The sequence below is a fragment of the Aquarana catesbeiana genome, linkage group LG02 (assembly GCF_042186555.1).
Source record: "Aquarana catesbeiana isolate 2022-GZ linkage group LG02, ASM4218655v1, whole genome shotgun sequence".
Taxonomy (NCBI): domain Eukaryota; kingdom Metazoa; phylum Chordata; class Amphibia; order Anura; family Ranidae; genus Aquarana; species Aquarana catesbeiana.
Window position 1 is genome coordinate 188,187,629 of NC_133325.1, and position 72,089 is coordinate 188,259,717.

Here is a 72,089-nt window from a genome sequence, read left to right on the forward strand (position 1 = left end):
CTGACATATTTATCTACAGGTTTGGGCTCCCCAATGTAGATTAGCAGGCCTAGATCCTCAAGCTCCAATTTTTATACATACAGTTAGGTCCATATAAATTTGGACATAGGCACAATTTTCCTATTTTTGGCTCTGTATGCCACCAGAATTAAATTAAGCAATCCAAATGAATTTGAAGTGCAGGCTTTCAGCTTTAATTCAAGGGGTTAAACATAGATATTATGAACAAATTTTAGGAACTGCAACCATTTATACATAGTTACCCCATTTTCAGGGGCTCAAATGTAATTGGACAAATTAATATAATCATAAATAAAATGTTCATTTTTTATATTTTGTTAAGAATCCTTTACTGGCAATGACTGCCTGAAGTCTTGAACCCATGGACATTAACCAAAGACTGGATTTCTTCCTTTCTGATGCTTTGCCAGGCTCTAACTGCAGCTGTCTTCAGTTCTTTGGGGGTCTTTCTGCCCTTAGTTTTGCCTTCAGCAAGTGAAATACATGCTCAATTGGGTTGAGATCAGGTGATTGACTCGGCCATTGCAGAATATTCCACTTCTTTTCCTTCAAAAGCTCCTGGGTTGCTTTTGCAGTGAATTTTGGATCATTGTCCATCTGTACTGTGAAGCACCGTCCAATCAACTTTGCTGCATTTGGCTGAATCTGGGCTGACAGTATATCTCTAAACACTGCAGAATTCATCAGGCTGTTTCTGTTTTCTGTCACATCATCAATAACCTCATGCCGACCGGGCCATAGCTGAAAGACGGCTACAGCGCGGTCGCCTTATTCTGAGAGGGCGTCCGTGGCTCATCCATGTTCCATCCATGCTCCATTCATGCTCAATCCGTGCTCATCCATGCTCCATCCATCCTTGGCTCATCTGTGCTCATCCATGCTCCATCCATCCCTGGCTCATCCATGCTACATTCATTCCTGGCTCATCCGTGCTCCATCCATCCGTGCTCATCCGTGCTCCATCCATCTGTGCTCATCCATTCTCCATCCATCCCTGGCTCATCCGTGCTCCATCCATCCGTGCTCATCCATTCTCCATCCATCCCTGGCTCATCCGTGCTCAATCTGTGCTCATCCATGCTCCATCCATCCCTGGCTCATCTGTGTTCATCCATGCTCCATCCCTGGCTCATCCATGCTCCATCCATCTCTGGCTCATCCGTGATCCATTTATCTGTGCTCATCCGTGCTCCATCCATCCCTGGCTCATCCGTGCTCCATCCATCCGTGCTCATCCATTCTCCAACCATCCCTGGCTCATCTGTGCTCCATCCATCCCTGGCTCATCCATGCTCAATCTGTGCTCATCCATGCTCCATCCATCCCTGGCTCATCTATGCTGCATCCATCCCTGGCTCATCCATGCTCCATCTAACCCTGGCTCATCCATGCTCCGTTCATCCCTGGCTCATCCACGCTCCATCTGTGCTCATCCATGCTCCATCCATCCCTGGCTTATCTGTGTGCCATCCGTGCTCATCCATGCTCAATCCATGCTCATCCATGCTCAATCCATGCTCATCCATGCTCCATCAGTGCTCATCCATGCTCCATCTATTCCTGGCTCATCCATGCTCCATTCATCCCTGGCTCATCCGCGCTCCATCCATCCGTGCTCATCCATACTCCATCCATCCCTGGCTCATCTGTGCGCCATCCGTGCTCATCCATGCTCATCCATGTTTATCCATGCTCCATCCGTGCTCATCCATGCCCATCTATGGCTCATTCATGTTCATCCATGCCTCATCTGTGCTCATCCATGCCACATCAGTGCTCATCCGTGCCACATCAGTTCTCATCCATGCCACATCCTTGCCACTACAGTGCCCATCAGTGAATCACAAAAATGTAATAGGTAGTCAAATTATATTTGAAATGTATGTCCCTGATGGTGCTCCCTGCATGTTGGGCCTCTGTATGTGACCAGGCTGTGGAAAAGTCTCCCACATGTGGTATCGCCATACTCAAGAGGAGTAGCAGAATATATATTGGGGTGTCATTTTTGCTATGTACATGCTATGTGTTAGAAATATCTTATAAATGGACAAGTTTCTGTAAAAAAAGCGTTTTCATTTTCTTTCCACGTTTTCAAAAAACTTGTGGGAAAAAAATGTTCAAAAGACTCATTATGCCTTATAGAATATACGTTGGGGTGTTTACTTTCCAAAATGGGGTTTTGTGGACGTTTCCATTGTCCTGGTGCTCCAGGGCCTTCAAAAGTGTAAGAGGTAGTCAAAAAATGAAATGTGTAATTTATGTCCCTAGAATGCTTGACGTTGCTCCCTGCATGTTGGGTCTCTGTATGTGGCCACGCTGTGTAAAAGTCTCATACGTGTGGTATCGCCATACTCAGGAGGAGTAGTAGAATGTGTTTTGGGCTATAATTTGTGGTATGCATATGCTATGTGAGAGAAATAATCGGTTAATATGACATTTCTGTGGAAAAAAAAAAAGAAAAGAAAATCTTCATGTTGCAAAGAATTGTGGGGAAAAAATAACAACAAAACTCACAATGCCACTTACTAAATACCTTGGATTGTCTACTTTCCAAAAAGGGGTCATTTGGGGGGTATTTGTACTTTCCTGGGTTGTTAGTGTCTCAAGAAATGAGATAGGACGTCAGTACATTAGGTGTGATCAGGTGAGATCAATTTTCAGTGATTGGCACCATAGCTTGTAGACTCTATAACTTTCACAGACCAAATAATATACACTGATTTGGATTATTTTTTACCAAAGATATGTGGTAGTATACATTTTGGCCAAAATTTATGAAGAAAAATGACTAATTTGCTAAATTTTAAAACCGAAACAAAGAAAAATGCTTTTTTTTTTTACAAATTTTTCGGTCTTTTTTCATTTATAGCGCAAAAATAAAAAACCCAGTGGCGATCAAAAGAAAGCTCTATTTGTGTGAAAAAAAGGACAAAAAATTCATATGGGTAGCAAGCTCTCTTCCTCCTCTACTGTCTCTGACTGAGCATCAGTATTTAACCACTTAAGGACCGAGTCTCTTTTTGAGATTTGTTGTTTACAAGTTAAAAACTGGTTTTTTTTTTGTTAGAAAATTACTTAGAACCCCCAAACATTATACATTTTTTTTCTAACATCTTAGAGAATAAAATGGCGGTCGTTGCAATACTTTCTGTCACACCGTATTTGTGCAGCTGTCTTACAAGCACACTTTTTTTGGAAAAAATACAGTTTTTTGAATTACAAAATAAGACAACAGTAAAGTTAGCCAATTTTTTTTTCATATTGTGAAAGATAATGTTACGCCGAGTAAATTGATACCCAACATGTCACGCTTCAAAATTGCGCCCGCTCGTGGAATGGCGACAAACTTTTACCCTTAAAAATCTCCATAGGCGACGTTTAAAAAAATTCTATAGGTTGCATGTTTTGAGTTACAGAGGAGGTCTAGGGCTGGAATTATTGCTCTCGCTCTATCGATCGCGGCAATATCTCACATGTGTGGTTTGAACACCATTTTCATATGCGGGCGCTACTCAGGTATGTGTTCGCTTCTTGTGTTCGCGGGGCGCATTTAAAAAAAAATGTTCTTATTTATTTTACCTTTTATTTTTTATTTTTACACTGTTCTTTTTTAAAAAAAATTGTGTCACTTTTATTCCTATTACAAAGAGTGCAAACATTTCTTGTATTAGAAAAAAAGCATGACAGGACCTCTTAAATATGAGATCTGGGGTCAAAAAGACCTCATATCTAATATTTACACTAAAATGCAATAATAAAAAAAAGTCATTTAAAAAAATAATTTAAAAAAATGGCCCTTAAAGAGCTATGGGCGGAAGTGACGTTGTGATGTCGCTTCCGCCCTGCAATGTTCTAGAGACGGGTGGGGGCCATCTTCCCCTCACTCGTCTCCATGTCAAGCAAGGGGAAACATCCGATTGCCTCCGCCGCTGCTGACGGCTCCAGTAAGCGGCGGAGGGCACCGGAGCGTGGCGGGAGGGGGGGAATCCGCCGCAGAGACCACTCTTATCGGAAAGCGGACCTCTGGCAGAAGAAGAGGATACTGGGGTTATGGCAGCTAGCTGCTACCATAACAACAATATTCCTCTTCAAAGTTAGGACGTATATCGGTGTGCGGCGGTCCGCAAGCGTTTAAGGTGCTTCCTAGAGTGGATCTTGTCTAATTCCCCTGTTTGCCTCTGGGCTCATGTAATGTTTTTGTTCTTAGTTGTTTTGTTCTTAGTTGGGCCTACAAATGCTTACCTGACATATTTATCTACAGGTTTGGGCTCCCCAATGTAGATTAGCAGGCCTAGATCCTCAAGCTCCAATTTTTATACATACAGTTAGGTCCATATAAATTTGGACATAGGCACAATTTTCCTATTTTTGGCTCTGTATGCCACCAGAATTAAATGAAACAATCCAAATGAATTTGAAGTGCAGGCTTTCAGCTTTAATTCAAGGGGTTAAACATAGATATTATGAACAAATTTTAGGAACTGCAACCATTTATACATAGTTACCCCATTTTCAGGGGCTCAAATGTAATTGGACAAATTAATATAATCATAAATAAAATGTTCATTTTTTATATTTTGTTAAGAATCCTTTACTGGCAATGACTGCCTGAAGTCTTGAACCCATGGACATTAACCAAAGACTGGATTTCTTCCTTTCTGATGCTTTGCCAGACTCTAACTGCTGCTGTCTTCAGTTCTTTGGGGGTCTTTCTGCCCTTAGTTTTGCCTTCAGCAAGTGAAATACATGCTCAATTGGGTTGAGATCAGGTGATTGACTCAGCCATTGCAGAATATTCCACTTCTTTTCCTTCAAAAGCTCCTGGGTTGCTTTTGCAGTGAATTTTGGATCATTGTCCATCTGTACTGTGAAGCACCGTCCAATCAACTTTGCTGCATTTGGCTGAATCTGGGCTGACAGTATATCTCTAAACACTGCAGAATTCATCAGGCTGTTTCTGTTTTCTGTCACATCATCAATAACCTCATGCCGACCAGGCCATAGCTGAAAGACGGCTACAGCGCGGTCGCCTTATTCTGAGAGGGCGTCCGTGGCTCATCAGTACATTAGGTGTGATCAGGTGAGATCAATTTTCAGTGATTGGCACCATAGCTTGTAGACTCTATAACTTTCACAGACCAAATAATATACACTGATTTGGATTATTTTTTACCAAAGATATGTGGTAGTATACATTTTGGCCAAAATTTATGAAGAAAAATGACTAATTTGCTAAATTTTAAAACCGAAACAAAGAAAAATGCTTTTTTTTTTACAAATTTTTCGGTCTTTTTTCATTTATAGCGCAAAAATAAAAAACCCAGTGGCGATCAAAAGAAAGCTCTATTTGTGTGAAAAAAAGGACAGAAAATTCATATGGGTAGCATGTTGCCTGACTGAGTAATTGTCATTAAAAATGTGAGAGCACTGAAAGCTGAAAATTGGTCTGGTTAGGTGCCCAGTGGTCAAGTGGTTAAACACCAATGACCCAGTGCCACTGGAAGCCATGCATGCCTGTGCCACTACACTGCCTTCACCATGTTTTACAGATGACGTGTGCTTTGAATGATGAGCTGTTCCAAGTCTTTTCCACACTTTTTTCTCCCCATCATTCTGGTACAGATTAATCTTAGTTTCATCCGTCCAAAGAATGCTTTTCCAGAACTGGTCTGGCTCTTTTAGATGTTTTTTGGCCAAGTCTAATCTGGCTTTCTATTCTTCAGGCTTATGAATGGTTTGCACCTTGTGATGAACCCTCTGTATTTGCTCTCGTGAAGTCTTCTTTTGATTGTAGACTTTGACAATGATACGCCCACCTCCTGGAGAGTGTCCTTCACTTGTCTGGATGTTGTGAATGGCTTTTTCTTTACCATAGAGAGGATCCTGCGATCATCCATCACTCTTGTCTTCCGTGGATATCCAGGCCTCCTTATGTTGCTGAGCTCACCAGTCCATTCTTCTTTCCTCAGAACGTACCAAACTGTTGATTTGGCCACTCCTAATGTTGCTGCTATCTCTCTGATGGATTTGTTTAGTTTTTGAAGCCTTAGAATGGCCTGTTTCACTTGTATGGACAGCTCCTTTGAACGCATGATGTAGGTTCACAGCAATCGATTTCAAATGCAAATACAACACTTATAAACAACTCCAGACCTTTTACCTGCTTAACTGATGAAGAAATAACAAAGGAGTAGCCCACACCTGGCCATGAAACAGCTTTTGATTCAATCGTCCAATTATTTTTGGTCCCTTGAAAAAAGGGGGGGTGGCTATTCTTAAGAGCTGTAATTCCTAAACCCTTCCTCCGATTTGGATGTACATACCCTCAAACTAAACCTGAGAGTGTGCACTTTCAGCCCATATCCATTATATAACTATAGCTTGAATATGTTTTGGTAAATACCTGAAAAAAAAACAAAATTGTGCCTGTGTCCAAACATATATGGACCTAACTGTAGATTTGGCGAGGGTGGGTATGCAATGATGTCTTATCCTACAGGATTGTCCTGAGTGAGGAGTGCACATCACTGGTCATGGGTTATTTTTGTCTTATTGTACTGTGTGTCCCTGTAATGGTGGGTTTTGTTGTTTTTAAAGGGAGGTTGTTATCTTCATTGTTTTTATATTTTTTGTTTTTGATTTGCTATGTTTAATTTCATGTAATATGCAAAAAAAAAAAAAATGTTCTTAACCACTTCTCAATTTTGCTATTGGCCGTGTGAGAAGTGGTTAAGACTTTCCCGTTCTGACTGGACGTCATATGATGTACTTCAGAACAAGCCGCTCGCAAGCTCCCCCAGGGGCTGCAGCGTTGTGATTGGTGGTGCGGTGTGTCGCTCGCACACACCGCATCTCCGATCACGGTAAAGAGCCTATGATGTAGGCTCTTTATCATGTGATCAGCTGTGTCCAATCATAGCTGATCTCAGTGTAACTAGGAAGTGCTGGTTTTTGGCAACCCTCTATTCACACTGACAGCCGTGAGTAGAGGAGAGCCGATAAGCGGCTTTCCTGACGAGGGGGTCTGCACTGATAATCTGTGCAGCCCCATCAGCGATTGCTCCTAGTGCCCAACAGTGATGCCCACCAATGATGCCAATCAGTGCCCATCAGTGATGCCTGTCAGTGCCTTCTCATCAGTGCTGCCTATCAGTGCCGCCTATCAGTGTGTCAGAAACCATGAATCAGACTGAGACAGAAGTACAGTTAAATCTCACTTGTTTAATAAAAATAATAATAAAAAAGGTAAACATAGTAAATGTAGTCAAAACATAGCCAGAGTTCAGGAACCAGAACGGATAGTCAGACAAGCCAAAACGTCAGGGAGCCAGAGATGAGCGTAGTAGAACAGCAAGTAGGATCTGGAACCAGAAGGAATGTCAGACAAACAAATCTTTAACAGGAACTCAGGAGAGTGTCTCTAGAGATGTGACCAAGGCGAAAGCAGAGATCATCTGGGCTGGACAGCTTAAGTAGGCAGGACTGATGAACAGGATATCATCAACAGGTGAGTCTCTGTGGAGAGATAGGAGCTGGCAATTGGCCAACAGCTGAGCAGCCAGCTCAGAGAAGGAAGTGCTGAGCCCAGCCCTGACAGTATCCCCTCCTAAATTACCCCTCCCCTCGGAGGACCACCAGGCTTGAGGGGAAAACATCTATGGAAATCACGGACAAGGACAGGGGCATGTACGTCCGAGGATGAGACCCAAGAGCGTACCTACGGATCATACCCTTTCCAATGCACCAGGTACTGTATGCGCCCACGGAACCTATGAGAGTCAACAATGAGGTGGTAAAGCGGTTGCAGACCAAAGGTTTTAATAAGGAGACATGAAATACATTTGAGATACGCATAGGGGAAAGCAAGCTGAATTCCCAACTGTGCACAAAAGGCTTGCCAGAACGGGACACAAACTAATTACCCCTTTCCGAGACAATCACCTCTAGTAGCCCATTGTAAGCGAAAGATCTCACAAGCAAAAATGGAAGCCAGTTTCTTAGATGTGGGCAGCTTCTTAAGTGGAATACAATGAGATATTTCCGAGAACCGGTCAACCACCATAAGGATAACTGTGTTGCCCTGGGTAACTCCACAATGAAATCCATAGACAGGTGGGTCCAGGGCCTCTCTCCATTGGGTATGGGTTGTAGGCGGCCCACTGGAAGGTGTTGTGGAGTCTTACTCTGAGCACACGTGGAACAGGCAGCTAGGAAGGCAGTTACATCAGCACGTAGACTAGGCTTGACCTTTGTCAAAGACATCGCTAAAATCGCAGTACTCCTACGGCAGGGAGGAGAGAGGAGTGCACAGGAACTTGACTACCTTCTGGAAGCATGTCTTACTGCATTGTGGCAACCAGGAGAGAACCTCAGCACAGAGCCAATCAAAAGAGGGGTTGTGCCTCTGTAACCAAGGATAACCAATAACCAGCGGAAACTTATTTGAGGAAATAACTTGGAATTGGATCATGGTGAAGAGCTCCTACGGCCATGGACAACAAAACAGTCTCATGAGTCACATGGGCAGGCTGTAGAGGTCTCTCGTCAAGAGCCTCAATGGCAAGTAGAGTGTCACGCAGCTGCAGCGGAATCAAGTGCTTCGATACAAAGGCAGCATCAATGAACAGGCCTGCAGCCCCAGATTCGATTAGAGCCTGTATCTCGACGGACGACTCAGCCCAAGAAAGGGTAACCAAAACCATTGGCTTATCCTTGTGGATAACTGGGGATGAAACAATGCCACCTAAGGTCTGTCCGTAACAGGACCTTAACGTTCGGGCGTTCCCTGGATGGGTAGGACACGACTTAAAAAAGTGACCTGACTGGCCACAATAAAGGCACAATCTCTCCCTCCTCCTAAGGGTTCTCTCATCTGCAGAGAGACGCGTTAAGCCCAAGTGCATGGGTTCATCTTCACTGACCGACTCGGTACCAGGAGGCATGGGAGATGAGGGAGGCAAGGTAGGTTGGGACTGCCAAGCTTGGAGACAAATATACAGGAGGCTTCCACAAGCGCTCCTTAAAAGAGAGTCTTTCTCTGAGTCTGGAGTCAATGAGCATGGCAAACGTGATCAACTTCTCCACCTCAGTGGGTATATCTCGGGTTGCTATCTCATCCTTGATGGTATCCAAGAGACCATGAGAAAAAGCAGCCACGAGGGCCTCATTATTCCAAGCAGCCTCTGCTGCTAGAGTACGGAATTCAATGTCCTGATCGGCAACAGTTCTCGTACTCTGTTTGATGGACATGAGGCACTTGGCAGCAGAAGCAGAGCGTGCGGGAACATCAAGTACCCTTTTAAAGGAAGCCAAAAACTCAGGGTAACTCAAGACAACAGGTTTTTGCGTCTCCTATAGAGGGTTTACCCAGGCCAAGTCTCTCTCAGAAAGCAAAGATATCACGAAACCTACTTTGCTTCTGTCTGTGGGAAATGCCTGGGGCAGCATCTCAAAGTATATCTCAACCTGGTTGAGAAACCCTCTGCATTGAACTGGATCGCCCCAAATCGCTGGGGAAGCAGAGCGGAACCAGACATACCTCTTATAGAGGTAATATTCAAGGCAGGTGCCTGCACAGAGACTGGAGCAGCAGCAGGGACGGCCTGCAACACAGGTTTTACAGGAGCAGCCACAGTGGGAGATTGCAGGTGAGCCGTGCGACTCAGGAACGTTTGTAATGCCATGGCAAACTGATCCATGCGGTGATCCTGCTCATCCAATCTGGAAAAAATACCAACAAGTGTATTGACTGCATCTTCTGAATTCATGGCCTTTGCCTACTGCCAGAAACCATGAATCAGACTGAGACAGAAGTACAGTCTCACTTGTTTAATAATAATTAAAAGGTAAACAGAGTAAACGTCGTCAAAACATAACCAGAGTTCAGGAACTGGAACGGATAGTCAGGGAGCCAGAGATGAGCGAAGTAGAACAGCAAGCAGGATCTGGAGCCAGAAGGAATGTCAGCCAAGCAAGTCTTTAACAGGAACACAGGAGAGCGTCTCTAGAGATGTGACCAAGGCAAAGGCAGAGATCATTTGGGCTGGATGGCTTAAGTAGGAAGGACTGACAAGACGGATATCATCAACAGGTGAGTCACTGTGGAGTGATAGGAGCCAATTAGCTCAGAGAAGAAAGGGCTGAGCCCAACCCTGACACAGTGCCCATCATTGATGGCTATCAGTGCCCATAAAGGGTGCCCATCAGTGCCACCCATCAGTGCTGCCTATCAGTGTCCATCAGTGCTGCATATTAGTGCCTCTTCATAAGTGCCCATCAGTGCAGCCTCACCAGTGCACAACAGTGAAGGAGAAAACTTATTTATTTACAAAATTTTATAACAGAAAACTTTTGGTCTTTTTAATTTTATTAGCAAAAAATAAAAAACTCCAAAACCAATCACCGCCTTCAGGCTTTTTAAGGGCATAAAATGGTGATTTCACTTCCTCACTACCTATCACAATTTCGGAGGCCCTGAAATGTCAAGATAGCACAAAACCCCCACAAATTACCCTATTTTGGAAAGAAGACACTTCAAGCTTTTTGCTGAGAGGCATGCTGTGTCCATGGAATATTTGATATTTTGCCACAAGTTTCAGGAAAATTACAATTTATTTATTTCACAAAGTTGTCACTAAATGATATATTGTTCAAACATGGCATGGTTATATGTGGAATTACACCCCAAAATACATTCTGCTGCTTCTCCTGTGTACAGGGATACCACATGTGTGAGACTTTTTAGGAGCCTAGCCGCGTACAGGACCCCAAAACCAAGCACCGCCTTCAAGCTTTCTAAAATTGTGATTTTACTCCTCACTACCTATCACAGTTACGGAGACCCTGAAATGTCCAGATAGCACAACCCCCCCACCACCACCACCAATGACCTGATTTTGGAAAGTAAACCCCAAGGTATTTGCTAAGAGGCATGGTAAGTATTTTGCAGATCTCATTTATTTTTGAAAATGAAGAAAGAAAAGAAAAATGTATTTTTTTTTTCTTTTTCCAATTTTCAAAACTTTATGACAAAAAGTGAGATCTGTGAAATACTCAATACACATGGGGTTTCTACTTTCCAAAATGGGGTGATTTGAGGGGGATTTTGTGCTATCTGGGCATTTCATGGCCTCCGAAACTGTGATAGGCAGTGAGCAGTGAAATCAAAAATATACGCCCTTAGAAAGCCTGAAGGCAGTGATTGGTTTTCGGGGTCCTGTACACGGTTAGACTGCCAAAAAGTCCCACACATGTGGTATCCCCATACTCAGGAGAAGCATCAGAATGTATTTTGGGGTGTAATTCCACATATAACCATGCCATGTTTGAACAATATATCATTTAGTGACAACTTTGTGTAAAAAAATAAATAAATTGTAATTTTCCTGAAACTTGTGGCAAAAATTAAATATTTCATGGACTCAACATGCCTCTCAGAAAATAGCTTGATGTGTTTTCTTTCCAAAATGGGGTCATTTGGGGGGTTGTGCTATCTTGTCATTTCATGGCCTCCAAAACTGTGATAGGTAGTGAGGAAGGGAAATCACCGAAAGCCTGAAGGCGGTGCTTGGTTTTTGGGGTCCTGTACGCAGCTAGGCTCCCAAAAAGTCTCACACATGAGGTATCCCCATACTCAGGAGAAGCAGCAGAATGTATTTTGGGGTGTAATTCCACATATAACCATGGCATGTGTGAGCAATATATCATTTACTTACAACTTTGTGTAATTTTAATTTTTTTTTGCCATTTTTCAATCCCTAGTGACAAAAAAATAATATATTCAATGGGCTCAACATGCCTCTCAGCAATTTCCTTGGGGTGTCTTCTTTCCAAAATGCGGTCATTTGGGGGGGGGGGGTTGTACTGCCCTGCCAATTTAGCACCTCAAGAAATGAGATAGGCAGTCATAAACTAAAAGCTGCGTAAATTCCAGAAAATTTACCCGAATTTGTAGATGCTATAACTTTTGCGCAAACCAATAAATATACGCGTATTGACTTTTTTTTACCAAAGACATGTGGCTGAATACATTTTGGCCTAAATGTATGACTAAAATTCAGTTTATTGAATTTTTTTTATAACAAAAAGTAGAAAAATAGGATTTTTATAACAGCTTACCTGTAAAATCCTTTTCTTGGAGTACATCACGGGACACAGAGCCATAGTAGTTATTATGTAGGTTATATAGGCCACCTTTAGGTGATGGACACTGGCACACCCTAAGACAGGAAGTTCACTCCCTATATAACCCCTCCCATTACTGGAAGTACCTCAGTTTTTGTAGCAAAGCAATATACGTGTATCAAAAGAGGGGAGGGACCTCTGTGTCCCGTGATGTACTCCAAGAAAAGGATTTTACAGGTAAGCTGTTATAAAAATCTTATTTTCTACATCACGGGACACAGAGCCATAGTAGTTACTATGTTGAATGTCCAGGAACAATGCTATTTTAGGGAAGGCGACACAACAAAAGTAGGGCACCATCAGACCAGAGGACTTATACTGTTGCCTGCAGCACACTTCGCCCAAAGGCGATATCCTCATGTCTTTTTACATCCACCTGATAGAATCTGGTAAATGTATGGACTGAAGACCAAGTTGCGGCCTTGCAGATTTGAGCCATGGAGGCTTGGTAATGCACTGCCCATAAAGCACTAACAGCCCTGGTGGAGTGTGCTTTGATTTGAAAAGGTGGAATCTTCCTCTTCAAACCATAAGCTTGAACAATTACTTGCCGAATCCACTTAGAAATAGTAGATTTCGATGCTGCCTGTCCTCTTTTAGGACCTTCAGACAACACAAACAAAACATTTGTTTTTCGAATCTGAGCAGTCGCCTTCAAGTAGACTTTGACTGCTCTCACCACATCAAGAGAATGTAGCGACTTTTTGTTCTGGAAAAAACGAAGGTAGAACAATATCCTGGTTTAGTTGAAAACCTGACACTACCTTTGGTAGAAAGTTAGAATGAGGATGCAATACTACTCTATCCTTGTGAATAATTAAATATGGCTCTTTACAAGAAAGAGCAGCCAACTCTGATACCCTTCTTGCAGAAGATATGGCTACCAGAAAAACTGGTTTCCTTGTCAAAAGGACCAAGGGAATATGTCGTATCAGCTCAAAAGGCTGTTTCTTTAATGCCGACGGAACTAATTTCGGGTTCAGGGGTAACCTAACTGGTGGATTAAGCCGCGTTATCCCCTGTATAAAACTACGGACCAAAGAATGCAAAACAAGTGGTCGTTGAAATAATACCAATAAGGCCGAGACCTGGCCTTTGATAGTACTCAAGGCGAGCTTCATCTCTAACCCCATTTGCAGAAAGTCAAGGATTCTACCTATGACATACTTTCTGGGATGCCAACCCCTGGATTCACACCAGGAAACATATGCCTTCCAGACTCTATCATATATAATTCTAGAGGCCGGCTTCCTTGCATTAATCAAGGTAGATACCACTAAACCTGACAGCCCACGCTTCTTCAGAATGTGGGTCTCAATAGCCAAACCATTAAATTTAGCGTTTGTAAGGTAGGATGGAATACCGGACCTTGCGAGAGTAGGTCCGGACATGGGTCCCCTACCGCCATCTTTATGATCTCTGCATACCAAGATCTTCTGGGCCACAAGAATCACCAACTTCCCTTACTGCTTGATCCTGCGAAGAAGTCGTGGAAGCAGCAGCAGAATAGGAGGGAATGCATAAATTAGTGAAAATCAGTGAAAACTGATTCCACGGGACCACTAAGGCAGCTGTTCCACATGCTAGCGGATCCTTTGTTCTTGACAAAAAGTTGTCGATCTTGTTGAACCTGGACGCAAACAGGCCTACGTCTGGGATCCCCCATCTCCAGCATATTGCCAGGAAGATATCGGGGTGAAGGGACCATTCTCCCGGGAACAACTGCTGGCGACTCAAGTAGTCCACCTGCCAATTTTCTATTCCTGGAAGTCTGCCGATAGGCAAGGAACATGATTTTCTGCCCAAGTTAGGATATGGTTCACCTCTCTCTGGGCCACAAGACTTCTTGTGCCCCCCTGGTGATTAATATAGGCTACTGCCGTGGCATTGTCGGATTGGATCCTGACAGGACAATTCCACAACCTGAATGTCCAGGCCCTCAGGGCTAAGCGTGCTGCCTGAATCTCTTGAATATTGATGGGCAAGGTCCTTCATTCTGGACCATTTCCCTTGGACAGTCGCTTCTTCCAAGACTGCTCCCCAACCTGAAAGGCTGGCATCTGTTGTTACCACTTTCCGGGTAACTGGTATGGAGGATTTCCCCTTCCCCAGATTCTTGGGCATCCACCACCAACTGAGGTTCTGGCACACCTTAGGAGACAGACGCATTGGGAAATCTAGAGCTTGGACCTTTTTGTTCCAAGGAGAAGGATATTGTTTTGCAACAGACTCAAATGAAACTGAGCATAGGGAACAGCTTTGAACGAAGCCACCATCTTTCCCAACAACCTCATGCAAAGGCAAAATAGAAGGATTCTTCTTCTCCCTGACCACCTGAACCAGCTCCTTTATGGAGCTGATCTTTGCCTGGGGTAAAAACACCCTTTTCTGGGCTGTATCTATGATCAGACCCAAGTACTCTAGTCTTCTTAATGGTTTTAAAGAAGAGCTCTCTAGGTTGAGGATCCAACCTAGATATTCTAGGTAGTTGTTGTGACCATACTTTGGTCTAAGCGGGGTACCGACCGGTCTATCAAGAGCAGGTCATCCAGGTAGGCTATAATTGTTATACCTTGAGCCCTTAAGAACTTTTGTAAACACCCGGGGTGCAGTAGCTAGACCGGAAGGTAAGGCTACAATTGAAAATGGAGCTTTCTACCTCGAAACGTAGATATTTCTGGTGAGCAGGGAAAATAGGCACATGCAGGTATGCATCCTTGATGTTGATTGATGCCAGAAGTTCTTCTCGTTATAGGATGGAGACAACTGCTTAGATTGATTCCATGCGAAAAAAGCGGATTTTCAGGAATCAATTTAGACCTAGAATGGGTTTGACATCTCCATTTGGTTTTGGCACCGTGAAAAGGTTTAAATAACACCGCAATCCCTGTTCTTTCATGGGGACCACATGATCAGTTTTGAGACAAAAGCCGATCTAATGCTTGAAAGAGAGACTTCTTTTTCTCTGGATCTTTGGACATTTGACCTGAGAAAACGAGGAGACGGGAACTCTTCTAGTGTAACCTAGAGTTATTGTGGATACCACCCATCTGTCTCGAAATTCTTCCTGCCAGATCCTTGAGAACTGCAGGAGTCTTCCCCTAACTCGAGCGAGCGTGGGCGCCCCTTTACAAAGAGGCTTTAGCATTCTGTTTGTAATACTCCTTTCCTAGGACTTCTTCTGTCCCTGGGATTGACCCTGAGGTCTACCTTTTGAACCCGACGGTGAAAACCATCAGGACTGCCTGGAGGCTGATGCCCCTGGCCCTGGAGAAGGAGCCCGTTTTAAATGTGGGACGTTTACTCCTTTTCTTAACTGGCAAAAGGGTACCTTTTTTGGATGTATTTGACCAAATCATCCTCAAACAGCCATTCAACACAGAAAGGAAAAAACGACCAGGAGTTTTTTGCATGGTGCTTAGGCTGCCAATTTTTTAACCATAAGATTCTATGCATATGCACCAGCCCAAGCATAAGGTGTGAGGCCCGAAGAATAGAATCCCTCATAGCGTCAATTCCAAAACATAAAGCCCCTGGTAGCTTGACTAAATCCTAGGCCTGTTGTTCAGGGATAACTTTGAACATCTGTCTCAACTAGTCCTTCAAGGACTGACATACCCCAATTTCCGCCACTGCAGGCTGAGCCACTGAACTGGCCAAAGAAAATGCGTTTGTTTAACAGGAATTCTAATTTCTTATCGGTTGGACCCCTAATCACTTAAGTGTTGTCTACCGGACAAGTCAAATTTTTATTCACAGAGGATATGGCAGCATCAATTGCTGGTATACCCCACCTTTTAGTGAATACTATAGGATAAAGTACTGAAACAACAATTCCGCATAGTAGCTCAACGCACATATGAATGGGGCAACAAGCCCGGTAGATTGTTGGCTCGTTCTCTACAACAAAAAAAAGCATCGACTTTTATAGCTAGAATTAAGAACGCATCAAATGACTTAGTCTATAATACCCCTGCAATAGCAGCAGAGTTTAGATCATTCTATCAACACCTATACCACGTACATCAACACACCACAGACCGGTAGTCTCGAAAACAATGCATACAGGATTATTTAGTACAGGCCAATTTGCCTAAGCTCCCGCAGGATGCGTTAGCTGCCCTAGATAGGGCATTTACCACAGAAGAAATGCGTAGAGCACTCAAATCCATGGCCACGGGCAAAGCACCGGGACCTGACGGTCTTACAGTCGCATACTACCGTTCCTTTGCTGATATTTTACTTCCACGCTTAACTAATTATGCCAATGCGATCTCCTCAGGGGGTACCCTTAGACCATTAACCCTTCATGCTCACATCACAGTTATTCCTAAAGAGGGGAAGGATCCTAGTGTCTGTGGTAGTTACCGTCCCATTTCTCTCCTGAATTTAGATGCAAAACTGTACGCTAAACTCATAGCCAATAGGCTCCTCCCAGTAGTACCGAAATGGATCTCAACTGAACAAACAGGTTTCATTTCTGGCTGAGAGGCACGAGATAATTCTCTATGTACTCTATCCCTGATAGCACATGTCCGCGGATCTTCCCAGCCCACCCTGTTACTATCGACAGATGCAGAGAAAGCGTTTGACAGGGTGGACTGGGATTTCCTATTAGCGACATTATCTCATTTAGGTATCAGCCCATCACTCCTAAGTCAAATATCAGCCTTGTACAATCACCCAACTGCACAATTGAGAATAAATGGTACCTTAAGTGATCCATTCACACTTCACAATGGTACTCGAGAGGGATGCCCCCTTTCACCTATTTTATTCGCCATTTCCTTAGAACCATTCCTATCGACAATAAGACACAACTCAAATATCCACGGTATCACTGTAGGCAATTTTGAACATAAATATGCAGCATACGCTGATGACATCCTATTCTATATTCAACAGCCAAGAATCCCTCTTCCTAATTTGATGCAAGCTTTTTCGACATTCAATCATATATCGAACTTTAAAATCAATATGTCAAAATCCGAAATTTTAAACATTTCAATCGCCAAGGAAACTGTACCTCACGTCCAGAACTCCTTCCCATTTAGTTGGCAAAAAAGCACCATGAAATATCTAGGAATATTTCTTACCGCTAACCTTACATCTATATTTCGGGTCAATTTTATACCGTTGCTGAATACACTTAAAACTGATTTACAGAAATGGTCACACTTGGCACATTCATGGTTGGGGAAGATAAATGTGGTGAAATGAACATATTACCCAGGTTACTATTCTTGTTCCAAATGCTTCCAATTAAAATCCCAACAGGTTTTTTCTGTCGATTGACAACTCTGATATGCAGATACGTCTGGAATAGACGACGTCCAAGGCTAGCCAGATCCCTTCTCATTAGACCAAAAAGGGAAGGAAGGTTGGCTTTACCGGACATTAAACGATATTACTTGGCAACTATCCTCTCCAGAATCTCAGACTGGAAATATCACAAAGATTCTAAGCTTTGGGTGTCTTTGGAGATGGCACTCAGTGATACTGACCTTTATTCCCAAATCTGGATACCGAGGAAATATAGATCTTTATCTAAAGCCACCTCTCCGCTCACACGCTCTACCCTAATGAGTTGGGATTCGCTTTTCAAAAAATATAAATACAACTCTCCCCTTATGCCATTGACTGGTCACAATTATTTCCCACCCGGGAATATTGATCCCAAACTTCATTCCTGGAACCTCGGGAACACGGTACTACTACATCACGTCACCAGGGCTTTGAACATTGTGCCCCTGTCCATGCTTACACCTACTTCAACTACGTCTCTAATGGATCAATGGAGATATTTTCAACTGTCAGCTTTCATTCAGGCTCTCCCAAAACCTTTGCGAGACATCACCAGCCTAACACCAATAGAAAAAGCCTTTGCTGATGACCAACTGATTGTAAAACCCCTATCCTACTTTTATCAAGCATTAATAGCACTTTCAACTGCCGGCTACCCTAGCTTTCTTCATAGCTGGGAGAAAGACCTTCACAAAATCCTGTCGGAGACTCAAAGTGATTCTCATTCGTCTTCAATGTCCTCTAAAGCTGCAGAGGTTAACTACAAACTCCTAACTAGGTGGCACTACACCCCAATGCTTCTACATAAACTATTTCCTCAAACTTCGCCACTTTGTTGGCGGGGATGTGGTGAAGTGGCATTGCATGGTCATGTTTGGTGGTAATGTCAGCTTATAAGGCCTTACTGGCTCACTATCCTCTATTGGATTAAGGAGATTCAGGGCTTTGAGGTTCCCAATGACCCCTGGATAGTATTACTGCATTGTACAGACAAACCGATAGGACCATACAAAAAATCTATCACCCCTCACCTTTTGAATGCTGCTAAAGCACTCATCCCCAGGTTTTGGAAAACTTCATTGATACCTTCTCTACGCCAATGGTTAGTGGAGGTAGATCATTTATATTACATCGAAGATTTAACTTACTCCCTTAGTAACAAAGCTGATTTAGTGAAAAAGAAGTGGTCCTGTTGGTTTGCCTTTAAATACACTACAGCATACGCAAAAATCATGGCTCCGAACACATAGTATACTCATGATTTGATTATATGATACAAGAGATCTGACTGAAGCAGTCACCCCACTTTCCAAACCCCTATCCTTACTTCCCCCTTTTTCTTCACTCTTTCCCTTACTTTATCTCTACTTTCTCTTGCTCCTGTTTTTAAAAATTTTTTGTACTAGATAAAATAACAAAATATAAGTCGGGATATGATGCTTTTGTAAAGTTTTATTATAGCAGAAACAAACAACTGTTATGTCATATAGTGTATTAACACATGATTAAGTTATATACCGGTGTATCGGTGTTACATGATTGCACTCAATGCATGTACTTCTGTTGCTTAATATACTGTACCAATTATCCTGCCTTTTAATAAAAACTTATTAAACAAAAAAAAGAAGTAGGCTTTCCAGCTGATTCAGTTAAAGCTAGCTTAAAAGTACAGCGGACCAATTCTGTAAGAGATTGTTACATAGTTACATAGTAGGTTACATAGTAGGTGAGGTTGAAAAAAGACACAAGTCCATCAAGTCCAACCTATGTGTGTGATTATGTGTCAGTATTTCATTACATATCCCTGTATGTTGCGGTCATTCAGGTGATTATCTAATAGTTTCTTGAAGCTATCAATGCTCCCCGCTGAGACCACCACCTGTGGAAGGGAATTCCACATCCTTGCCGCTCTTACAGTTGACTCGGTTAAATTGATGATAGGCAACTCCTATCCTCATATTGATTAGTGGTTCCAAATTAATAATAACTACTGCAGTAGGGAACAGACACAAAAGATACGCTCAGCATCTTTCCAAATAACTGTTCTGCTTTATTATGACGCAATTGAAGGTTTTTATGCACATGATTACGTAGGTATCACATTAATATTACAATTGTAGGTTTATCGTAACAAGGGGCGTTACATAGGCAGGCTTATTCTAATCAGGACTCGAAAGAATGTAAACATTTACTGAAAACATTATTAGTGCTGTTGCACAGTGAGGGCAATGTGCAATACATGCAAAATACAATACAATTATATACAGAACTTACAAATTTCCATTACAGTCTCCCCTCTTTTGATCAATATTTTGATCACTAACCATACCTGCTATCACCTTTAACCTGGAACCTCCACACGCTTAGGTGGAGGTAGTCCTGGCCAAAGAGGCAAAAAACTCCATTGTGGAGAAAATAATAGCCGAGCAACTTTTTCATTACAAAATGACTTTTCATTGTGAAAAACAAATGATTGATAAGACATATTTACAGAATACTGGCTGTACACTCCTGTGGCCAGAATGGCCTTCTAGCTGAATTGTTGGTATGTTGACTTATCAGCATATGTAAACACAGACAATTCTACATATAATGGAAGACATACAAAAGACAAATATGACTTCAACATGGCTAAACTATTTTTCAAATATATATATATATATATATATCCGTATGTAAATAAAAAGAACCGCGCTTGACCTAAAAATATGTAACTAGCAGCAGCATATAGTGCGATCACACCAAAATAAATAGTCCAAAAAAGAAAGCTACGCTCAAACAAAACAGTCTATGTAATGACATCAGAGAGGTTTTAAAATCCTTCCAGAATAAACAGCACCGCCACCGTGTACTTTGAAGCAATAGTGACAATCCACCCTAGTAGTTAAAACCTGCTTACCAGATGGCAAGCATAAAAGGGCAGGTGGCTATAGCCCAGCCAAGGCCTTTTAGCTTGCTGGCACTCCCGGTGTTCGTGTGGGGGGTAAAACTCCAAATTCACTTGCGTTGCCACATGTCACCATTCACCACGAAAACCACGGATGACCCAGAAGGAAGAAGAACTCACCATAGCATAAAATCCTTCAGATATTTATTATAAAAAGTAGTAACTTACAGTTAAGTTAGTAAAATTGCGTGTACAAAGAGCCGGCCGGCATACAAACAAACGGAGCCCGTCCTCTTACTCCGAAAGCGTGGTGACGTCAGTGCGTACCTTCCAGACGCGTTTCGTCATCATCTGACGTTGTCAATGGGGAACGGGCCACGCAGCGACTCACCACCATATAAAGGAAGCCAAGCCTCGTTCTGAATCCCGAGCATCAAGGCGCCATATTAAGTATGGGAAAAGATTCCCTTAACATACAAACGTCATGGAAGGGAGTGTGTCGCTACACACATCCCTCCCAGAACGGGCAACAACCTAACCCAGTTGAGCACAACATTGATACCTGCCGCAACAGTGTAAGTGTAAGGTTAGATACAAAATAAAAAAAAAAAAAAGTGATGTGAATACTACGAAATGACAAAAAACCGAAAAACAAAAAGCAGAAAACGCTGCCATCCCATGTTTAAATAAATAAATGTGTGATAATCACCATATATTAACAGGAACAATCCTGTACTGTGATAATAGTTGGAGGAGACCCATCTTAAAATAAGTGTCCTCTCACAAGATTATAATTGTATATCAATACCCAAATTGTGTAAATTAATTGGTGAAAACCTTATGAGGTTTAATGTAAACTAAATGTATAATCAAAAAATTATTAGAAAATTCTAATCAAAAAATTCCCTTCTCTGATCACGAACATGTATCGTGCACTGTGTTAGTGGGTAATAGAGATGTGAATCAGAAAAAAGAAGGAAAAAATACATGACAACCATCAGAAGTCACCCTCAAAACGAAGAAGGGATTCCTGACTATCATCAGAAATCGCCACCAATTTTAATGAATGTATAAAATGATGTATATTCATTGGTTGTGCATTATGTACCCGATCAGATATTGCAATAATACGAGTATCAACGGCACCGCCATAGATTATATGGCATAATGTAAACCCCATCAGATGAAGAGGGGGGGGGGAAGGGGGGAAGGGAAAAAGGGAAAACACCCGCATACTCGTGATTCAGATCAAGTTCACAGACCCCATAATTATTTAAAAATATAAAAAACAAATACTGAGAGAATCCACCATTATTCCTTAAAATCAATATAACCAGGAAAGTCATGAATTGTCGATAAAAGCGTTAACATCGGTATCAATGTTTAGCCCGTAAGGTGCATAAGTTCTCAATCTATGGATCCAGGCCATTTCTAACTTCGATATTTCCCTGACCAAGGAGCTCCCTCTCCAATGGGGCCTGTACCTATCTATACCCAGAAAGAGAGTATTAGAAGGGTCTCTGTCATGTACCTGTAGGTAGTGCTTGGACACGGAATGGTTTTTAAAGCCACTCTTAATGTTAGTGATATGTTCGTTGAGGCGGACCTGAAGGGGTCTCTTGGTCCTGCCCACATATTGCAGGCCACAAGGGCACTGCAACATATATACTACCCCCTCGGTAGTACAGGTAATAAATGGTTTGATAGTATATGATTGTTTGGTACTACTAGAAGAAAAGGTGGTAGTCCGTCTATGTGAACAAGCACTATATGCACAGACCCTACACTTTCTGCATTGATAAAATCCCTTTAGATGACCAAAAAAACTGGGTCTGGAAACTGGTGGATTTAAAATATTAGGGGCCAACTGGTTCCGTATCGAGGGCACACCCCTAAAAATGACTCGTGGTTTTTCTGGCAACACCTTATTCAAAATCCTGTCACTACGTACCACGTGCCAGTGTTTGTATATGAGGTTCTTAACGGAATTGTGCTGTAGAGAGTACGTGGTCAGAAAGGGGACACCAGAAGAAATATTGTCATTGGTGCGGGACCCCCTTTCTTCCAACAAATCCTCCCTATTTACCTCCTTCACCTTATTGAGGGTTGTTACCAGGAATTCCTCAGAGTAACCCTTTTCCCAAAACCTATCTGTGAGAACATTTGCCTGCTCAGTAAACTGGATCTGACTAGAGCAATTCCTCCTTAGACGGAGATATTGGCTTTTCGGAACCGACTCCAACCAGGGACGATGATGGCAACTGTCCACAGGTATGAATGAATTCCTGTTGGTCTCCTTAAAGAAGGTTGATGTAACAATACTGTTCTCACTGATAGAAACTCTTAAATCTAGAAAGTTAATACCAATCTGACTCATCTCATAGTTTAGGGTGATACCCCTCTGATTAGCATTGAGGAAGGCCATAAACTCCTGTAGAGCTGCCTGTTCACCATCCCATAGGAGGAGGATGTCATCTATGTACCTCGCCCACAGAATAATCTGGGGTACATCGCGAGCATAGATGACATCCTCCTCCCATTTCCCCATGAAGAGGTTCGCCAGGCTAGGGGCATACTTAGCCCCCATAGCCACTCCTGTGTTTTGCCTGTAAAAGTTGTTATCGAACCAAAAATAATTATGGGAGGCAGCATATTCCAGCAGCTCCATTATAAAATCCACCTGATTGGATGGAAGACCAGAATCTCTGTCAAGGAAGTATTTAACCGCCTCCAAACCTAACAAATGTGGGATGATGGTATAAAGGCTAGATACATCAGCCGTAACCATCCATATCCCGGCTCTAACTTCAATGTCAGAGAGCAATCTAATAACATGCCTGGAATCTTTGATGTAAGATGGCAATCTCTGTACAAGGGGTTGTAAATAAAAGTCAATGTATCTGCCCACCCGGGAAGTGAGCGAATCAATGCCGCTCACAATTGGACGTCCCGGGGGGCAGACTAGACTTTTATGAACTTTAGGTAAGTAATAAATTGTGGGTGTGCGTGCAGCCTTAGGAACCAAATATAGGCTCTCCTTATGATTAAGGATGCCCGAACGATACCCCCTATCAACAATTTTCTGTAATATCTTTGCGTATTTTATTTTGGGATCAGAGGGAAGCATTGTGTAGGTACCTTGATCGTCCAAAATCCTATACATCTCAGTCATGTAGTCTTGTCGATCAAGAACCACAATGCCACCCCCTTTGTCCGCAGGTCTTATAACCAGATCCTTGTTTTTACAAAGAGAATCAAGACCATCTTGTAGGGTTTTGTTGAGTTTGGCATTCTTAACTTCTAAAAGGTCCAAATCTTTCAACAAAATATCCCTAAATACTTTAAGTGCTCGTGCTAATGTGCCCTGAGGGTTGAATAGTGAGGCGTTGGAGAGCCCCGAGTGAACAATACCTGTCCCCAACGTCACACTATCTCCAATGGGATTAGAGGCCACATAACGCTTTATATTCAGCTTCCTAACAAATCTATGGATGTCCATATAGGTGTGGAACTTGTCCAGCTTGGTAGGCGGGACAAATTTCAGACCCTTATCGAGGATAGCTTTTTCAGGATCTGTCAATGTTCTAGAGCTTAAGTTGAAAATCCCCTTCCCTGTCACCTTCTGGATCTTTTTTGCTGTTCGCAACCGCCTCCCCCCTCTGACTCCTCTCCTCTTTCTCCCTGTCTTTTTATACCTTGATTGGTTTTGTGAAAACCCCAACTTGTCTGATCAAGGGGGACCGCAGCCTCATTACGAGGTGCTGGTCCATTGAGGTTTTTTGGTAAGGGCATACCCCTTCCACCGAAATTGTAAGGCTGGGAAGGATCCTGAGGGAATCTACCATCAGGTCCATCCCTATCCATAAGTGGGAAAAAGCTATTCGATGTCGGGATATTACTTTCCCAATCGGGCTCAAAACCTGGATGGCCATAACCAGGTGATTGATATCCCAAATTTCCACTATGCCCACCTCTCCAGGTTTCGGGGTAGGTGGTGTTGTAACCTCCACCTCGCTGGCTAAAATAGGGCCATCCTCCCCTCCCCCTATGGGGGGGTGCCCCATTAGAAGAAAAACCTTGTTGGTAGTCTCTATGGTCATAATTGGGGGGATATGAGGTTCCGGGTGCACCACTGTGTCTCATTTGGCCACGTGAAGAAGGGCCCCCTCTGTTATTCCCATTGCCCCTATAGGGTGAATAATGGGGATAATTATTCCCTCCTGTTCTTGGGGGTCTGACTAATTGTATATCCCTTACAATTAAAGTAATTGAATCAAAAAGTACCCTAGACTGTGATCACAAGAGGGAAACAAATCAAACACAGAGATTTCTTTAATTTAGTCATTTTTGCAGTGTCTGGTGTGGATCCAGGTGACTTTTCCTTCAAGTTTTGCAAAAACTGTACATGAAATAGATGCTGTATTGAGTCTCCAAACATTTCTTTATATATAAATGTCTCTTAACAATCCACAAGTCACTTGGCTTTAGTTTTAGATCCTTCCAAACTTTTAGGATCTGGAATTGGGGAGAAAACACATAAATGAGTTTGTCAAAAAACCTTAAAAGATCAGCAACATTCTCTGTGAGATCCGAATGGAGGACTTCAGCTGCTGAGACAAAATATAAGCAAGTGAGTAACACACTCCCAAACCAAATCCCATAGGGAGAGAGTCCAACATCCCCCTTAGGGGCTTCATAAAATATAAGAAAACATTCAGGCAAAAGTTTTCTAGTTTCTTACTTTACTTTGTCCGCTATATTTTAGACAGTAGGGGGTGTAAAAATAAAACCTCAAAACTTCTAGTAAGGACTCTCCTATAAAAATTATTTCCTCTGTTACTCTCTGTACTTTCTGGCACTCTGTACTTACAAACTACTTCTGATAACACTTTCTACTGTGGCCTTTGCAGTAGCATTTGCCACTGGACATCCAGAAAACATGTCCATACAGACAAAATGCATATTTGTAAGATCCTGACTTGGGCATCTGGATATATCTTTTTTGTAATCTCTGGGAGGGATGTTCAGCTTTTGGTAACACCTTTGGTAACAGGTAAAACAAGAAGTGGTATGTTATAAAAACAACTGTGGTGAACCCTGGCTCTATCCCACGCTCATTTACTAAGGCAGCCATAACTGCTTGTGACTGATGACACAGTCCATGTGTCAAGCTAGAGGGAAAAGAGTGGCTGGCAGACATAAATGATCACCTTTTCCAAAGTCCTGTTTCATAAGAAGTTGCCCCCTGTGGACCACTTGTTCTTCTCGTTCTGGGGTCCTTAAAGTTGAATTATTAATCCCAGCTATACTGGGCCAGAACTAGGGTGGAATCTGTGAGTTGCACAGACCCATCAAGTGTCCGGGGCTGTAAATGCAGCATCCTTAGTCACCTGGTCTGCTTCCATGTGTGAGTTTTAAAGTTAATATGGCTACCTCAGCAAGAACCTGGAAGGCTGAAAACAGCCGATCAAATTAACTTGGCATGCTTGGTTGGTTTACCTGCCGAAGTAAAAACAAACTTCTGGCCCTTCAAATGGAACCAAAAGCACTCTATATCTCGACTATCTATATAAATATACACTCTTTTTATAGCTCACAGGCTTTGCTAAAACATGGAGCTCTGCTTCTTGAGCTGGGCAAAAAGGATCCAATGACTTTGAATACAGAGTATCCTTCTGGGTGATAAACTGCATACTCAAATCTACAAAAAATTAAATATCTGGGTCTTCAGGGAGTGTGTCCTGCACTGGACTCACAGCAGCTGATTCCTATGTCATCAATTTAACACATGCGTCTTTTCCTTTCTTTTGAATAAATGTACGCATTTTTCATTGTTAGATTTGTACATAAACAAACTCATATTTTAAACCTTTCATTATACAAACATTTAGTTAGCTGTAAATTTGCTGCACAGAATGTCGGACCATTGACCAAAACAATATCTAACTTTGTCTAATAGCACCTTTGCATAAAAGCTACAGCTCTGATATATCGGGGTGAACCCTTCGTTACTGGGTCCAGCTTGCATAAATATATTACAATGTCTTGTTTTCTATCACACTATTTGTGTAAGAACTCCAGTTTCATGTTTCAAAAGACAACTTTTTCCTGGCAATATTATAATAAATGATAACAATACCCTGCGGTCATGCAGAGATGTCCATAAATCCAAAACTATTCTTCTGTTTATACCACTGTACTTACAAGAAAAAGGGGCACATCATTTCACAATCCACACATTCTGCTTTGGATTTCAAAAATAAAAATAAATAAAAGGATCAACAATCTGTATGATGGACCAGAAAGCATCAAAAACTAAAAAACAACTTGCTGCAGGTGGCATCTATCCTAACAGGGTGTGTGGACTTGATGTGATGGGACTGTTATATTTAAATTTTATTTATTATTACTCTTACATCATGGACCGCACATCAAGTTATTATCAAAAACCTTACAATATCATTTTTGTAGAAGAACTTCTTATGTATCCCATCCATCTTGGCTTTGTTAAATATTATGGCAGCTTTATTCCAAATAACAACCTCATCTTAATCTTTTTTTTCTCTCAATAAGGGCTTATTGTATAAATGTAAAATTACAAAATTGTTATCTTAATCTAAACTAATCCCATTTTTACAAATTTCCCCAATAACCTGGATTTCATTTCCAACCAAAGGTTGTCTAAACCAGTTTCAATATATCTATATAATTGTTAAACTCATATTAGAAATGAATACTCATTATTACTTAATTTTACTTAATTTCCCTTTTTAAAATGCACTGTTTCAACTATCAAAGGATATTCAATTTGTGTAATACACAGTTAAATGTAACCTTCATTTTACCATGTTTAGAAAACAGATTCAAAATAATTGTGATCACATTGTTTACCATTAGATTCGTTAACCCGGCACATGTTTTGTCTAAAAAACATGAATTGGCAATGGTGTCCTTCCAGCTTATCACTAATCTCTCATCCCAGCCACATTTCTTTCATGAGAGCACAAAGGAGGGGGTCACATCTGCGTACATGACACACACAAGCAATAGAACTAAAGGTCCCAGCATTCGCACACACACCAATATCTCTCTAAAATCGCTTACATGTTTCCCATTTATACACAACATGTGCATATCATTCTCTCACTTTCTTTTAACTCTTTAATATTTCCCTGCCTAAATTCTGCTTTCCTTATTTTGTTTAAATAACTTTTATATCTAGCTTCTATGATTCTATGATCAGATGGGGAGCCACAGTGCTCATCCCATCTTCCCTCTCTGACAACATATAAAGTATTCTGTTTTACCTCTCATTTCTCTGTTTCTGACTTTTACTAGTTGTAGTGCCTGATCCCAAATTCATCCCACAACTTACATGAAAATGTCCCTTTCTGTCTAGTTCTAATGTCACCCTTGATCCCTCCTGCTCACATAGATAGCTGTTTCTCTAGCTGTTTACTCTGCATGATTCTTAGTCCCTGTGGACCTTGGTAACCCAGTTACCCAATGTGGATCACTGTCAACTTTAACCATTAATCTAGGGGCTCAGTATAGGTGGAACCACACCTTCGGTTCATATATAGCGCTCCTCTTGCGCTGGGCATTTTTGAGGGTCTCTTACCCTTCATTCCCTTACTTAATTCAATGCCCATAATGACTGGCCAGTCTTCTCTCTTCTCTACTTGTGCCTATACCCTCTTGCCTCTAAACTACTTTATCTAGCAGATGTACTACATATACCTGTGAACAGCACTATTCTTCCCTTTCTTATTTATAACACTCCGATGGACAGTAGACAGTGACAACATAACATATAACCACCAATCAATACAGTTCGATTAAGGGGAGTAAAATAGGTACCCTTTGTCCCGAAAATGCCTTACCGATCAAGGAAGTCTGATAACTCAAATGTAAGCAAAAGGCTTACCTCAGCCGGCTGATTATCAGAAATTCCCGGATCGTCTCAAGCTTCTCGTTTCGGATACTCAGGGTCACCTGGAATCCCCTCCTGGCTGGCTCGCCATGCATGACTCGGTTAAATTGATGATAGGCAACTCCTATCCTCATATTGATTAGTGGTTCCAAATTAATAATAACTACTGCAGTAGGGAACAGACACAAAAGATACGCTCAGCATCTTTCCAAATAACTGTTCTGCTTTATTATGACGCAAATGAAGGTTTTTATGCACATGATTACGTAGGTATCACATTAATATTACAATTGTAGGTTTATCGTAACAAGGGGCGTTACATAGGCAGGCTTATTCTAATCAGGACTCGAAAGAATGTAAACATTTACTGAAAACATTATTAGTGCTGTTGCACAGTGAGGGCAATGTGCAATACATGCAAAATACAATACAATTATATACAGAACTTACAAATTTCCATTACACAGTAAAGAACCCTCTACGTAGTTTAAGGTTAAACCTCTTTTCTTCTAATTGTAATGAGTGGCCACGAGTCTTATTAAACTCTCTTCTGCGAAAAAGTTTTATCCCTATTGTGGGGTCACCAGTACAGTATTTGTAAATTGAAATCATATCCCCTCTCAAGCGTCTCTTCTCCAGAGAGAATAAGTTCAGAGCTCGCAACCTTTCCTCATAACTAAGATCCTCCAGACCCTTTATTAGCTTTGTTGCCCTTCTTTGTACTCGCTCCATTTCCAGTACATCCCTCCTGAGGACTGGTGCCCAGAACTGGACAGCATACTCCAGGTGCGGCCGGACCAGAGTCTTGTAGAGCGGGAGAATTATCGTTTTATCTCTGGAGTTGATCCCCCTTTTAATGCATGCCAATATTCTGTTTGCTTTATTAGCAGCAGCTTGGCATTGCATGCCATTGCTGAGCCTATCATCTACTAGGACCCCCAGGTCCTTTTCCATCCTAGATTCCCCCAGAGGTTCTCCCCCCATTGTATAGATTGCATTCATATTTTTGCCACCCAAATGCATTATTTTACATTTTTCTACATTGAACCTCATTTGCCATGTAGTCGCCCACCCCATTAATTTGTTCAGGTCTTTTTGCAAGATTTCCACATCCTGCGGAGAAGTTATTGCCCTGCTTAGCTTAGTATCGTCTACAAATACAGAGATTTAACTGTTTATCCCATCCTCCAGATCGTTTATGAACAAATTAAATAGGATTGGTCCCAGCACAGAACCCTGGGGAACCCCACTATCCACCCCTGACCATTCTGAGTACTCCCCATTTATCACCACCCTCTGAACACGCCCTTGTAGCCAGTTTTCAATCCATGTACTCACCCTATGGTCCATGCCAACGCACCTTATTTTGTACAGTAAACGTTTATGGGGAACTGTGTCAAATGCTTTTGCAAAATCCAGATACACCACGTCTACGGGCCTTCCTTTATCTAGATGGCAACTCACCTCCTCATAGAAGGTTAATAGATTGGTTTGGCAAGAACGATTCTTCATGAATCCATGCTGATTACTGCTAATGATATCATTCTTATTACTAAAATCTTGTATATAGTCCCTTATCATCCCCTCCAAGAGTTTACGTACTATTGATGTTAGGCTAACTGGTCTGTAATTCCCAGGGATGTTTTTTGGGCCCTTTTTAAATATTGGTGCTACATTGGCTTTTCTCCAATCAGCTGGTACCATTCCAGTCAATAAACTGTCTGTAAAAATTAGGAACAACGGTCTGGTAATCACCTGACTGAGTTCCCTAAGTACCCTCGGATGCAAGCCATCTGGTCCCGGTGATTTATTAATGTTAAGTTTCTCAAGTCTAATTTTAATTCCGTCCTCTGTTAACCATGTAGGTGCTTTCTGTGTTGTGTCATGAGGATAAACACTGCAGTTTTGGTTACTGAAGCCCCCCGATTCACTCGTGAATACTGAGAAGAATAAATTCAATACATTTGCCATCTCCCCATCCTTTGTAACCAGATGTCCTTCCTCATTCTTTATGGGGCCAATATGGTCTGTCCTCCCTTTTTTTACTGTTTACATACTATATAATTTCTTGGGATTTTTTTTGCTCTCCTCCGCTATGTGTCTTTCATGTTCTACCTTAGCCGTCCTAATTGCACCCTTACATTTCTTATTGCATTCTTTATAATGTCTGAATGCTGAGGATGATCCCTCAACCTTGTATTTTTTGAAGGCCTTCTCCTTTGCTTTTATATGCATTTTTACATTGGAGTTAAGCCATCCAGGATTTTTGTTTGCTCTTTTAAATTTATTACCCAATGGGATACATTGGCTAATGCCCTTATTTAATATGCTCTTAAAGCAAACCCATCTCTCCTCCGTATTCTTTGTTCCTAATATTTTATCCCAATTTATGCCTTTTAGCAAGGTTTGTAGTTTAGGGAAGTTGGCTCTTTTGAAATTCAGTGTCTTTGTGTTCCCTTCATGTTTCCTATTTGTGTGATTTATACTGAAACTAATTGACCTGTGATCGCTGTTACCTAAATTGCCCCGTATTTCCACATCTGTGATCAGGTCTGTATTGTTGGTAATCAGTAGCTCCAGTAATGTTTTATTTCTAGTTGGTGCGTCTACCATCTGACCCATAAAATTGTCCTGCAAGACATTAAGGAACTGGCGAGCCTTAAATGAATGCGCGGTTCCCTCCGCCCAGTCTATGTCTGGATAATTAAAATCCCCCATTATGATAACACTTCCCATCCTTGCTGCTAATCCAATTTGTGATAGGAGATCCGTCTCCACTTCCTCCCTCAGGTTAGGGGGCCTATAGCATACTCCCAGTATTATTTTCCCCTTAGCTTCATCCCTTTGGAGCTCTACCCATAAGGATTCCACCTCCTCCCTAGCTCCCTCAGTGATGTCATCTCTCACATTCACTTGTACATTATTCTTGATATATAGGCATACCCCTCCCCCTTTTTCACCCTCTCTATCCTTGCGGTATAGGGTATACCCTTGAATGTTTGCCAGCCAATCATGAGAGCTGTTGAACCAGGTCTCTGAAATTCCCACAAAATCCAAATCCTCCTTGTACAACAGTATCTCTAGTTCACCCATCTTGTCCGCCATGCTCCTGGCATTGGTGAACATGCCACATAGTTTAGACCGGTCGCATATTGTCCTCGTATTGGGTGTTTCAAGATTGCAACTAGGACTTGCTACTATACTCACCTTGTGTTTTTGTGCTTTGGTTAACCTACCACTAATGCCCCCAATACTACCCTCTGGAATATCTTCCGCGCTGGCTATCACTGTCTCTGGACCCCCCCCCCCCCCCCATCGCCTAGTTAAAAACCCCTCTAACTTTTTGGCCATCTTCATTCCCAGCAGATCTGCACCCTCCTCATTTAGGTGCAGTCCGTCCCTTCTATAGTACCGGTTACCGACTGAGAAGTCGGCCCAGTCCTCCAGGAACCCAAGCCCCTCCTTACTACACCAGCTCTTCAGCCACTTGTTTACTTCCCTAATCTCCCTCTGCCTTTCTGGTGTGGCTCGATGTACCGGTAGTATTCCTGAGAACACTACCTTGGAGGTCCTTTTCCTCAATTTAGCACCTAAGTCCCTAAAATCGTTCTTTAGGACACTCCATCTGCCTCTGACTTTGTCATTGGTGCCAACGCGCACCATGACAGCCGGGTCTTCCCCAACCCCTCCCAGTAATCTGTCCACAAGATCCGTGATGTGCACTAGCAATTTCTCAGATTGTGAAGCTGAAGAGGGATCTTCCCCAACTGACCCCTCGGAAGAGGAGTCATCAGCCTTTTCATGGTCTCCTGAGGGGAATTTTTCCTCTCACGCCCACTGTTCCTCTGTCTGAGGGACCTGGGCGTTAGAAGGGGACCTACCCCCGGTGCCTGCTGCGGTCGGATTCTTGTCAGGAGCGATCTGAGGTGAGGGGGAGGTCACTGATTCATGGCCACCCCCTCACGATTGCTCCTGGCAAATGACAGGCTTCCTCTGCTGCTGTAAGGTAAACAGCTGCAGAGGAAGTGATGTCATCTCTCCTCGTGTTGGTCTTTTCGTTCTGGCGCCGAGGAGAGAAGACATCCAAGTAAGTGCACCAAACACTACACTTACAGTAGAACACACAGGCACACTTTTCACCCCCTGACACAGTGACACCAATAGTAGTTTTTTTTTTTTCTGATTATTGCATTGGTGTCATTTTGTGACAGTTATAAGTGGTAGGGCAGTTAGTGTTAGGCCCCTTTAGGTCTAGGGTACCCCCCTAACACCCCCCAATAAAGTTTTAACCCCCGTGATCACCCCCCCCCCCCGTCGCCAGTGTCACTAAGCGATCGTTTTTCTGATCGCTGTATTAGTGTCACAGGTGACGCTAGTTAGGGAGGTAAGTAGTTAGGTTCGCCGTCAGCTTTTTATAGCGTCAGGGACCCCCATATACTACCTAGTAAAGGTTTTAACCCCCTGATTGCCCCCTAGTTAACCCTTTCACCAGTGATCACCGTATAACTGTTAAAGGTGACGCTGGTTAGTTAGTTTGTTTTTTATAGTTTCAGGGCACCCGCCATTTATTACCTAATAAAGGTTTAACCCCCTAATTGCCTGGCGGGTGATACAAGTTAGGTTTTAGGGTCAGATAGGGTCTGCGTCGCCCCAGGCAGCGTCAGGTTAGTGCCAGTAGCGCTAACACCCACTCACACACCGTACACCTCCCTTAGTGATATAGTATCAGAACGGATCAATATCTGATCCGATCAGATCTATACTAGCGTCCCCAGCAGTTTAGGGTTCCCAAAAACGCAGTGTTAGCGGGATCAGCCCAGATACCTGCTAGCACCTGCGTTTTGCCCCTCCGCCCAGCCCAGCCCACCCAAGTGCAGTATTGATCAATCACTGTCACTTACAAAACACATAACTGCAGAGTTCGCAGAGTCAGGCCTGATCCCTGCAATCGCTAACAGTTTTTTGGTAGCGTTTTGATACAGTCGCTAACACAGTCATGAGCTTTTTTGCCTGTGAGTCTCACTAGTGTACCACTAAATTTAGAGCCCAAAATGTCAAATCGAAGGTACACTAGTGAAGAGGCCTACACATTTCTAAGCATGACAGATAGTGAAGAGGAAGTCACTCAACTGTCAGATTCAGGCTCAGAATACGAACCTGTAGACAGCAGCGGCTCCATGACAGATAGCTCTGACAACAGAGTTGTGGTCCCTGCCAAGGTCAGGTGTACCAGACCCCAATCTTCTTCTTCTGCTGTTGAGGTGCAAGAACCGCAGGGCTCTCATATGGAGCAGAGAAGTACTAGCGCCGTTATTCCTTCTGGTGAACTGGCAAGCACCAGCGGCCTAGTACACCCTGGTCGTACATCCAGCACTGCAGTAACACTTGGTGACGTGGCGAGTCCCATAAGTGCAGTTCAAGCTGGCGAGGTGGCAAGCACAAGTAGTGTCCCACTGCCACCAAGAAGATGAACACAGGCCTGTCGTGCCCATAGTGCCCTTCCTGCTGCATTCGCCAATCCTAATTGAGAACCCACCACTTCTGCAGCCCCCATACTTCCCCCATTCACTGGCCAACCCGGCATTCAGGTGGAAACAGTTGATTTTACGCCACTTGATTTTTATTCGCTGATTTTCACCAAAGAACTCTATAAATCTATTGTGGACCAAAGCAATTTGTACGCTGGTCAACACATCACCACTATTCCCCAGTCCTCCCTTGCCAGAGATTGGAGACCAATAACGGTTTCCGAATTTAAGCTCTTTCTGGGCCTTTCCCTCAACATGGGCATAACCAAAAAGAGTGAGTTGTGGTCCTATTGGTCCACTGACCTAATTCACTATATGCCCTTGTTCTCTGCCTCCATGACCAGGGCACGATACGAGCAGATCTTGCGGTTCATGCACTTCAATGACAATGAACTCTGTCGTCCTCGTGGAGACCCTGGATACGATCGGCTCTACAAAATTCGGCCCCTCGTAAACCACTTCAACCAATGTTTTGCAGACTTGTTTACTCCCCATCAAGTTGTCTGCATTGATGAGTTCCTGATTAAGTTTTCTGGCCGCTTCTCATTCAAACAGTACCTTCCCAGCAAGTGTGCCAAATACGGGGTCAAGATGTATAAGCTCTGTGACAGGGCCACAGGCTATACATGTAGTTTTATGGTTTACGAGGGAAAAGATAGCCACGTAGAGCTGACAAACTGCCCTGACTACATAGGAAGTGCTGGCAAGATTGTGTGGGACTTGGTGTCACCCTTATTCGGAAAGAGGTACCACATATATGTGGACAATTATTAAACGAGCGTGCCACTTTTTAGTCACCTGTTTGATCATCAGATTGGAGCATGTGGCACCGTGCAGCCTAATCGCTTTCCCCAGCGGCTTGTAGATTCCCGTCTTAGGCTGGGGGAGAGAGCCTGCTTGCAGTGTAACAATTTGCTCACTATGAAGTGGAGGGATAATAAGGATGTTTTCGTTCTTACCTCCCTTCATGCAGACACGATGGTCCAAATTACTACTGCAACTGGTGTTGTGGAGAAACCCCTCTGTGTCCACAAATATAACCAAAATATGGGAGGGGTGGACCTCAATGACCAGTTGTTGGCGCCATACCTAGTTGCCCGTAAGGCCAGATGCTGGTATAAAAAAGTGTCTGTATACTTATTTCAATTGGCTTTGCTGAACGCTCACGTGCAATACAAAGCTTCAGGACGGACTGGATCCTTCCTTAAATTCCAGGAAGAGATCATCAGAGCCCTTCTGTTTCCAGACGGTGCTCCACCTCACCTTCCCAATCCAAATGCAGTAAGCCGCCTGCATGGGAGGCATTTCCCTTATGTCCTCCCACGTACCCCTACCCAACAAGCCCCCCAAAGAAAATGTTGTGTCTGCAGAAAGCGCGGATATAGGCGTGACACCCGCTATTATTGTCCCTCCTGTCCTGACAATCCTGGTCTTTGCATTGGTGAATGTTTTGAGCGCTACCATACACTAGTTGAGTTTTAGCATAGGGTACAGCGCTGCACAGACTAGGACACACTTTCACAAGGTCTCCCAAGATGCCATCGCATTTTGAGAGACCCAAACCTGGAACTGGTTACAGTTATAAAAGTTACAGTTATAAAAAAAAATGTAAAAAAAAAAAAAAAAAAAAAAAGTAAAAAGAAAAAATACACAAAAAAATATAAAATAGAAAAACCAAAAATAGTTGACGTTTTATTGTTGTTATGTTTTATCATGTTTGCTTTTCAAGTATGTAATTTTTTTATACTTTACTGTTTACTGTGTTTTATTGTTAACCTTTTTTTGTTTTCAGGTACGCCATTCAGCTGCAGCGCGGATTTATTTATCTTGACAGCAACAGCGTTTGCTCCCATGATACATAAAGCCGTGACTCCAGTGCTGTCGGAGGTGATTTCACCACCACAGTTACATACTTCAGCATATATGCCGAAGCATGGGGGCAGCAGGGGCGGAGGAGCGATTTGCTCCTACCTTTTGCGGGTGGATGCCCCCATGCTTCGCCATATATATATATTTTAGGCACAGGTTGCGTTAAATGTTTTATTTTTTACTATTTTTTTTTTTTGTATTTGCTTTGCAGGTATGGTAAGTCTTACTGTTATACTGTAATGTTACTTTGTTTTATTGTTAACCATCATTTGCTTAGCAGGTACGCCATTCACTTGCAGCACGGATTTATTTATCTTGACAGCAACAGCGTTTGCTCCCACGATACATAAAACCGTGACTCCAGCGCTGTCGGAGGTGATTTCACCACCACAGTTAAAAAAAAGAGCATATATGCCGAAGCATGGGGGCAGCAGGGGGGAGGAGCGATTTGCTCCTAACTTTTGGGGCGGATGCCCCCATGCTTCGGCATATATAAATGGTGCATGTATGCCCATCATTAGAAGTGAGTGGATGAAGGGAGATATTCTAATGGTGAGCATACCCACCGATCAATCTCTTTTTTTCGTTCAGTCCACAGGCTGCATGAAAAAAAAGATTACAATATATGCCCAACAAGGACCAGCAACATACTGGTATGTTGTTGAACTTTGAGTGGTTATACCAGAATTATGCCTGCAGGTTTAGGTATCATCTTGGTATCATTCTTTTCAGCCAGCGATCGGCTTTCATGCAAAAGCAATGGCTCCAATCATCTCTCTGGCCTAAGAAACCGGAAGCTACGAGCATTTCATGACTTCGATTTCGCCGGATGTAAACAGCGCCATTGGGAAATTGGGAAAGCATTTTATCACACCGATCTTGGTGTGGTCAGATGCTTTGAGGGCAGAGGAGAGATCTAGGGTCTAATAGACCCCAATTTTTTCAAAAAAGAGTACCTGTCACTACCTATTGCTATCATAGGGGATATTTACATTCCATGAGATAACAATAAAAATGATAAAAAAAAAAAAAAAAATGAAAGGAACAGTTTAAAAATAAGATAAAAAAGCAAAAAAAAAAAAAAATTAATTAAAAAAAAAAAAAAAAAAAAAAAAAGCACCCCTGTTCCCCCCTGCTCTTGCGCAAAGGCGAACGCAAGCATCAGTCTGGCGTCAAATGTAAACAGCAATTGCACCATGCATGTGAGGTATCACCGCGAAGGTCAGGTCAAGGGAAGTAATTTTAGCAGTAGACCTCCTCTGTAAATCTTTTAAAAATGTATGTAGTTTGTCGCTACTGCACGTTTGTGTGCAATTTTAAAGCATGTCGTGTTTGGTATCCATGTACTCAGCCTAAGATCATCTTTTTTATTTCATCAAACATTTGGGCAATATAGTGTGTTTTAGTGCATTAAAATTTAAAAAAGTGTGTTTTTTCCAAAAAAAAAAATGCGTTCGAAAAATCGCTGCACAAATACTGTGTGAAAAAAAATGAAACACCCAGCATTTTAATCTGTAGGGCCTTTGCTTTAAAAAAAATATATAATGTTTGGGGGTTCAAAGTAATTTTCTTGCAAAAAAAAAAATTTTCATGTAAACAAAAAGTGTCAGAAATCTGTGGTTAGAAGAGTGGGTGATGTGTGACATAAGCTTCTAAATGTTGTGCATAAAATGCCAGGACAGTTCAAAAAGCCCCCAAATGACCCCATTTTGGAAAGTAGACACCCCAAGATATTTCCTGAGAGGCATGTCGAGTCCATGGAATATTTTATATTGTGACACAAGTTGCGGGAAAAAGACAATTTTTTTTTTTTTTTTTTGCACAAGGTTGGCACTAAATTATATATTGCTCAAACATGCCATGGGCATATGTGATATTACACCCCAAAATGCATTCTGTTGCTTCTCCTGAGTACAGGGATACCACATGTGTGAGACTTTTTGGGAGCCTAGCCACGTATGGGTTTGTGCTTTGTTAGCATTTTATGGCCTTCAAAACTGTGATAGGTAGCGAGGAGTGAAATTAAAAATTTACGCCCTTAGAAATCCTGAAGGCGATGCTTGGTTTTCGGGGCCCTGTACACGGCTAGGCTCCCAAGAGGTCCCATGTGGTTTCCCCTTACTCAGGAGAAGTAGCAGAATGTATTTTGGGGTGTAATTCCACATATGCCCATGGCATGTTTGAGCAATATATCATTTAGTGACAACTTTGTGCAAAAAAAAAAAAAAAAAAAGTTTGCCATTTTCCCGCAACTTGTGGCAAAATATAAAGTATTCCATGGACTCAACATGCCTCTGAGCAAATAGCTTGGGGTGTCTACTTTCCAAAATGTGGTCATTTGGGGGGGGGGGGGGTTGTGCCATCTTAGTATTTTATGGCCTTTAAAACTGTGATAGGTAGTGAGGAGTGAAATAAAAAATGTACGCCCTTAGAAATCCTGAAGGCGGTGCTTGGTTTTCGGGGGCCCCGTACGCGGCTAGGCTCCCAAAAAGTCCCACACATGTGGTATCCCCGTACTTAGGAGAAGCAGCAAAATGTATTTTGGGGTGCAATTCCACATAGAACCATGGCATGTGTGAGCAATATATCATGTAGTGACAACTTTTTGTAAAATATTTTTTTTGTCGTTATTCAATCACTTGAGACAAAAAATAAAATATTCAATGGGCTCAACATGCCTCTCAGCAATTTCCTTGGGGTGTCTACTTTCCAAAATGGGGTCATTTGGGGGGGGGGGGGGGCGGGTTGTACTGCCCTGTCATTTTAGCACCTCAAGAAATGAGATAGGCAGTCATAAACTAAAAGCTGTGTAAATTCCAGAAAATGTACCCTAGTTTGTAGACGCTATAACTTTTGCGCAAACCAATATACGCTTATTGACTTTTTTTTTACCAAAGACATGTGGCTGAATATGTTTTGGCCTAAATGTATGACTAAAATTGAGTTTATTGGATTTTTTTTTATAACAAAAAGTTGAAAATATAATTTTTTTCAAAATTTCCTTTTTTCGTTTATAGAGCAAAAAATAAAAACCGCAGAGGTGATCAAATACCATCAAAAGAAAGCTCTATTTGTGGGAAGAAAAGGATGCAAATTTCCTTTGGGTACAACATTGCATGACCGCGCAATTAGCAGTTAAAGCGACGCAGTGCCAAATTGTAAAAAGTGCTCTGGTCAGGAAGGGGGTAAAACCTTCCGGGGCTGAAGTGGTTAAAGCAGCTAACCTTTCCTCTAAAACCACCAAGGCCGAGGAAAAAACTTCTTGAGTAATATAGACAGGGGCTGAAGTGTTGGAAACAGTTGCAACACTTGACGGACCCAAAGGCTCACCCTGACCAGCCACCCCAGGGCTTTAAGGGGAGGATGGTATTGCAGAGGTGAGATTAGGGTCTCCAGAGCCTGATGGTGACACCTTTAGGCCCCTTTTTTGGGGTGTTTACCCCTCCCTTTCTGACAGGCATAGTCCTGAGTACAAACGCAGAGGTACTGCCATAAAAAATGCACCCACTGCTGAGTAATAATCCAGCACTGCCGCTGCTATTAATGCTTCAGCCTGGTGCAAGTAAACGTGCCTTGGTGAATGCCTGTGTCAACACACTTACATGCCCCCATCTGCTCTCGTGTCCCTCCGATAGCCAAATGAAGCCTGGCAGTGGAGACTTTATAGCTAATGCAGACCTGCACTGTGGACATTGAAGTACGTCATCGCCACGCTAAGCCGCGCCCCCGTCTTCTCGCCACTCCCCCCCTTTTCAAAAAAGGCCTTTCCCATGCGCAGGCCTCCGATCCGACCGGATCGGTGTGTGGGTGGGGGTGGTGGAGAGGAGGAAGAGCAGGAGAGCCATCGCTGTTTCAAAGCGACAGAAGGAGCGGAGCAGCATACCGCCGACCATCCTAGACTCCCTTTGGAGAGGGAGTGGAAATCCTGCACAGGTGGGGGGAGTTTGTAAAAAAATCCCCCATCCAACATCTTACCAGAGGCTTAGGACTGCTTAGCTGGAAGAAGGCTGCTGCTTCTGCTGACACAGAGCGAGACATGGAAAGCTTGAACAAGGTATGCTCTTTACAGCCCCCAGTGGTGACATTTAGGCATGACAACATTTACTTTAAAGGAGAAAATCCATAAGAAAATTTAAAATTCCTTAGGAATCTCCACTTACCTTATCCAGCTGCAGGGATTCTGTGGTAAAACTAAACAGACCCAATCTTCACCCCTCACGGTGGGGTCCGTTAAATTACCTTTAAGGACCGGGGCCCCTTTTTATCAGGGGATCCACACCCTTGGACCTGTATAGCACCCCGCCAGGAAGCTTTATGGCTGAAAAAAACAAAGCACTGGATCCCGGGGTCCAGCTCTCAAATAAGAGAAGCGTTACGGGCTAAACCTCGTTTCTTCCACCACGAGGCCCGGGTACCATTCAATTTGGCCTGAAAAGACACTTTGAATGGATCCGGCTACATAGCTTGCCCCAGCAAAGGATTACTCCAGTGGAGCTCAGCATAGCACATCTTTACTCATGACCAACACTTAAAACACTGGCGAAAAAACGGAGGTACTCCCAGTAATGGGAGGGGTTATATAGGGAGTGAGCTTCTTGTCTTAGGATGTGCCAGTGTCCATCACCTAAAGGTGGCCTATATACCCCACATAGTAACTGGCTTTGTGTCCCGTGATGTACGATAAAGAAATATCTTTTTTTTTCAAAATTTTCGGTCTTTTTGCAGCAAGGAGCACATGTAAGGGCGACGCATGTCAAACAAAACCAAAAACATTTCCAAGCTCCGCTTACCGACCAGCCTGCAACCAACCGAATAATAGGAAACTGATTGTGTTGTCCTACAAAAAAACGTCAGTGCCAACATTGGTACCCTGGAAATCATTGGTAAATAAATCTGTTCCACTGTATAAGACCAACTACTCTAACAGAGGTGCATTTCATAAACTTGAAAAAGTGTGGGGCTGTCAGTATTTAAGGTGCTTCCTAGAGTGGATCTGGTCTAACGCCCATGTTTGCCTCTGGGCTCATGTAATGTCTGTTGTGTATATATATACACAGTATCTCACAAAAGTGAGTACACCCCTCACATTTTTGTAAATATATTATATCTTTTCATGTGACAACACTAAAGAAATGACAGTTTGCTACAATGTAAAGTAGTGAGTGTACAGCTTGTATAACAGTGTAAATTTGCTTTCCCCTTAAAATAACTCAACACACAGTCATTAATGTCTAAACCGCTGGCAACAAAAGTGAGTACACCCCTAAGTGAAAATGTCCAAATTGGGCCGAATAAGCCATTTTTCCTCCCTGGTGTCATGTGACTCATTATTGTTACAAGGTCCCAGGTGTGAATGGGGAGCAGGTGTGTTAAATTTGGTGTTATCGCTCTCACTCTCTCATACTGGTCACTGGAAGTTCAACATGGCACCTCATGGCAAAGAACTCTGTGAGGATCTGAAAAAAGAATTGTTGTTGTTACTCTACATAAAGATGGCCTAGGCTATAAGAAGATTTCCAAAAGACCCTGAAACTGAGCTACAGCACGGTGGCCAAGACCATACAGCGTTTTAACAGCACAGGCCTCGCCATGGTCGACCAAAGAAGTTGAGTTCACGTGCTCAGCGTCATATATAGAGGTTGTCTTTGTAAAATAGACGTATGAGTGCTGGCAGCATTGCTGCAGACGTTGAAGGGGTGGGGGCTCAGCCTGTCAGTGCTCAGACCATACGCCGCACACACTGCATCAAATTGGTCTGCATGGCTGTCGTTCCAGAAGGAAGCCTCTTCTAAAGATAATGCACAAGAAAGCCCACAAACATTTTGCTGAAGACAAGCAGAGTAAGGACATGGATTACTGGAACCATGTCCTGTGGTCTGATGAGACCAAGATAAACTTATTTGGTTCAGATGATGTCAAGCGTGTGTGGCAGGAACCAGGTGAGGAGTACAAAGACAAGTGTGTCTTGCCTACAGTCGAACATGGTGGTGGGAGTGTCATGGTCTGGGGCTGCACAAGTGCTGGTGGCACTGGGGAGCTACAGTTCATTGAGGGAACCATGAATGCCAACATGTACTGTGACATACTGAAGCAGAGCATGATCCCCTACCTTCTGAGACTGGGCCGCAGGGCAGTATTCCAACATGATAACAACCCCAAACACACCTCCAAGATCTTGCTAAAGAAGCTGAGGGTAAAGGTGATGAACTGGCCGAGTATGTCTCCAGACCTTAACCCTATTGAGCATCTGTGGGGCATCCTCAAACGAAAGGTAGAGGAGCACAAGAGCTCTAACATCCACCAGCTCCGTGATGTCGTCATGGAGGAGTGGAAGAGGACTCCAGTGGCAACCTGTGAAGCTCTGGTGAACTCAAAGAGGATTAAGGCAGTGCTGGAAAAAAATGGTGGCCACACAAAATATTGACACTTTGGGCCCAGTTTGGACATTTTCACTTAGGGGTTTACTCACTTTTGATGCCAGTGGTTTAGACATTAATGGGTATGTGTTGAGTAGGGATGAGCTTCGAGTTCGAGTGGAACTCATGTTCGACTCGAACATCGGCTGTTCGCAAGTTCGCCGAACAGCGAACAATTTGGGGTGTTCGCGGCAAATTCGAATGCCGCGGAACACCCTTTAAAAGTCTATGGGAGAAACCAAAAGTGCTAATTTTAAGGCTTATATGCAAGTTATTGTCATAAAAAGTGTTTGGGGACCTGGGTCCTGCCCCAGGGGACATGGATCAATGCAAAAAAAGTTTTAAAAGCGGCCGTTTTTTCAGGAGCAGTGATTTTAATAATGCTTAAAGTGAAACAATAAAAGTGTAATATTCCTTTAAATTTCGTAGCTGGGGGGTGTTTATAGTATGCCTGTAAAGGGGCGCATGTTTCCCGTGTTTAGAACAGTCTGACAGCAAAATGACATTTCAAAGGAAAAAAAGTCATTTAAAACTACTCGCGACTATTGCATTGCCGGTCCGACAATACACATAGAAGTTCATTGATAAAAACACCATGGGAATTCCCCACAGGGGAACCCCGAACCAAAATTTAAAGAAAAAATGACGTGGGGGGGTCCCCCTAAATTCCATACCAGGCCCTTCAGGTCTGGTATGGATATTAAAGGGAACCCCGCGCCAAAATTTAAAAAAAAGACGGCGTGGGGTTCCCCCAAAAACCCCTCCAGACCCTTATCCGAGCACGCAACCTGGCAGGCTGCAGGAAAAGAGGGGGGACGAGAGAGCGCCCCTCCTCCTGAACTGTACCAGGCCACATGCCCTCAACATTGGGAGGGTGCTTTGGGGTAGCCCCCCAAAACACCTTGTCCCCATGTTGATGAGAACAAGGGCCTCATCCCCACAACCCTGGCCGGTGGTTATGGGGGTCTGCGGGCGGGGGGCTTATCAGAATCTGGAAGCCCCCTTTAACAAGGGGACCCCCAGATCCCGGCCCTCCCCCTTGTGTGAAATGGTAAGGGGTACCCCTACCATTTCACTAAAAAAACTGTCAAAAATGTTAAAAATGACAAGAGACAGTTTTTGACAATTCCTTTATTTAAATGCTTCTTCTTTCTTCTTTCTTCTTTCTTCTATCTTCCTTCATCTTCTTCTTCTTCTTCTGGTTCTTCTGGCTCTTCTGGTTCTTCCTCCAGTGTTCTCGTCCAGCATCTCCTCCGCGGCGTCTTCTATCTTCTTCTCCTCGGGCCGCTCCGCACCCATGGCATGGGGGGAGGCTCCCTCTCTTCTCTTCTTCTTCTTCTCTTCTTCATCTTCTTCTCTAGGCCGCTCCGCATCCATGCTGGCATGGTGGGAGGCTCCCGCTGTGTGACGCATCTCCTCTTCTGACCCGGTGACCCCGCCCCCCTCTGAAGCACGGGACATGAGGGGACTTCCCTGTGGCATTCCCCGTGACGTCACAGGGAAGTCCCGTCAAGTCACCGTGCGTCAGAGAGGGGCGGGGTCACCAGGTGGCCCCGCCCCCCGTTATTTAAGAACCGTCAGAAGAGGAGACGCGTCACACAAAGGGAGCCTCCCACCATGCCAGCATGGATGCGGAGCAGCCCGGAGAAGAAGATGAAGAAGACGAAGAAGACGAAGAAGAGAAGAAGACGAAGAAGAGAAGAAGACGAAGAAGAGAAGAAGACGAAGAAGAGAAGAAGACGAAGAAGAGAAGAAGATGAAGAAGAGAAGAAGATGAAGAGAAGAGCGGGAGCCTCCCCCCATGCCATGGGTGCGGAGCGGCCTAAGGAGAAGAAGATAGAAGACGCCGCGGAGGAGATGCTGGACGAAAACACCAGAGGAAGAACCAGAAGAAGAAGAAGATGAAGGAATATAGAAGAAAGAAGAAACATTTAAATAAAGGAATTGTCAAAAACTGTCTCTTGTCATTTTTAACATTTTTGACAGTTTTTTAGTGAAATGGTAGGCCCTTACCATTTCACACAGGGGGGGCGGGATCTGGGGGTCCCCTTGTTAAGGGGGCTTCCAGATTCCGATAAGCCCCCCGCCCGCAGACCCCCACAACCACCGGCCAGGGTTGTGGGGATGAGGCCCTTGTCCTCATCAACATGGGGACAAGGTGTTTTGGGGGGCTACCCCAAAGCACCCTCCCAATGTTGAGGGCATGTGGCCTGGTACGGTTCAGGAGGGGGGGCGCTGTCTCGTCCCCCCCTCTTTTCCTGCGGCCTGCCAGGTTGCGTGCTCGGATAAGATTCTGGTATGGATTTTTGGGGGACCCCACACCGTTTTTTTTTAAATTTTGGCGCGGGGTTCCCCTTAAAATCCATACCAGACTTGAAGGGTCTGGTATGGAATTTAGGGGGACCCCACGTCATTTTTTAAAAAATTTTGGCCGGGGTTCCCCTTAATACCCATACCAGACCTGAAGGGCCTGGTATGGAATTTAGGGGGATCCCCTACATCATTTTTTTTTTTTTAATTTTGATTCGGGGTTCCCCTGTGGGGAATTCCCATGACGTTTTTATCAATGAACTTCTATGTGTATTGTCGGACCGGCAATGCAATAGCCGCGAGTAGTTTTAAATGACTTTTTTTCCTTTGAAATGTCATTTTGCTGTCAGACTGTTCTAAACACGGGAAACATGCGCCCCTTTACAGGCATACTATAAACACCCCCCAGCTACGAAATTTAAAGGAATATTACACTTTTATTGTTTGACTTTAAGCATTATTAAAATCACTGCTCCCGAAAAAACGGCCGTTTTTAAAACTTTTTTTTGCATTGACTCATGTCGCCTGGGGCAGGACCCGGTCCCCAAACACTTTGTATGACAATAACTTGCATATAAGCCTTTAAAATTAGCACTTTTGATTATTCATGTTCGTGTCCCATAGACTTTAACGGTGTTCGCGTGTTCGAACAAACTTTTTTACTGTTCGCATTTTCTGGTGCGAACCGAACAGGGGGGTGTTCGGCTTATCCCTAGTGTTGAGTTATTTTGAGGGGACAGCAAATGTACGCAGTTATACAAAATGTACACTCACTACTTTACATTGTAGCAAAGTGTCAAAGTTGTCACATGAAAAGATATAATAAAATATTTACAAAAATGTGAGGGGTGTACTCACTTTTGTGAGATACTGTGTGTGTGTGTGTGTGTGTGTATATGTATATATATATATATATATATATATATATATATATATATATATACATATACACACACACACTTGGATTTCACAACCAGTGATAGGATCTACGTATTTAATGGCTTTACTGGCTTATAACCATTGCTTACAGGAGCACAAACCTGACAGAGGAAACGTGACAGAAATAGTTGTATGTGCAAGTGACTTGTGTGGCCTCACATAAACTGTGTATGGGTAAGGTAACTTTCCAGTGTGCCACACTTATAGGCCTGTGAAGCATAGTATAGACGGTTTAGACAAGTGATGATTTGCAGTCAGTACATGCCGTTCAAGTATAACTCTGCAGGGTGTATTAGTGCCTGAGGTGGTGAGTGTTCATGCAGTGACCTGCCTGACACATTATTAAAAGTGTGTGTTATGAAGGTTGGGGGGTATTGCATGTTTTATTTTTCTCGTAACTAATGTTGTTAATCAACATTCTCATCTCCAGATGTCTGGGCTCTGAATCTTCATGACAGATGTGCTATGAGTTCAGTGACCAGACTATTTTAGGTTCTTGCAGACAGAGTGTGGTTTAACCACAGGCAGAGGGCATTATAATAAGGGAGATTAGACTGGACAGGCTAGACCTGTACTTTATAATTTGGGGACACGTGCTAACCTTATTTAACCTTATATATTCACTCTTCTATTAACACACAGTATTAGCTAAGAGATGCCTGAAATCATTGACATCACCACTGAAATTAAACTTTTATTTTACATCTAAAAATGTCTACTCTAGCAGAAACCTAAGCTCATCCTACAGTTGGCTTTAGACGTGATCTTAAAGGGCAGCCCTTCACAACCTTTTTACCTCAGAGAAACCCTTGAAATAATTTTCAGGTCTAGGGGAACATGTGCTTAAAACAATTCATCAGGGATCAGTGTTAAAAATTACCCTTACAGTGGTGGTCAGTAGGAAGAATGCCCCTGTACAATGGGGGTTTGATTGTCACCCTTACAGACAGCTAACAAGACCATTGGTGGTATGCTGAGGTATCTGCAAGGTGGTGTTGGCCTGAGTCTATTCAGGCACTATCAAAAAGGAGGTCAATAAGCCACAGCTTAAGGAACCCCCTCTGGAGGAACCCTATGGTTCCACAAAACCTTGGTTGAGAATAGCTGCTCTAGGGGGTAAAAATCAGAAAAACGACATTGAAACCCCCACTACAGATGTTTACAGTGCTCTGACTATAATGAAAAAAAAAATGCAACTAGCTGCTCAATGTCTAGAGGAAGAAAGATTATGTAGTCAAAGTAGAGGAATTGCAGATGTATCTGGCCTCTGCTGTGTGTAGCCTAACCACTGCATCGATACTAAAAAACACAGAAAAAAAAGTAAAGTAAAAAAAATGGAAAAACCTATGAAAATAAATAATATTTCCAACAAATATAAAGGGATTTCCAAGCTCAAACTTACCAACCAGCCAGCAACCAACCGAATTGACCTGTCTAACAATATGCATTAAGAACAGGGGTTTAGTTGCACACATTTGCAAATACATGTGTAAGCTGCAGGCCCTGCCAAGGCACCCTGTTTCCTGCAGTCCCTAACTACTGAAAGTCTCCATCTTGGAAGCACATGCATTTATAATGGATAGGTAGGGGACAGGTGAGTCTGGAAGGAGCCACCTCTCCTTAAAGGTACAGGATCACACTAAACACTAGCACAGAGCTCTATGGCAACAAGGGCGTCAGTGCTTTGCCTGACCAATATATTCAGGTACAAAAAAGTGGCCACTGCTCCCAGCTATGACTGGTCTTTGTAGCAAGGAGCACTGGAATGGTAACATATGTCAAACAAATATAAAGGGATTTCCAAGTTTAAACGTACCAACCAGCCAGCGACCAACCGAATTGACCTGTCTAACAATATGTAATATATTAAAATAATATTTCCACCAGATTATATAGGAGGGATTGCAGTGCAAAGAACTTGGACAAAGTGGGGCTCAGATCTCTGAAATTGGCATTGATTGTAGTACAATATAGCTTTTTCTTTTTTTTTTTTTTTTTTTGGATACCTGTTGCCATTTGGAGCTGCTAATGTACAAAATGTGTGACTTTTGTTTCTCAATTCTTGCAGGTATTTATTTATTTTATTCCTGCTATTATAAATAGCAGGCAACATCAAAACTCTGGGTGCAAGTACTAACTACAGTTTTAGCCACTAACACACTCTAAATAATAATCTATGTTCATTTACACATTTGATAAAGTTTTTTGTCATCTAATCAGTTCAATTGGGAGTATAAGCTCCCTTGCACTTTTTTTGCACTTATAAACATAACGCATTACATAGGGAGTAGCACTCTAGGTTAATTTATGTTGATAGAATTATCCCTTTAGGAAACGCCAATCACAAATAATCACATACAGCTGCCACTCCTTTAAACCTAAAGAGTGACTACCGATGATGCTTAAATACTCCCCACACATGAGTTTCATATCCCCATTACTAAGCTTCGGGGAGAGGAGCGAAACCCATTGGGCGTGTGGCCTGGTCGGAGTCCAGGCTGAGGTTGCCATTTCACTCATCTCTGCAGGGCACCATAGATGTGTGGCATTCAGGAGCCACCCTTCTTCCCACCCTCCTTGCCTCGTGCAAGTACTAACTAGTTTCCGGGTCACTGACTGTCACACTGCCTCCCTTGATCCCATGCACTTTACGATTGATCAGTGGGATCAATCATTGCAATGATGGTTGAGTAGTAATGTGTATGATGCATGAGGGGGTAGAATGAAAAAAAAATGCTAAATGGAATCTGCACCCGTAGTTTTTGGGGTTCAGGGATGCTATATGGGGATCAGTTGCCTGAAAGGGATTACAAAATGTAAGAAATTACCGCAACAGGTACATTTTAAATGACATATGTTTGGATACAGTTCTTTTGGTATAATTTGGCAATTTTCACTCTCGGCATTAAGGACCCCATACACCATCTGGGCAATCAGTTACATTTTGATGAGTGAGTAGGGCCAAATGACTTAGCTGGGAAAAATAGGAGGATGGTTTACTATTAGTGGCTCTACAGTACTTTGCCACCCCCACACACTGTACATGCAACATGTTTATTGGCAGTACAGGTAATGCATAGCAGAGAAAGCCCTGTCACCACATATAAAAGCAAAATTAATAAAGTCTACACTTGTAGATGGGGGGTTGTAAAAAACAGAGTATTTATTGAGTAATAGTAAGTACTGATGTTTTAGTTTGATCTTACTAGCATATATTCTCAACTAGCAATCGATTCTTATAATGTAGTAACTAAAAAGAAAACCTACATTATTCTTGAAATATGGAAATTGGTTAGTGTCATAAAGTGAAATTCCTGTAACATTGCATAAGATGCTTTTTCTTCTGCTCCATCCATTGCCAAAATAAGTTCCAAAAGAAAATGTGGCTTTCATAAGAATTACTTATAAGCTGATATCCCAGATATCAGCTTATACTGTAAGTGTCTTCCAGCATGCAATAGATGATACCTTCCTGCCTCCATTTTCAGTCTTAATTCTGAGGAAGCTACAGAGCATAGTTAGGTTCCTGTTATTCTATGTTTGGGCTGACAGTCAGTGACCGGGGCATTTCCTGAATGTCTGTCCTATGTGCCAGCAATGACCTAATACCAGCTATTTCCACTAAAGGCGATCACTGGGCCCATATGGAAGATTTGTCTGGTATCCATGACGAGAATGTAGATGAACTTAACAGGACTAAAAATGATATGTAAAGTGTAATTGATCTGAAAATGTTATTTTAGTTATATATAATCTTTATTTTTAAAGAGGTTATACAAAGCATATCAGAACTCAGCTCAGAAGGAAAGTAAAACTTAGAGAGGGACAAAAACAGAAAAACAAAAATAAAAATAATAAGGGGGAGTAGTCATCTTCTTCCGCATCCAAGGAAAACAATATCTTTAGCCAGTGAGATATACTGTCAACATTTTAAACCAATAAATATCCTCTGTGGAAGGGGTAGGAGGCCCCTACCAACTGCAAACAATATCATGATCCGCATAGATCTCATAACCAATGCATCAAACTTGCGATGCCGATGACCAGAAACAATATGGAACCAACCTAATTCTCACATAATGTGAGCATTTTGTTCACCTTGTTCACACCTGGTTTGAGGGTCGCCTAGGCTCAGTCACCGGTGGGTTGTCACCCATGGGGTTCTGGTTTGCCAGGACTAATTGTTTAAATTTGGGATCAGCAAGCTCAAACAGACTGAGGACGTCCCTGAAATGTGGTCTTTCCAAGATACCCAGGTGGAGTCAAATCTTTTCCGGGTATCCCTACAGGTGGCGAGCCATTCCACTGCTTCCATGATCTCCCCCACCTTCTCCATCCACTCCGCCTTGCTCGGAATGCACAGACTTTTCCAATAGATTGGAATGAGGCGCCTAGCCGCGTTGAGAAGGTGGGGAGGAGCACTGCGTTTATACTGTGCGAGAGGCATGGAGAGAATGTGGAGAAGTGCTTCGGTAGGTCAGGGATATGCACACTGACACCATCAGAGATATGCTTACTAACCATTGACCAAAAGGGTTTCGGTATGGGACACTCCAACCATATGTGGAGAAGCGTTCCTCTCTGTCCGCAACCCCTCTAGCTCAGATCAGAAGTCGAAGGATAAATCCTGGCCAGGATCACCAGCGCCTGATACCACCTAGAGAGTATTTTACAATTATTTTCCTGTGTCTTTGACTCCCCAGAACCTGAGTGTGTTATGTAGTAAAGGTGGTTCAGTTGATCGTTCGTAAATTTACGCTTGATGTCTCGTTCCCATTCCCTATTGTAAATCGGTTTAGGGTTAGGCTTAGCCACTTCTAGTAACTTGTAAAGGGCAGAAAAGTCCATCAGGGTAGTTCTAATCTGTGACCCATGATGCTGCAATGTAATGAAATTAGCGAGCTGGCAATGCCTCCAAAAATCAAAGGGGAAACTGCCATAGTGCTCCCTAAGTGTGCTAAGTGGGACCATAGTATGTCCCTGCGCAAAGCGTGTCAAGCTGCAGATGCCATCACTCACCCATGTTTCAAGGGATGCCAGCTGATCGTCAGGAGGGAACCAAGGGAATCTACCCACAGGGGCCAACTGTGAGGTTGGGGGAGCCAGGGCAAAGACCCTGTTCAGTCTATCCCATGCCTTCAGGGTGTGGACAGTCAGCAGGCATACCCACTCCGAGAGGCCCCTGGCATCCGATGGAACCCAGGAAGTGTATGCCAGGTTTCTACCTGCAATGACCTTCTCCATCTGCACCCATAGTTTAGAGCTTGTGTGAAACTTCCAGTTTACGATACGTTGTAATGCAATTGCCTGATAATATTGGGAAATATTGGGAAGACCTAGGCCTCCATTTTGCTTAGTCCGATGCAGCATCGCCACTGCTAGTCGTGGTCTCTTACCTCTCCACACAAACCGAATGAAAAGGCTATGAAGCTCCTTAAAGAAGCGTGAGGGCAGAGGGACAGGCACCATCTGCAGGAAAAACAACACCCGGGGCAATATTGTCATTTTAAGGATGTTCGTGTGGACTACACACGAAAATGTCTCCCTATCCCATGACTTTAGGTCTATACCGATTTTTTTAAAGTAAAGGGACATAGTTATGAGCATAAAGAGTATTGAGGTTGTCTGTTAGGTGGATACCAAGGTAACGCATAGAAGAGGATGCCCAGGTAAAGGGAAACGACCCCTGCAGGGCGGAGGCTGTAGCTGAAGGGACTGTTACAGGCAGAGATTCCAATTTGGTATAATTAATCTGGAAATTGGAGACTTGGAGACTATAAGCCGATAAGTCCTGGATTAGGTTAGGCAGTGAGACAATGGGGTTCACAATGTGGAAAAGGACATTGTCCACATAAGCCAAAAGCTTATGTTCTGTGGGGTCTACAGGGACCCCGCTGATATTCGGATTAGATCTTATTTTCCGCAACAGAGGTTCCAGGACTAGAGCGAATAATGGGTGGGAATGTGGACACCCCTGTCTCATGCCATTCCAAAGAGGGAACACTGAGGTTAAACCCTCGTTCACACTAACCTGGGCCCTTGGAGACTCGTAAAGTGCTGAAATCCATCTTAACATATGCAAACCTAAGCCTAACCTCACCAGCACAGACCTAAGGAAATCAGAGTCCACAGAATCAAATGCCTTCCCAGCTCAAGTTCAAAGAATTAAATAGGGAGGCAGATGATTGTGTGAACTAGCCCAATGAATGAGCTGAAGCGCTCTGATGAAATTATCTCTTGCCTCTCGGTCTACTATAAACCCCATCTGGTCAGGGTGGACTATCTCAGGAAGGTGTTTAAGACGATTGGTGAGGATCTTAGCAAATAGCTTTAAGTCCGTGTTCAATAATGAAATCAGATGGTAACTCTGCGGAAGGGTAGGATCCTTCCCCTTCTTCGGTAAAACTGAGATGTAAGCCAGCGTGGCACCCTATGGAAAGTGCCTGCCAGTTGCTAGAGAATTTAAAAACGTACAGATAGGGGCCTGTAATTGGGTACAAAACGTCAAATAATACGCCTTTGTTTACCCATCAGGTCCAGGGCTCTTTCTGTTAGGCAGAGAACACACCGTAGCCAACAACTCAGCAGGGGATATGGGGAGCTCCAAGTCTGCCAGTTGCACTGGGGACAAGATAAGGAAGCCTGAGGAGGAAAGGTATGCCTCAATGTGTGTTTGCTTTTGTGCAAGGTCTGTAGGGGAGGCGTTTGAGTCCAGATCATATAGGGCAGCATAGTAGTCCCTAAACACAGACGCAATTCTCGAGGTGTGTTGCACGGGTTCACCGGAGGAAGAGTGTAGCTTGTGGACATGTGATGACATGCGATTTTTCCTGAGTGCCCGCACGAACATTCTACCGCATTTCTTGCCGTATTCATAGTACCTGTGTGCCATATAACGCAGCCATCGGCTAATCCGTCGATCTAAGAGTTTAGCGAAGAGTGTGCATAGTTCTGTCAAGCGCCAGAGATCTTCTGGGTCCGCTGTATGTTTGTGACCCAATTCTGCCTGTTGCAGAGCCCCTAGGACCCGCTTGAAGTCAGCCTGTCTCTCTTTCTTCAGTTTGGAGCCCTAAGCAATGAAGGAGCCTTGCACTACCGCCTTGTGGCCTCCCACAATATCCCGTCGTTGACTTCCCCATTAGAGTTTTTGGCAAAATAATGGGACAAAGTCTCCTCTTCCCAGTCCACTACCCTGAGGTCATTCAACAAGTTTTCATTTAACTTCCATTGCCAGGCCCTAGCCGACTGATGCGGCAAGGCAAGCAGGAGGGTCACTGGTGCATGGTCAGAAATGGCAATCTGTTCTATTAAGGCGTCCACAAGAAGGTCCAGGGTAGTTTTATCTGTCAGCAGTACGTCGATGCGTGTGTACACCTCGTGGACCCTCAAATAGTAACTATAATCTCTCTCTGAGGCATGTAGAGCCCTCCAGCAGTCAACCAATGCTTGACTCTGCAGGGACCTACAAAAATGCTTCAGAAAAGCATATGAATGTGTCAAGCGGCTCGTCAAGGTATCCATGGAAGGGTCCGGACTGAGATTAAAATCCCCTCCCAGGACCAGTTTACTCTCCTTAAAATCAGCCTGCCGATCCAGATCTGCATCTAGAAATGTCAGCTGTGGTGAGTTTGGGGCGTATAGCATTACAAAGGTGTATACCTGTCCCATAATGGTTCCTTTCAAGAACACATATCGTCCTTGAGAGTCTGCATAGTGGTCAATGGGTTGAAACGGGCAAGTCTTATGGATAGCGATAGCTGTGCCACAGGATTTCGGTTTTCAGGAGTTGCTAAGGTACCATTGTGGAAAAAGGTGGGTAAGTAGTTTAGGGATCGAACTGACTGTAAAGTGTGTCTCCTGCAGAAATAGTACCTGCACCCTAGGTCGCCTCAATTTGAGCCATAACCTATTGCGCTTATTTGGAGAGCATAAACCACGAACATTGTATGACACTACCTTTGCCATAGCCATGGCAATTCAGAGGTAGAGTGTCCAAGCGAAACCCAATGAAAATTTAAACCAGGTGTGAACATCAGTGGATCCGGGATCTAAAAACATGGAGAGAAAAGAAACACTTCAAAACATACAGTAAGACAATAACAATGTCAACAGATAGAGAGACCAGACAGAAGAAAGAAGGGGCTTTATTGGTCTAGAATTAACTGTACACCTTACTCAGGAGGCCTCTCCTGCCGGCAGAGGCCACCCAGGTGAGGCATGGTGCCCCTAACAGGGCCAGTACCTAGGGGAGGTAATCCTATGGGGGAAACATAGTCAGACATACCCAGTCCAGGTTATGCCAGCCCCCCACAGAGTATGAAGCTGTAATTACACAGGGAGGAGTAGTGTAGCAGTAAAAGGCAACAAGCAGTGGTATTTTGCATATAAGGGCCTTGACAACCAGTGGACAGTCAATGATAGCCTCCGAAGAGGCTCTGAGGGGGAGAACATTCTGTCAACTGCGGCATAGTAAGGGCATTCGTTTTCAGGACATGCAGGTAGACAAGAGGTCTCTTCTAAGTTGTAAAATCACTAGGGGAATTCAAGAGAGTTCAAGGGGGACACAGTTTGTCGGTCTTGGATCCCATGACCACTCAGTCAGCAGTGGTTTGTGGAGCACCCTGAGAAGAACGCTTACGGCCTCTGGAGCGTTGCCTGGGTCGCGCTTGAAGCCAGGTTTGTGCTGCCAATGGGGGAGGAACTTCCATGGAGTGGCGCCAATCTGGAAAATCCACTGGCTCTAATGCCAAATGGGAGAGAAAGTGAGGAAGGTCGTCCTTGGTGCGCAATATTGCAGACTTGCCATCCGTAGTAGCTTGGAGGTGAAATGGGAAACCCCAGCGATAAGTTGTGCCAGTGGCCCTCAGGGCTTCCAGGAGAGGATTAAGAGCTCTGCGTTGCATCAACGTGCGGTGAGACAAGTCCTGATAGAAAAACAGGTGTGCACCATCGAAATAAAAAAAAGGGGGGCGTTTCCACATGCGTTGCATGATTTGATTTGTTCCTTGTGTGTTGATGGAGGAATCCCTCCCATGGAGCTATTAAGCAGGGTGGTGTTGCTAGCGGCTATAGCTATGCTTCAGTGACGAATGGACACAGGAGTGATTGGTACCGATCGCTCACTGTGTTCATTCAGGAAAGGAAGGGGCCAGTAAATGACATCCACCTGTGTGATTGCAGCAGCTGGAGTTGGAAGGAAGCCGGAAGCGCTGTGGGGGAAGGGGGCTAACAGGGGGGCCCGGACAGCAGATGGAAGGGGCACATGTGCTAGCACCAATCCCCTTGAAGTGAAATCAGAGGGAGATGGACGAGGAGAAGCTGGCAACGCTGCAGTGGGAGACAGAAGGGGACTGGCGTCTACAATTAGACAGTACAGCCGGACCTCCTGGGAGGGCTGGCTGTACTGTAAAATCACCAGCCCTGGTTGTACCCAAGTATCAGTCTGACCATGAATGATTCTAGGCTCGGCCGGTCCCTGCTGAACCAGCCAGGATTCTACCCAATTATGGCTGGCTTAACTCTCTCCCAAGCAAACTTGGTTAAAGAGCATCAGTCTGGGGCTTGGAGGTGCCTACAAGCTAATACATGATCCCCAATTTGAGCATAAATTACCAAGTGGAATGAACCTTTTCAAATTTATGTAAACACCCTAAGCAATGTAGACTGGGGATGAAGATCTTTAAGCCCAATGAATGTGGACATAATTAGGTACAGTATTAAATATGCCTAGCATAAAATATTCCAGTGACGAGGGACCGTAAGTGTCACAATCAGGAAATCACAGTGTACTTGCATGCATAGCTTCAGGGCCAGATTAAGAACATCATGGGTCTGGTGCTGAGGATTTTGCTGGGGCTTTTAAAAAAAATAAAAATAAATAAATAAATATTTTTTGTTATAACAAATTAAATAGAGAGAGGGAGGGTGAGAGAGAGAGGGGATGAGAAAAAGGAAAGGGAGGGAGGATGAGAGAGAGGATGCACATGAGCATGCCTGGGAGTGACAGCAACACAGTCTGGTCAAGACAAGTGACCGAAGGCACAGAACTCAGAAGGAAAATCAGGTGAAGATGGAAGTGCCCGGGACCCGCCGGATTGCTCACAGCGCAGTGCTGGATGGCTCAGTCTGACAGGTAAGTGTACTCTAATGTGCTAATATGCTGTGCATACTAGTACATTATAGCATAACCTACCCCAGGGCCTCTAAAACATAGTAATGTTAGCAAAGTTTACTGCCTCTTTAATATCACAGGTTCCCAGGACCCTCTCATGGGGCTCCCTACTGACCCGGTGGCCCTTGGGCAGTGCCCAAGTGCACGGTTTCATAGTTTGCACATTTCAAAAATATTTTCAGGGACACTTTTTTTACCAGTGGTATATTTAGAGTAGCTGACATCACCTATGTTCCTCTATACATTCACAATAGTAATCACAAAATTAAATGAGTACTAATAATGGGCAGAAAAAATATGAGGACTGAGAAGATTTCCTTTAGTTGAACTAACAAAAGTGTGCCTATTCTACAGCTGGTAACATTGAGGATATTCAATATCATTTTAAATAACTGTTTTTGTGGGTACGAGGCGTAGGGGAGGAGTATGGATGGTGTAAAAGTGGGAAGTATGTGCAGGTGAGGGAGAGGAATGTGGAGGGTATAACAGTGGGCACTATTTACAGGAGAGGAGTGTGGAGGGTATGGCAGTGGGCATTATGTACAGGAGAGGAGTGTGGGGGGTATGACAGTGGGCAGTATGCACAGCAAAGGAGTGTGGAGGCTTGACAGTGGGCACTATGTACAAGAGAGGAGTGTGGAGGGTATGCTAGTGGGCAGTATGTACAGGAGAGGAGTGTGGAGGGTATGATGGGGGTAGTATGTACAGGAGAGGAGCGTGGAGGGTATGATGGAGCAGTATGTACAGGAGAGGAGTGCGGAGGGTATGACAGTTGGCAGTATGTACAGGAGAGGAGTGCGGAGGGTATGACAGTTGGCAGTACGTACAGGAGAGGAGCATGGACGGTTTGATGGGGCAGTATGTACAGGAGAGGAGTGTGAATTGTATGACAGTGGGCAGTATGTACAGGAGAGGAGTGTAGAGGGTATCACACTAGGCGGTATGTGCAGGAGAGCAGTGTGGAGGGTATGACAGCTGGCACTATGTACAGTAGAGGAGTTTATGAAAGTGGGCAGTATGTACAGGAGAGTAGTGTGAAGGGTATGACAGTGGGCAGTATGTACACGAGAGGAGTGTGGAGGGTAAGACAGTGAGCAGTATGTACAGGAGACGAGTGTGGAGAGTAAGGCAGTGGGCAGTATGTACAGGAGAAGAGTGTGGAGGATATGACAGTGGGCAGTATTTTCAGGAGAGACATGTGGAGGGTATGACAGAGGGTAGTATGTACAGGAGAGGAGTGTGGAGGGTATGACAGTGGACGTAATGTACAGGAGTGGAGTGTGAAGGGTATGACAGTGGGCAGTATGTACAGGAGAGGAGTGTAAAGGGTATGACAGTGGGTAGTGTGTACAGGAGAGGAGTGTGAAGGGTATGACAGTGAGCAGTATGTACAGGAGACGAGTGTGGAGGGTAAGACAGTGGGCAGTATGTACAGGAGAAGAGTGTGGAGGATATGACAGTGGGCAGTATTTTCAGGAGAGACATGTGGAGGGTATGACAGAGGGTAGTATGTACAGGAGAGGAGTGTGGAGGGTATGACAGTGGAACGTAATGTACAGGAGTGGAGTGTGAAGGGTATGACAGTGGGCAGTATGTACAGGAGAGGAGTGTGAAGGGTATGACAGTGGGCAGTATGTACAGGAGATGAGTGTGGAGGGTATGACAGTGGGCAGTATGTACAGGAGAGGAGTGTGGAAGGCATGACAGTGAGCAGTATGTACAGGAGAGGAATGTGGAGGGTATGACAGTGAGCAGTTTGTACAGGAGAGGAGTGTGGAGAGTATGACAGCAGGCACTGTGTACGGGAGCGAAGTGTATGACAGTGGGCAGTATGTACAGGAGAGTATTGCGGAGGGTATGACAGTGAGCACTATGCACAGGTGAGGAGGATGAAGGAATCTGGGAAGGAAAAATGTAAAGGTTTGTGGAAGGATGTTTAGGGACTGCGTAGTGGTTAAGTGGTCCATACATGGATTAAAATTAAGCAAATTAGGCAGAGACCAGCCATAGTCAATCTATCTATGGGCTAGCTGGTTATAAACAAGTCAATCTATTAATCGACTTGAGTACAACCAGCCTGTCAGGTTTTTCCCAAAACTGAAAAAAATCTGTGCTGCCAGCTATAGTTAGCAACACTGATCATTGTATTCTGTGTGTAGGGAAGGCTCCCCACTGGCAGAACACAATAACACTGCGGGAGTGATTCCCCCATCCACAGGTCAGCAGGTGAGAGGGTGTGTGTGGGGACAGGCTGGGGAGGGAGGTCTGTCAGCAGGGGGGTGTGAGGTGGTCATGGAGGGATATCAATCAGCTGGTGGGGGGAGTAACTGGGAGTGATATCTTTTGGAGTAGGGTCTGTCACCTGCAGGTTGGGAAATGGTCACCTGTGATATAAATTGAAGGGAGGTGGCTAACATGGAAAGTAGTTGGGGAGTGACCTGATTGGTGGGGAGTGTGAAATGGATGATGTGTTTCAAGTTTCTTTCACATTTGCGGTAATGCTTACTGACCTCTAAAAAGGGTCTGTGGTGGATTGCTCTACAACGAGTGGTATAGCAGCTGACAGGCATTCATGAGGTGCTACTGCCGCCTCCTTGTTTTTTTTTTACATTGCTGAATGTTATTTTTACATCGTTGGACTATGCTGCTACTGTGAGTGAGTTTGGCTTGCAGTTGCAGAGTGGCCCAATTGAAATCAATAGGTGAGTTTGACAGGCGATGCTGCCTGTCAAACTCTGCAGACTCCAAGCTGTTTATTATGCCGCGTACACACGGTCGGACTTTTCGTCTACAAAGGTCCGACGGACACCGACGGACTAAAGCTGGCTGACAATCCGATCGTGTGTGGGCTTCCCCGGACTTTCAGCGGACTTTCAGCTGACTTTTCCAGCCTCAAATCTGAAGGACTTTAGATTTGAAACATGCTTCAAATCTTTACGTCGTAACTACGCCGGACCCAGAAATCCGCTCGTCTGTGTGCTAGTCCGACGGACAAAAACCCACGCTAGGGCAGCTATTGGCTACTGGCTATCAACTTCCTTATTTTAGTCCGGTGTACGTCATCACGTACGAATCCGTCGGACTTTTGTGTGATCGTATGTAGGCAAGTCCGTTCGTAAGAAAGTCTGCCGCAAGTCCGCCAAAAGTCCGTCGAAAGTCTGTCAGACAGGCTGTCGGACTTTTGTAGACGAAAAGTCCGACCGTGTGTACGCGGCATAAAGCTCAGTGCCTCTGACAAGAAGTGAGGAGAGGCACTGTGAGCTCATCCTCTCAGTCTGCTGCAAACAGACTATTTAAACTGGCCGCTCTGTATGTAGCTTCTGACAGGCTGCGCAAGCTGATCGTTTTTTGTTTTGTTTTTTTTGTGATTAACTTTTTTTTTTGTGATTCGTTTTTTTTTTTTTTTTGGCAAATGGGCCTATCTTAAGGTAGTGGGCCTGGAGCTGTAGCTATGTTAATCTGGCCCTGCATAGCTTAACACTGATGCAGAAGAGCATCGGTGTTTACACCAGTACAGGTTTTTTCAGGCATTCATTTTTATGGCTCCCTGGTCATGGGTAAACAATGTGTTTTTTATGATAGACATATTTTATGCCTAATTTCATCTGTATGCATAAGGTCATAGGAAGAAAGTGCTGCCATGCTTTAATGTTTATCTTAACCCAAGAAAAAAATGTATTATCAATATGTTAGAATAATATAGTATCAACTTGCCAGTCCTTAGATGTGATGGCTGCCTTAGTTTTCTTCTTAAAGCTTTTCTTTCTTTATTTTCACCTTTTTGTCCTAGGGTGTTAACTAGTGGCGGCCCGTCCATATGGGGCACAGGGGCTCCGCCCCCTAATCTATGCGCACGGCCCCTAATATACATGTAGGGCGCCAGACGCATTGATTTCTATGTTTTTTTTTTCCGAAGCACATGATTAGAGGCTCTAATTGGCTTCAAAAAAGGGTGGGCTTGGGGCGGAGCACTGCGCCCCGAGCTCACCCACTTGTGTAACAATAGCAAATTAATATTCGCTATTTTACATGGGCCGTAGCTTGGACATGCAAGCATGAGGTCGCTCCTCCGGTGAGCTCCTGTTTCCACCCGGGCTTTTGTCGCTTTAACAGAGGGACTTCGCCACTGCTACAGCATGCCCAGCCTTCAGAGAGCCTCCTCACAGCCAACCCGAGCTGTCAGATCCTGCTCGGGAGCCCTGGACTCTTACTTTGCCAGTGGTCTCAAACCACACAAGGTATAAAAAATCAAAGAGAAAGCGCCTCTTAAGTATCAGTGTTTATTTAAGTATAAAAAGCACATATAAGCACTTACATATGGGCTCGTGAGTAACAGCTTCCAAAGAGAACTGATCCCAGTATCGTCAGACATCCATGTGTATGTGTGGCTGGATAGAAGCCGGGCGGATGGCCGTGGACCTCCGCTTGGAGACGCCGGCTGTTGTGCGGTAAGGCTGAATAGACACTTCCGCGTTCCAACAGGGTCACGTGGGTGATGACGTCACTCGGGTAGTTCTGGTTAACAGGAATCCACTACGCTTTTCTGAGCATGCGCAATGTTTACAGCGGGCATGCGCGCTCCTTTATCAAGTCAAACCACACAAGGAGGTGCCAAGATGGGGCCGGATCTCTGCCGCCCAATGTTCACAGCCTTTTCCTTTGAATGCTCAGACCCACAGCCCTCTCCACCGCATCGCAGGGATCGGGTACAGTGCCACAGTCCAGCTCCCTCCCATGCCTCTGCCCCATTGTCACATGCAGACTCTCCGCTGGGAGATCAGGGTGGTGGTGGTGGTGTGGGGGGGGGGTGCTTGCTGTGATCACCGCCTTCCCATCTGTCTCCTCGCGTCCGTCTCCCACTTTATGACAGGAAGTATGTTAGGAATTTAGAGCACCTCCCCTCTCCTCATTTCAATAAAGAGGGAGGTGTTCTGTAGTTTACAGACGTGAACTGGGCAAGGCTGATAACAGTACTAAAGATTTCAGTGCAGCACTGTGTACAGGAATATTATGTGTTTTTTTGCACTTATCAAACTGATACAATAAAACACTTTCAATGGTCAATCGTATAAATCTTGGGTCTTCAGTTCAAATTCCAGCCAGGACATTATCTGCATGGATAAAGTGAAAAGTCTGGATGGCGCACGCCCATAAAATCATCTTTATTGATCCATGATAGAAAAACCACAATCCATACAGCAATTGGGGGTATAAATACAGCACAGCTAATGCATTTCACACCTTCCCTGGTGCTTCGTCATAATTTATCTGCATGTAGTTTGCTACCGCTTGAAAGACTGATATGAATATACAGTATGTAAATTGGTGGCATTGTGTACTAAATAAAATCAATTGTTGGGGTTTACATATCGTTTGACTGTAAGTTAGCCATGTCAACTTGGGGCAATCTTTGTTAAAGAAAGAAAACATTTTTTTTTTTTTTTTAAGATCAGTTAAATGTATGTATGTATGTATGAAAACATTGTATATAATACTGTACGGGGAGAACGTGCAATTCTGATGCAAAATTTCAGGGCTGAAATGTTTAAGAGCTGCACGTGAACTCCACCCCAATAACATTTTTTATTGTTGTCCATATGCCTGCTAACACTGAAAGGTCACTTTTGCAAAATGGGTTTTGTCTTTCTGCATTTACAGTGACGTTGTAACTTGTACTTGTTGCCAAAACATTGCTAACACTGTAATAAATCTAGAAGGTTATCCCAGCAAAAAGCACTGAGAATGTTGTGGGATTCCAGCCTCTCCAGCCTGTTGAGGACAGCTCTTGCTAAGAAATACTGCTTGGTTTGTTACCTAATAAAATGTATGTCAACAACTCACCGGTTTGGGATTCAAAGTGCCAAGTTAAAGGTTTTCGTATAATATTCTGCAAGGGCATATAGTGCTTGTCATATCAGCAACTCACACATCCATTTTACTAGCCCTGTAATATTCGTGAAGGACCACTGGACTTTGCACTGGTTAGCAACTAACAAAATGATGCCTGCTTGGGCACGGAATGGATCATGACAATGAATTCAATCTGCTGTCTGGTAAGTCCAAAGAGGGGCAAACAACAGTGGCAAAGTATAAACTAAACAGCAGGAGATGTGTGAAGCATAGTACATACAGCAGAGTGTGTAGTGTGGAATATAAAAGGTATAGTACAATGTGTAGAAAGGATTGTACACCACTGCATAGAGTGGAACAGTGTGCAGCATAATGTACAATATAGTGAACAGAATGGATGCTGTATAGAGCATAGAGATCAGTATTCAAAGTAATAAAACACAAAACTACACATGAAAACCACTTCTTACACATATACATACATTATATTACCAAAAGTATTTGGACGCCTGCCTTTACACGCACATGAACTTTAATGGCATCCCAGTCTTAGTCCATAGAGTTCAATATTGAGTTACATGGTTATATAATTACATAGTAAGTGAGGTTGAAAAAAGACACAAGTCCATCAAGTCCAACCTGTGTGTGTGCTTTTATGTCAGTATTACATTGTATATCCTTATATGTTGTGGTCGTTCAAGTGCCTATCTAATAGTTTTTTTAAATTATCGATGTTCCCCGCTGTGACTACTGCCTGTGGAAGAGAATTCCACATCCTTACTGCTCTTACAGTAAAGAACCCTCTACGCAGTTTAAGGTTAAACTGCTTTTCTTCCAATTTTAGTGAATGGCCGTGTGTCTTTTTAAATTCCCTTTCTCTGAAAAGTTTTATCCATATTGTGGGGTCACTAGTACAGAATTTGTACATTGAAATCATATCCCCTCTCAAGCGTCTCTTCTCCATAGAGAATAAGTTCAGTGCTTGTAATCTTTCCTCATAACTAAGGTCCTCCAATCCCTTTGATAGCTTTATTGCCTTTCTATGGACTCTCTCCAGTTCCAGCACATCCTTCCTAAGGACTGGTGCACAGAACTGGACGGCATACTCCAGGTGCGGCTGGACCAGAGTCTTGTAGAGCGGGAGAATTATCATTTTATCTCTGGAGTTAATCCCCTTTTTAATGCATGCCAATATTCTGTTGGCTTTGCTTGCAGCAGCCTGGCATTGCATGCCATTGCTGAGCCTGCCATCTACTAGGACCCCCATCTTAGAATCCCCCAGATGTTCTCCCCCCTAGTGAGTAGATTGCATTCATATTTTTGCCACCCAAATGCATTATTTTACATTTTTTTCCATGTAGTTGCCCACCCCATTAATTTGTTCAGATCTTCTTGCAAGTTTTCCACATCCTGCAGAGAAATTATTGCTCTGCTTAGCTTGGTATCGTCCGCAACTACTGAGATTGAGCTGTTTATCCCATCCTCCAGGTCGTTTATGAATAAATTAAATAGGATTGGTCCCCCAGGACAAAACCCTGGGGGACCCCACTTTCCACACCGGACCATTCCAAGTACTCCCCATTTATCACTACCCTCTGAACTCACCCCTGTAGCCAGTTTTTAATCCATGTACTCACCCTTTGGTTCATGCTGACAGACCTTATTGTGTACAGTAAACATTTATGGGGAACTGTATCAAATGCCTTTGCAAAATCCAGATACACCACATCCACAAGCCTTCCTTTATTTAGATGACAGCTTACCTATAGATTAACAGATTGATTTGGCAACAACGTTTCTTCATGAATCCATGCTGATTACTGCTAATGATACTGTTTTCGTTACTAAATACTTGTATATATTCGCTCATCATCCCCTCCAAGAGCTTGCATACTATTGATGTTAGGCTAACTAGTCTGTAATTCCCAGGTATATATCTTGGCCCTTTTTAAAATATTGGTTCTACATTGGCTTTTCTCCAATCTGCTGTTCCAGTGAGTAGACTGTTCAGAAAAATTAGGAACAATGGAGGACCCTCGGGTGCAAGCCATCTGGTCCTTATTAATCTTATTAATGTTAAGTTTTTCAAGTGTATATCTAGTTTTATCTTCTGTTAGCCATGAGGGTGCTTCCTGTGACATGTCATGAGGATAAACATTGCAGTGTTGGTTACTAAAGCCCCCATTTCCCTCGTGAAGGCTGAGGATCTCTCCATCCTTACTAACCAGATTCCCTTCATCATTCTTTATGGGGCCAATATGATCTCTTATTATTTATATACTTAAAGACTTTCTTGGGATTTTTTTTACTCTCCTCTGCTATGTGCCTTTCGTGTTCTATCTTAGCCGGCCTGATTGCACCCTTACATTTCTTATAGCATTTTTTGTAAAGTTGGAAAGCTGATGATGATCCCTCAGCCTTGTATTTTTTGAAGGCCTTCTCCTTTCCTTTTATATGCATTTTTACGTTGGAGTTAAGCCACGCAGGACTTTTGTTAGATCTTTTAAATGTATTTCCAATAGGGATGCACTGGCTAATACCCTTATTTAATATGCTCTTAAAGCATATCCATTTTTATTCTGTGTTCTTTGTTCCTAAGATTTTATCCCATTTAGTATCTTTTAGCAAGGATCGTAGTTTAGGGAAGTTGGCTCTTTTGAAATTCAGTCTTTGTATTCCCCTTATGTTTCCTATTTGTGTGATTTATACTGAAACTAATTGACCTGTGATCGCTGGTTCCTAATTTGCACCGTATTTCCACATCCCTGATCAGGTCTGTATTGTTAGTAATCAGTAGGTCTAGGTACGCATTGTTCCTTGTTGGTGCCATTACCATCTGACCCATGAAATCGTCCTGCAAGACATTTAGGAAATGGTGAGCTTTAGATGAATGTGTGGTTCCTTTCGCCCAGTCTTTGTCTGGATAATTAAATTCCCCCGTTATAATGACACTTCTCATCCTTGCCGCTAATCAAATCTGTGATAGGAGGTCCACCTCCGCCTCCACCTCCTCCCTTTAGTTAGGGGGCCTATAGCATACACCCAGTATTACTTTCCTCCCTTTGTAGCTCTACCCATAAGGATTCCACCTCCTTCCTTGCTCCGTTAGTGATGTTGTCCCTCACATTCACTTGTACATCATTTTTTATATACAGGCATACCCCTCCCCCGTTTTTACCCTCCCTATCCCTGCAATATAGGGAATACCCTTGAATGGTTGCCAGCCAATCATGACTGCTGTTGAACCAAGTCTCTGAAATTCCCACAAAATCTAAATCCTCCTCGTACAACAGTAGCTCTAGTTCTCCCATCTTGTCCGCCAGACACCTTGCATTGGTGAACATGCCACGTAGTTTAGTCCGGACGCATACTATCTCCTTATTGGGTGTTCTAAGGTTGCAAATAGGACTTGTTACTGTACTTACCTCAGGTTTAGGTGCTTTAATCAACCTACCACTAATGCCCCCAATTCTACCCTCTGGAATTTGTTCCATGCTGACTATGTCTACCTCTGGACCCTCCCTCCGTTGCCTAGTTTAAAAGCCCTTCTAACTTGTCGGCCATCTTCTCTTCCAGCCAATCTGCACCTTCCCCATTTAGGTACAGTCCATCCCTTTTAAAGAGCTGGTAACCAACTGAGAAGTTGTCCCAGTTCTCCAGGAACCCAAACCCCCCCTTTCTACACCAGCTACACTTGCTTACTTCCCTAATATCCCTCTACCTTTCTGGTGTGGCTCAAGGTACAGGTAGTATTTCTGAGAATACTACCTTGGAGGTGCTTTTCCTCAATTTAGCTCCTAAGTCCCTAAAATCGTGTTTTAAGACACTCCATCTTCCTCTGACTTTGTCATTGGTGCCAACATACACCATGAGTTGGGCCACACTTTGCAGCTATTAGAGCTTCAACTCTTCTGGGAAGGTTGTCCACAAGGTTTAGGAGTGTGTCTATGGGAATGTTTGACCATTCTTCCAGAAGCGCAATTGTGAGGTCAGGCACTGATGTTGGACAGGTCTCTGCTCTAATTCATCCTAAAGGTGTTTTATTGGGTTGAGGTGCAGGCCAGTCAAGGTCCTACACCCCAAACTCACTCATCCATGTCTTTATGGACCTTGGCTTGGCCCCTTAGTACCAGCGAAGGGAACTCTTAAGGCGTCAGCATACCGAGACATTTTGGACAATGTCATACTTCCAACTTTGGGGATGGCCCCTTTCTGTTCCAACATGACTGCGCACCAATGCACAAAGCAAGGTTCATAAATACATGGATGAGCGAGTTTGGGGTGAAGGAACTTGACTGGCCTGCACAGAGTCCTGACCTTAACTCGATAGAACACCTTGGGGATGAATTAGAGCGAAGACTGTGAGCCAGGTCTTCTCGTCCACAACAGTGCCCGACCTTACAAATGCACTTCTGGAGGAATGGTCAAACATTCCCATAGACACACTACTAAACCTTGTGGACAGCCTTCCCAGAAGAGTTGAAGCTGTTATAGCTGCAAAGGGTGGGCCAACTCAATATTGAACCCTACAGACTAATAGGGCGTACACACGGTCGGACTTTGTTCGGACATTCCGACAACAAAATCCTAGGATTTTTTCCGACGGATGTTGGCTCAAACTTGTCTTGCATACGCACAGTCACACAAAGTTGTCGGAAAATCAGATCGATCTGAACGCGGTGACGTAAAACACGTACGTCGGGACTATAAACGGGGCAGTGGCCAATAGCTTTCATCTCTTTATTTATTCTGAGCATGCGTGGCACTTTGTCCGTTGGATTTGTGTACACACGATCGGAATTTCCGACAACGGATTTTGTTGTCGGAAAATTTTATCTCCTGCTCTCCAACTTTGTGTGTCGGAAAATCCAATGGAAAATGTCCGATGGAGCCCACACACGGTCGGAATTTCCAACAACACGCTCCGATCGGACATTTTCCATCGGAAAATCCGACCGTGTGTACGGGGCATAAGACTGGGATGCCATTAAAGTTCATGTGCATGTAAAGGCAGGTATCCCAATACTTTTGATAATATAGTGTATCTGTGTGTTGCAGTTACTGATATAACTATTGAGGCTGTAGATTTTTTAAAAGCTGTGCAAAAGAGCCCTCCTTTTTCTGCATTTTATAGTTTTTGAAGGACTAAAATGCATAAAAAGTAGCACTTTCTAACTGGGCAATGGTCAGAGTCCCCTCTCTCGGCAGCTAGAGTCTTTACAGTCTGCTTCATTCCAGCTAGCAACTTCTGCACATTAGCATGAGCTTCCATTACTTGTCTTACTGTCTTTTGGACTTCACAGAAGGTCTGCTGCAAGGTGGATTGGGTCTGAGACATCTGTGCTATGGCTTGGGTAAATGTGTCTCTGAGGGCAGATGTCCCTTCTCCTGAGTGAGCTTCTGTTTCAACACCAGCTTGAGAGAGATAGGTAACGCCACTAGATTTATGCCCCTTGGGTGTTTCTGATCTTTGAGCCTTGGCAGCAATGAGATCTTCTTCCTCCTAATAGTCTCCATCAACTTGGAGTATGTGAGCGTGTCTTTCTGATCTCTAGCACTAAGCTGTAGCACAATGGGGTCTAAAGGCTGAGGCCCTTTCTGAACTTGCGATAATAGAGACCTAATTGCAGCCTCTGCTTTCATACCACCTTTCATTATAACTTGGTGGACAATTTGCTCTAGTCGTCCGACAGCTTCTCGTTCTCACATTGGTAAGTGTGCTCATAGAGATAGATTAACTCTGTACAGTTTTTGCCTTTCCCGTAGATTTCTCAACAAGCCTCAAGGCATTCAGATGCAGTGAATCCGGAGCCTATATGCTCTTGATCAACCTGTATCTTGACAGCATCAGCTACTTCTGACAGCTCAATGGCTTGAATTGCCTGATCGATACAGGTGTCAAAGTCATCCTCCTCAGAAGGCATGGGGGACTTGCTCGAAAAGAATCTTAGCTTGTGGTAGCCATAGCCGGTTGGCTCGGCGCGGATTCCTTAGAACATTTTATACCAGCTTCTGAGCTCAGCCAACTGAGAAACAGAAAGTCCTTCAGATGCTGAAGCATCTACTTTTGAGTCTGGTGTAGCTCACCCAGGGCTTCCTGGATTAAGACTCAGCCTGCTCAGTTGGAGTAGTTGGGCTTCAACTGAGTTAGCCAGTTGGAGATTGTCCCTTTGTAACACATAAGGCATTCCTTTCTTCCATTCTGTCAGAACATAGGTGTGAAGGGTATCTGGATTTATCTTCACATCAATGATGAACACCAGATGGCCGAGGACTAACCCTATTAGCCCCTGTGGAACTTGCTCCTCAAACCATGTGCCCCCCAGGTATGTCAATCTCTACACACAGTTCTGGTTGGCCAGTTTGTTCATGGCACCATTCAACAGCTTAGGGATTCAGGACAAGCAGACACATGTAGAGCTACCCGTGAAGGAGCCGATGTTTAAGGCGGGTCCTTCGTCTCCTGTCAATACCCTAATCGAAGCCTTAACTTCACTGACATGACCAGATATACCTTGTCAACAAGCATGCACTCTAGCCCCATAGGATGAGGAACAGCATGTGATACAGCTGGATAACAAATTTGGATCGCCGCTAAGTCACTTGGGAGCGCTTGCAAATGAAGGGCTAAAAATAGGTCTGTGGTTAAGACTTAAGTTCATATGCAGATCTGGCCTCAGGATCAAGTAACCTGAATACAGTTCTTAGTTACTCTTCTGCTGGCTAAGTTGGGGCCCTTGAGGATGTTGGCATGCATGAATTGGAATACGTCTATGATGTAAATAGTTATAGTTCTGCACCCAGTGGGATGAGCTGGAAGATACTGGGAATCTTTAAGACAACAAAGCAGAAAGGAGAGGCCGGTTTGGGCCTAGTCCAGCAGAACAGCAGAGTGTTAGGGCAAGTGTGTAATGAATATGAAGCACAAATTTCTTGAAAGAAAATCAGTATAAACAATGTCAATATCCAGAATAACTGTGGGTCTAAGACCCTCTCAGCACTCTCTCTTAGAGTCTCCTCAGCAACTGGCCGAGATATCAGAGGGGCCCCTCTTCAACGTCCTTCAGCTGTCTGGCAGGAAGGAGGGTACAGGCTGTAGCTGTGGGATGTCTCATTTGTTCCAGCAGCGGGCAGTCTGGATCACTATGCATTGTGCTACAGGCAGAATCCCACAACAGCTAGTTGACAGTTCAGGTTATCACCGGAGCAACTGACAGTGCAGAACTTCACGCTCAGTCCACCAGTCTGTGAAGGGAACCAGCGGCTCTCAGTGAAGTATCAGTCCACCAGCTATTACCAGGAGTGAACAGCGAACAGCACTGTCCACTGCTCAGCAGCACTCCTCTATAGTTGGCAGCAAACTCCAACCACCCTGCTCTTTCTTCTCAGGCTTTCCATTTACCCCCCCCCCCCCCGGTTTGCTCCTCCTGCTCCTAGGTACTGTTGGGTCTAGTAATTCTTTCACCCAACAATAATAATGGCTCCGCTTGCTGTCCAAACTACATTTCCCAGCTTTCTAAGTTCAAACCCAATAATAAACATATCCACTATTGCCATCTTGTGGAAGAAAAAGAGACCTGCGGGGCGTGGCTTAGCAATGGCCGAGTGAAGAAGTGTCTTTGAGGAGCTCCTGGCTTCCCCCCGTCCTACTCATACAAAAGACGGCTAATTCACTCATTCTTACGGCATGCCAACTCCTAGGAAATATAGGACAAGAGCATCGGTGAGCAACAACCTGAACCCCGCTCCACGGAGTAGTATCAGAAGCTTCTTTCGAGACTCACAGAGGAGCTCACCGGGCGCCATTGTCTCAGCGCCACGTGTACACACCCCGACTGAAGCCTCTCCACCCTTCGTTCCTGCACCTCTCCAGACCGTTGAGATCGGCAACTCAGAACCCGACAGGGAATCCCGATCCGACATGGCGGGTCACCAGAGGCAGGCGGGAGACATACCCGACGATCTCCGCGCTATTCTACAAGCTCTGCCTACTAAGGCAGACTTTGAGGCCCTCCCGTCCAAATCGGACATTGAGACCCTTATCCAACGAGTAGAAGAAGCTCATGCCAGAGACATACAGGAAATAAGGGTAGAATTACAGACTATAACTGACAGAGTGGAGGCAGGAGAAAGCTCGATTTCTACCCTCTCACAGCGGATCTCAGCCCTGGAGCATTTGCGGGAGACACAGGCAGCTACGGCGGTGGATCTGCAGCTCCATTTGGAAGACTTGGAGGACCGCAGCCGCCGCAACAACCTGCGGCTGCGAGGCCTTCCAGAGGCCACCGGAGCGGAGGATCTAGAGGCAACTGTAACAGCTATCTTCCAGGGGGTCTTGGGTACACCGCAGCTGACCATTGAATTAGACCGAATCCACAGGACTCTGGGTCCCAGACCCACAGATCCAGACAGACCCAGAGACGTTCTGTGTAGAGTGCACCGGTACACCCAGAAAGACCTCATCCTTCGTAAGGCCTGGGAGCAGGGAGATATAATGTTCGATGGCGCCGAAATCAAAATCCTCCCGGACCTCTCAAGAGCAACACTTCAAAGAAGAGCGCTGTTGAAACCCGTCCTGGAACTGGCCAGAAGACAGGGCTGCACTTATCGGTGGGGATACCCTCTGGCGGTCACCTTCCGGAACACCACATCCTCTTTCACCCTTCGTGCCCCATCGGACTTGCCGGCCCTTTTCACCTTTTTAGGATCGGAACCGATCGATGTCCCAAATTGGCTGTCACTTGTGCCCCGTCCCGCAGGAAGACCGGGTCTCTCCTCTCAACGTCACCAACCGCCTCGCCAGCAACGCTCCAGAAGAAGATCCAGGGCGCCTTCTAACGAGGGGACACGTGAGTCCTAATTCTAGCATCTTAATACAAGATTACAGTACAACCCGAGCATAGCATGCCTTTGTCACTCTTAGAATGATTGGCCTACGAACGGACCCCCCCTTGTGTATGTAAGCTTAGCACTCCTATGCCCACTGACTCTCAGGCAAGTAGAAGTGACACGCCCGGATACAGGAGACTCTGGCTCCCCAACACACACTCACATTGCAGAGCGGAAGATGAAGACAGGACCGCTAAACACAGGAGCTATATAGGTCATATTAACATGAGCTGTAGAGGGGCTTCTTCTTTGTCTTGGACCTCCCCCCCACGCTTATATTTGCACATCTGCTTAATGTAGAACACTGGAAGCATCTGCCAATGGGAAGATCAGAATATGTCAGGAAACTACAAAAGCTGCGGTAGACCGATCGAACTCTGACAGGGCATGGCATTTTGCAACAGTTGCTATACGTTGTGAAGGAGCAGTTGTGCATACATGCAGGACTTACTGAACTGGGGGGGAGGGGCAACAGGTTGGGGGCTATGGTAATGCTCTGGGTTCATAAGGACCGTACGGGTATGAATCTTCATCATTATGGGACGGCTTCTTTGTTCTGGAGGACTAGGGTCTGCCAGGGGATGAGGGAGAGTGTTAGGAGAATTTACCACTGGGGACCCTCTCCTCCAGGAGAAATAAGATTGGGCAATACACTACAGGGATGGGAATGAGAAGCAGTTTTAAGTTGCTGTTGTTTTTCTTTTTGTTTACCTTATCTGTTACAGTTAAAAGCTGCTCTCAGGCTTACATAATCAGGCCTAAAGGGGACCCTTTCCTATGCTCGGGTAAGATCAGCCTTTGTTTAAAATGTGATGCTCAACGTATTACTGTTCGAAGTAATTTCCTTTGCCTATGTGGAAGTTGATGTTAATAGTTAGGCACATGCCATTTATATGCAACTAGATATTGCAGCCGTTTTCATTTACAAACATACAATCCCATAGAGGGCTGGGGGGGGGGGGGGGACCAGTGAGTGTTCTTCTGGCTTTTCCTTTCCACAACCCCAAATAGGCCTGCGCTCAATTGCCAGTTAGCACTGGCGAGCGTCATAGCACCTTAGTGCTACCGACATAGATCACTCTCTACAGAGTTAATAAATGCGATTTCGCATTATCAACCTCTTAGATTTCTTTTCGGCCTCCTACCTTTTTAGATTCTGTCTTCCAGTCGAATACACTTAGTCTTCGACTTCAGACATTAATTTATATTCCTTCTTCCTGATCCTCTCCTCTGATTTCTAATCCCTCCTCTCACTCCCCTCTTCCTTCCCACCAACCCCCCTCCTTCGGAACCCAACCCTTCTCCCCTATTCTGGGCAGCATGGAGGCGGTAAACATCCTCTCGTTAAACGTAAAAGGCCTGAACATACCGGAAAAGAGAAAGATGCTTTTCCAAGACCTAAAACACCACAGAGCAGACTTAGTCCTATTACAAGAGACTCACTTTAAAAGCAGTAACCTCCCCATTCTGAAAAACAGACTTTTTCCAATAGGGTACCATTCCACTAATGGCTCCTCCAAAACCCGTGGAGTGTCTATACTCATCTCACACAAAGTCCCCTGGAATTGTACAGATATGCGAACAGACCCAGAGGGAAGATATTTGTTTCTCAAAGGGGAGGTGGGGGAGTTCAGGTAACTCTCGCGAATATTTACGTGCCAAACTGTCACCAAGACCACTTTATCCACAAAATCATGGAAACCCTCCTAGAATTCACATGTGGCCACCTCATAATAGGCGGCGATTTCAATGTCCCACTAATCCCAGCTGAGGATACTTCCTCAGGGAA